The 72,089-nt window shown below is 41.5% G+C and overlaps 1 protein-coding gene and 6 pseudogenes across 1 annotated transcript; 5 read left to right on the top strand and 2 right to left on the bottom strand.

Moving 5' to 3' along the window:
- Nucleotides 1-9,724: 9,724 nt before the first annotated feature.
- On the top strand, nucleotides 9,725-10,064 carry LOC105710725 (small ribosomal subunit protein eS26-like; annotated as a pseudogene).
- A 9,490-nt stretch (nucleotides 10,065-19,554) lies between these two features.
- On the bottom strand, nucleotides 19,555-31,358 carry LOC135272962 (protein MGARP-like; annotated as a pseudogene).
- On the bottom strand, nucleotides 25,644-26,496 carry LOC135272955 (protein FAM107B-like). The gene has a single exon (XM_064371697.1). The coding sequence runs from the start codon at nucleotides 26,441-26,443 to the stop codon at nucleotides 26,048-26,050; it is 396 nt and encodes a 131-aa protein (XP_064227767.1). The 5' UTR covers nucleotides 26,444-26,496; the 3' UTR covers nucleotides 25,644-26,047.
- A 5,087-nt stretch (nucleotides 31,359-36,445) lies between the features above and the next one.
- LOC135272959 (malignant T-cell-amplified sequence 1-like) lies at nucleotides 36,446-37,208 on the top strand (annotated as a pseudogene).
- A 10,243-nt stretch (nucleotides 37,209-47,451) lies between these two features.
- LOC135272957 (malignant T-cell-amplified sequence 1-like) lies at nucleotides 47,452-48,213 on the top strand (annotated as a pseudogene).
- Nucleotides 48,214-58,453: 10,240 nt separating this feature from the next.
- Nucleotides 58,454-59,216, top strand: LOC135272958 (malignant T-cell-amplified sequence 1-like; annotated as a pseudogene).
- A 366-nt stretch (nucleotides 59,217-59,582) lies between these two features.
- Nucleotides 59,583-70,276, top strand: LOC135272961 (uncharacterized; annotated as a pseudogene).
- The last annotated feature ends 1,813 nt before the right edge of the window (nucleotides 70,277-72,089 follow it).

Genomic DNA, 72,089 nt, shown 5'->3' with positions numbered 1-72,089 from the left:
CATACTTCTTGACTTGAGACTTATTAGTAAGATTAAGGATTATATGATTATATATATGTATATATTTATGATTACCTGTGAATAGCTATGTGATTATTTATGATTAGATATAGGAATAACTATGTAACTATATCTCTAATTCTTTTCTAATTCTATATTTATATGAGAGCAGACTGAGGTCTCAGACCCTTGCCTCGGCTCCTGTGGGGTTCCCCCCCCACACCTAGCTGGAAAGCAGGCAAGTTAAAGAATTTTCAAAAACCAAAGAAGCAGCTTATGACCTTAAAGCATTTAGCAAAGCTAATATTTGAACATAACTTAGACCACGTTTGCATTCTGAAAACATTGTATTTTACCAATAATCTTTAAAATCATTTTTATTTCCCAAATACTGCTAAAGTCATGTGAACTAAAAGGCATTACACTTTCTACTTTTCTGACAAAATACTTGATTTAAGTTCTTATTATTATTGCTGTCATTTTGTTTGAGACAGAGTCTGGCTCTGTAGTTCAGGCTGGAGTGCTATGGCTCGATCTTGGCTCACTGCAACCTCCACCTCAGGGCTCAAGTGATTCTCTTGCCTCAGCTTCCCAAGTGGCTGGGATTACAGGTGCCTGTCACCACACCCAACTAATTTTTGTATTTTTAGTGGAGACGGGGTTTCACCATGCTGGCCAGGCTGGTCTTGAACTCCCAACCTCAGGCTATCTGCCCATCTCAGCCTCCCAAAGTTCTGGGATTATAGAGGTGAGCCACTTCATCTAGTCTAATCTCTTATTATTATTAAACAATTAATTAAAAACTTTACATGGGAGATAAACAGTGACTTTTACTTTATACTCTTTCTCTCAGTTTGCACAGAGAGAAAGAGACTAGAGACTGACTGGTAAGAAATTTTTGCCCTTTTGCCAGCATGCCAGGCTTCTGGGTTCCTGAGAGGCCCTAGCCACCCTGTTTGACTGTATGCAAAAGACACATTGCTATGAATTAAGAATATTCATAGGTAGTTTACATATTTTGGAGAAACTAGGAAGAGAGAGAAATATGACTCAAATTCTATTTGGGAGAGTATACACAACAAACTTAAAATATCAGGCAGCCTAAAACACAAAAAGTTAATACAAAAGGATAGAGCACTGGTGTTCTCCATTACATTAATTCCTGCAGACCCGACAAAGGTAGCTTAGGAATTCCAGATAAATGGAACAAATGATGACTTGTTAAAAATGCACAGGAAACAAAATGACTATTCACAGAACCGAATAAAAGCCTTCCACTAAAAACTAAAAAGCATCACTGTTTTATATATATGGATACACAGCAAAGTCAGAGGTGCATTAACAGCAAATGAATTAAAAACTAGAAGTAAAAACACACAAACAGGAAACCAACTCGAAATTTTTCCACTTGATTTACCTCGGAAGCTGCAGTGTTACCTAGGGCCCCCAAAAACCCACATAATGAATATTTTGTTTCTGATACACAATTCAATATCCCTACATTCACCAATATTATTTTACACTCTGTGCAGTCAAGAAATCCACTTCAGGCATATGACCAATAAGTACTCTAGCACTATCCACACAAAACAGTAAATGTACAGTGAAGCAATGCAAGCATGTATGTGAAATTTGGCTTTACATTAAATACAGCTTCATGCTTAACTATATTAAAACAGAGTGGCCAGGTGCAGTGGCTCACACCTGTAATCTGAGCACTTTGGGAGGCTGAGGCGGGCAGATCACAAGGTCGGGAGATCGAAAACATCCTGGCTAACATGGTGAAACTCTGTTTCTACTAAAAATACAAAAATTGGCTGGGCATGGTGGCACACACCTGTAGTCCCAGTGACTTGGGAGGCTGAGGCAGGAGAACTGCTTGAATCTGGGAGGCAGAGGTTGCAGTGAGCTGAGATCACACCACTGCACCCCAGTGTGGTGACAGAGTGAGACTCCATCTCAAAAAAAAAAAAAGAATTGCCCAACTGCCAATGAATGTTTTACAATACTTCTAATTTTACTTTAATCCAGACTGAGAGCTTTAACTATAAAAATGCTAAAGAGCCAAATATCTCCAATTATTTATCAAGTTTTAAACAATATTATTTAAACTTTTTCCACATCTTTCTCCTCTACTTAATGGTTCCTTACTACATTGTTTCATAAATAACTTTTTCAAATCTGTAATTTGAACTAACTTTTAGATAACTTCTGAATTAGACAAAATTATTCTTTTTTCCACTAATAACTATTTCTGGCACATTTTGTATACAGAATTACGTGTTACCTAGAATTTTTATCTTTAGTAACCTAAAACTTAGTGAAACCCTAAAAAGCAAGAAATCGTGAGCTATCAGATATGGACACTTACAGATAAGAACAGTTCCACAATTTCAGAAACATATTTTCCTATATTACAATGCTTTCTTACTTGGAATGTTAGAAACAAGTGCCCAGTGCTGCAAAGAAAACCAGCAGGTAGGCAGAAAATTCTTCAGCATGGCAAATTTTCTTCTGCAGAAGGGTGCAGCTTGCACCAGTCACAATCACAAGAGAACACTGAGAGGAATAGGGCAGCGGTTTTTATCCCTAATGCAGTTACTATCACTTCCGTGTCCTTTCCCCATTGGCTGGGGTTAGGCCTCACAATCTAAGCTAACTCAATTGGCTAAGGTTTAAAATTGAATAGGGTCTATTAGGCAGGAAGGAAGAGGGACTGTCTGTTACTAGGTGGGGAGGCACATTTGGACTTGTCTGGGTGTGGCAATGGCAGGAACGTTGTTTACAGAACAGGTATCTAGAAGACAAGAAAGTACAAGGAAGTTGGTCTTAAGAAACAAGGAACAGGAACTAAGGCTTTTTGAAGAGGAATTTATCAACTCTGACAGAAATGACTCAGATATTAAATGGGCATTAAAAACAACTTTAAGATTTTAATTTACTGGTAGGGTGTGGTGGCTCATGGCTGTAATATGCATTTATCTCAGTGATAATTTGAATAGAATGGGAGGCAGTCTTCACCCCAAGCAGCTCCCAGCTTGAATTAACACTGACATTTAAAAATATCTAGCAAAGACAAACATAACCTCAGCCCTTCAGGAGGCCGAGGCAGGCAAATCATGAGGTCAGGCGATTGAGACCATCCTGGCCAACATGGTGAAACCTCATGTCTACTAACCATACAAAAATTAGCTGGGCATGGTGATGCATGCCTGTAATCTCATCTACTTGGGAGGCTGAGGCAGGATAATCACCTGGACCAGGTAGTCGAAGGTTTTGGTGAGCTGAGTTCATGCCACTGCACTCCAGCCTGGCGACAGAGCGGGACTCCGTCTGAAAAACAATTAATTTACACAAAAATTATTGGTTTGGTCCAGAAAGGCAAGACAACTTGAGGTGAGGAGGGAGCTTGGGGGGTTTCAGATCACAGGCCAACAGTTGGATTCTTCTGAGTTTCTGATTAACCATTCCTGAGGAAGCAATCAGATATGCATTTATCTCAGTGACACTTTGAATAGAATGGGAGGCAGGCTCTCCCCAAGCAGCTCCGGCTTGAATTAACACTGACATTTTAAAATATCTAGCAAAGGCAAACATATAATTCAGACAAAATGTATGCTGACAATTGTAAAGGCATTTCTATTTTTATTCCACCAATAATTTTGAAGCTAGCTTGTTTAGTAAAGTTATACTTCAAATCATGTGAACTTGAAGACTGCTTAGACATATTAATTTATGAGTGGTTTTTTACTTACAAGCCAATTTTGGTAGACACAACATATAACAACAAGTGTACATACAAATGAACACATCTAGACATGAATGCACACACGTAGATGAAGATCCAGTAGCTTGGAACCTTAGCCATGAGACAGCAGCAATACAAGCTTGCCCCAATAGATAATTCAGTTAAGGCTGTGACCAATATTTCAGTTAAAGCAGTTTCCATGGCAGTTTGATTTTTAAAGGCCAAATCTTCCCAGACTCCAAAGAGCACTGGGGCAAAACTGTACCAAAGGAGGGTGTCACACATTAACCAGGTGTGCTTAGAACCACAGCACAAAAGCCTGGATTCATGCCGTGTCATTTCCCTTTCCCATTAGACAGTAGACTGCAGATTCTGAACAATGTTGGGGCCAAACAGCATTGCAGCTGCCAGAGGAAATTCTAAGAAGGGTTTAGTTCTAGACCTCAGAGCCTTTGCCAAGAGCATCCCCTTTTGAGGAAAGAGACCCAAGCATCTAGGATCACCACCCCCTTGACCTCCACGCTGCATTTCAATAGAAGTAAAGGCTGGCCAACCAGCACCTCCTTAATCACCTTCCTATAGATTGCAGGCATAGGATGGGGGAGTCTTTCCAGAAGGCACTGTTTTTACTTAAACAAGATCAAACCCCCACCCCGTAGCAGAATCAGCCTCGAGAAACAGAGCTCCCAAACACCGAATGGGAAAGGAAAGGGTTTATTATCACAGCCGGGAGCTGAGGAAATGACCTGTCCAAATTCAGCTCATCTAACAAAGGAAGGTTCTGTCTTTATATAGGCTTATACTTTAGATATTACATGTTGAAGAATCTTAGGTTTATAGCTTTAGAAATCACATATGAAAAGGGCCTAGGTTTACAGCTTCAGGAATCACATATGAAAGGGTTCCAGTTCACAGTTTTAGGACTCACACACAAAAAGGTTTCTGGTTTGATCTTGTTTTAAGTGAAAATAATGCCTTCTGGAGAGTCCCAAGACCAAGCCTGCCACCTACAGGAAGGTGAAACCGGAGGCGCCAGTGGGTCAGCCTTTTCTTCTATTGAAATGCAGTGTGATAGTCAAAGGGGAAGTTGATCTCAGATGCCTGTGTCTCCCTCTTCAAACCCACACCTACTCCATGGATCAAGACCCTTTCACATGTAATATCTAAAACTATAAACCCAAGACCCTTTCACATGTAATTTCTAAGGTTATAAACCCAAGACCCGTTCACGTGTAATATCTAGAGTTGTAAGTGTATGTAAAGGCAGAACTTCTCTTTGTTAGAGGAGCTTGGCTGTTAGACAACTATGTCACCTTGCTCCCAGCTGAATAAATCACCTCTCCCTTCCTAGTTCAGTGTCCAAGAGGTCTGTTTCTCATGGCCACTCCTGCTTCACTTTGGGCAGATTGAGGTCCACAGGTGTTGGAAACAGGTTTATAATGTCAGGAAAAATCCACTCTGAGACAATGGATGACTCAGCAAGGCTAGAGGATGCAACTCGCTGGTAATCTTGCCACCAGAGCACACCTGAACAAGGGAGACAGGGACATTTATAACTTTCATAACCTGATGCAATCGCCTTACTGCTGAGTCCAGTTTCATTGGCTAGAACAGGACCTCACATTCTATGCTTGACCAGATTTGCTAAAAGCTTGGAAATTTCCTGAAAAGATAAGGAGAAAGAAGACAAGGAAGAAGAGGAAGCTAGTCAGGAGAAGGTCAGGAGGGTTTCCAAATAAGGAATGGCATGCACCAGGGTTTGGAGCTTGCCCAGTTCTGTTCAGACTTGCCAGAGCAAGTCAAGGTAGCTGATTGAAGATGTAGCAGATTTAGAGAATATATATACATGGGTATATGTTTATCCTAATAGGGGATAATGGCCAGAGAGCAAAAGATTGTAACTCCTTATAATATAGTCTGATATAAACTTTGAAGAAGAACTTTCCCACCTCTAACAATAGGACCCACAGAGCATCCTCCTGTGGGGTCCAATCTTAGACTGTCAGACGTCTCTGACCTTAGATGGGCACCAGTACCACGCACAGGTTTTCCCCTCCAAAGCCTACTATGACCCTTATAAGAATAGTCATGAGCTCTAATGAGAAGGGGATGCTGGGTGGGCGCTTTTTGTCCTTAGTCAGTTGAGTCGATAAGGGAAGAATTTAGCCTAAGAAAAGAAAGTTTATGTCCCCTGAAACACATACAAGTTTGCTCTGAGCTGCAGGGATCAGGGGCTGCCTGGAAAAAAGATTGCCTTCTGGGCTGGGCAATTATAAACAGCCGCTGAAAGACTGAAAAAAGAAGAAAGGGAAAAAAAGAAATACAAAGACCCAGATCCCTTAAGAGAACTGTAAAAAGACCCAGGTCCCTTAAGAGAACTGTAAAAAGACCCAGGTCCCTTAAGAGAACTGTAAAAAGACCCAGGTCCCTTAAGTGAACCGTGCGATGGCAGTTAGGCGCCTCCCTTATTTCACCGGCCAAGGCCAGAAACCTGCAGCTGTCTCCAGGTTTAGGCGCTGCCCAGCAAGGGTCCCAGTTGGAAAGGAAAAGAGAGCACGCCCTTGTACGGAGCAGAAAGGAAAGAGAGAAAAATGAATCCCAAACTTTCTGCTTACCTCTTCCTCCTGCCCTTCTTACCAAAATGTTAATGGTGGAGGGTGTCCTGGTTCTTGACTTCTTGAACAAAGAATTGGACAAAATGCACAAACAAAGAAAGGAAGGAATGAAGGGCTTTATTGAAAATGAAAGTACATTCCACAGTGTGGGAGCAGGCCTGAGTACAGGGGCTCAAAGGCCCCGTTGCAGAGTCTTTGGGAGTTTAAATGCCCCCTACTTGGGGTATGCCCTATGTAAATAGAGAGGATGAAGTAAAGTTACAAGTCATTTGCTTGTCCTGTGCCCTATGGAGAGGGTATTTCCTGTCATAGCTGAAGAGTGATTCGGCCTTATGTTCCCTGCCTCCAGACCCTATTTTCCTGCCTCACAAGGGCTAATGGAAATGTACCTTAGAATAAAAGACTGTTGAAAACTAAGATTGTCTATTTTGGTGTCTGCTTAGAATAGTGCCTGGCTGGGAGGATCACGAGGTCAGGTGATGGAGACCATTCTGGCAACACAGTGAAACACCATCTCTACTAAAAATACAAAACACCAGGCATAGTGGCAGGCACCTGTAATCCCAGCTACTCCAGAGGCTGAGGAAGGAGTATTGCTTGAAACCAGGAGGCGGAGGTTGCAGTGAGCTGAGATCGCACCACTGCACTCCAGCCTGAGAGTGAGACTCCAGCTCAAAAAAAAAAAAAAAAAGAATAGTGCCTGACATGTACAAGGCACTCAATAAATACTTGTGGAGAGGATGAATGTGTGAGTGAGAACCCAGCCAAGCCCTTGGTCTATGGTTTTCTCTGGGTTTCAGCACCACAGAAGCTCTCCTGGCAGGGAGGCAGAGCCCCTGGGGCAGGGCAGGGCAGGGCAGGCAAGATCTGGAAGTCAGTGATCAATGAGACTAGAATGATTTATTTACCCACAAAAGGAAAACTTTTCACCAAGTCACCTAGGAAGTGAAGAGTGAGGGTGTTCTGTCAGCCTACTGATGACCGAGAGTGATTTAATTGAGCCTCCTGCTCCATGCGTGCCAATCTGGAGCTGTGACTCCTGCCCAAGAGCGTGACCTTTCCACACACAAATAGAGAGTGTTCTAGACAGACCTTTCCACACACAAATAGAGAGTGTTCTAGACAGACCATATGCTGGGTTTCAGAAACAGAAATAATCACTTTGTGTGGTCCTGAAACGCAGCTGTAGTCTTGCTTAGAGCCTTTTTTTTTTCTTTGTTTGCTTGTTTTGTTTTTCAGGGGGACAGGTGTCAGGAATTCGACTTTATAATAATGACATTAAAATTTTTTTCTCTTAAATGGGTCATATTTAGAATCTAATGATTAGGCTGTAGATGTGTGGGTTATTCTTCCTGATAAATGAAGCTTCAAACTCAGAAAACCTAACACAATTCCATATATATTTTTCTCTTATGAACCAAGAAAATGCCCAAGAATGTCATAATTGTCAGAATGTTTTATTACCTTAGAAAAAAAGCAATTGACTGGGAGTGGTGGCTCACGCCTGTAATCCCAGCACTTTGAGAGGATGAGGCGGGCAGATTACCTGAGGTCAGGAGTTCCAGACTAGCCTGACCAACATAGAGAAACCCCATCTCTACTAAAGATACAAAACTAGCCATATGTGGTGGCACAGGCCTGTAATCCCAGCTACTCTGGAGGCTGAGGCAGGAGAATTGCTTGAACCCAGGATGCAGAGGGTGCAGTGAACTGAGATCATGCCATTGCACTCCAGCCTGGGCAACAAGAGTGAAACTTCATCTCCAACAAAAGGGATTGGGGGGGCAACTTGGCTGGGCCTGGTGACTCACTCCTGTAATCCCAGCACTTTGGGAGGCTGAGGCAGGCAGATAACAAGGTCAAGACATCAAGACCATCCTGGCCAACATGGTGAAATCCCATCTCTCTACTAAAAATACAAAAATTAGCTGGGTGTGGTGGTGCACGCCTGTAGTCACAGCTACTTGGGAGGCTGAGGCAGGAGAATCACTTGAATCCAGGAGGTGGAGGTTGCAGTGAGCTGAGATTGTGCCATTGCACTCCAGCCTGGCAACAGAGCAAGACTCCGTCTCACACACACACACACAAAAAGTAAAAGAAAAAGAAAAAACAAAAAGGACAACTTTCCATGTTTGCAAAGTAATACAATGTAATCCAGATGGGTTCACTGAGACTAACAGTAGTCAATAAAATACTTGATTAATAGCATAAGAGTTGCCTCTGGGTACTGGTGCTCTGATTACATAATATCTACATTTTAGAAAAAATCTAGCTCATGTGAAAGCATGGAAATGCTTTAGGCACTAAGGCAGCAGTGCCTGTAATAGGACCAGTAAGGCAATTGCCATGTCCGAACATGTCCATACTCTGTGATTCATTATGGTTATGTTCCAAAGGGTTAGAGCTCTAGGTAGCACTGAAACTCAATCAGCAGAAACTCTCCAATAACCAGAAACTCTAACTTTTTGTCTGTTTGATTTTTTAGATGTGGGTCTCACTGTCACCCAGGCTAGAGTGCAGTGACTCACTGCAGCCTCAAATTCCAGGCAATCCTCCTGCCTTGGCCTCTCAAACTGCTAGGATTACAGCCTTGAGCCACTGCATCCAGCCATGAAACTCTGATTAAAATAGTAGGCCAGGCACAGTGTCTCATGCTTGTAATCCTAACACCTAGGGAGACCAAGGCAGGAGGATTGCTTGGGCCTAGGAGTTCAAGACCAGTCTGGGCAACATCACAGGACCCTGTCTCTACAAAAAATTAAAATTAGCTGGGCGTGGTGGCACTCACCTTCAGTCTTAGCTACTCATGAGGCTAAGGTAGGAGGATGGTTTGAGCACAGGAGAGCGAGACTGCAGTGAGCTGTGAAATTTAAGACGTAGCTGATTTAGAGAATACATGGGTATTCTGGGTGACAGAGTGAGGCCTTGTCTTAAATAAAATAATTGTAGTAGTGTCCACAAGAATCACCTGCAGAACCCAAAGATCTTAGACTTTGAATGTTCACCCTGACTGTTCCCTTTACCTAGAATGCCCACTGATCTTAGATCAGTCTAACTCCCACCTCTCCATTTGACTACCCCTGTTCATCCTTGAAAACCCAGGTAAGATTTTCTCCTCAGCCAGGAGCCCTCTTTGAGGATAATTCACGTCCTCACTTCTCCTATAAGCTCCCATAGCATCTTTCAAATTTCTGTGTAGTTAACACATTACATGGCATATTTTGTTTGCCTTTCCCTCTGCCCAGAATGTAAGCTTCTCGGTCTATTCATGCACCTAGTAAAGTGCAATTACCATAGTAGGCAGCTCAACAAATGTACATTTAGAAAAACATTTCATCTCTCTCCGCTGCATGCCTCCAAGATGACAAAGAAAAGAAGGAACAAGGGTCATGTCAAAAAGGGCCGAGGTCATGTTCAGCCTATTCACTGCATGAACTGTGCCCTATGCATGCCCAAAGACAAGGCCATTAAGACACTCAAACGTAGTGGAGGTCACAGCAGTCAGGGACATTTCTGAAGCGAGCATCCTTGATGCTTATGTACTTCCCAAGCTCTTTCTGAAGCTACATTACTGTGTGAGTTGTGCGATTCACAGCAACATAGTCAGGAATTGATCTCGTGAAGCCCACAGGGACCGAACACCCCCACCCCGATTTAGACCTGCAGGTGCTGCCCCATGACTCCCAACAAAACCCATGTAAGGAGCTGAGTCCTTAAAAGACTGAAGGCAACTATTCTCTGGAGAAAAATAAAATGGAAATTGTACTTAAAAAAAAAAAGAAATGTTATTCAGTCTTGAAAAGTAGTGAATTGGCCAGGCACAGTGGCTCACACCTGTAATCCCAGCAATTTGGGAGGCTGAGGCAGGTGGATCACCTGAGGTCAGGAGTTCAAAACCAGCCTGATCAACATGGTGAAACCCCATCTCTACTAAAAATATAAAAAATTAGCTGGGTGCAGTGGTGCCCACCTGTAATCCCAGCTCCTCAAGGAGGCTGAGGCAGGAGAATTGCTTGAACCAGGGAGGCGGATGTTGCTGTGAGCCGAGATCATGCCACTGCACTCTGGCCTGGGCAACAGAGCAAGACTTCATCTCAAATAATAATAATTTAAAAAAGAATGAATGATGCCTTTGTTTTTATGCTCAGAAAAATTTCCGAATGAAAACAATCACCTTTATTTTCATTTTCAGCACGGGTTCTTGCTGTGTGACTGTGAAAATGACTGACAGAGATTACAACCAGGCACTGACTACTCTTTCCTTGTCTTTCTCTTCCAGGTTCCGGATGGCACATTCCTAATTCCCTCTTGACCACAAAAAGTGAGAATCCAGCCTCAAATCTGCAACTCTTGTGTCTAAGAAAGCAATTGTTTTAAAATTTCCATTTAACAGAAATACGGATGCAGAGCCATATAATCATTGGTCTTTGATCACTCAGCAAATCTCAGAACAAGAAACAAATCCTAGAGGGGATGACAGGGAAGTTCTTGACACTATAGCCCAGCAACCTCACCACGAAGCTGGAACCTTTCCTACACTAATCGCAGGGCAACAAGTGACAGATTTTTACTTTTTTTTTCTTTTTTTGAGACAAAGTTTCACTCCTGTTGCCCAGGCTTGAGTGCAATGACACGATCTTGGTTCACTGCAACCTCCACCTCCCATGATCAAATGATTCTCCTGCCTCAGCCTCCCCAGTAGCTAGGATTACAGGCATTTGTCACCATACCTGGCTAATTTTATATTTTTAGTAGAGATGGGGTTTCTCCATGTTGGTCAGGCTGGTCTCAAACTCCTGACCTCAGGTGATCCGTCCACCTCAGACTCCCAAAGTTCTGGGATTACAGACACAAGCCACCATGCCTGGCCTAGATTTTTACTTTTTAGTTCAATCTTTTTTATTTATTTATTTATTTGTTTGTTTGTTTGTTTGTTTTGAGACGGAGTTTTGCTCTTGTTACCCAGTCTGGAGTGCAATGGCATGATCTCGGCTCACCGCAACTTCTGCCTCCTGGGTTCAGGCAATTCTCCTGCCTCAGCCTCCTGAGTAGCTGGGATTATAGGCACACGCCACCATGCCCAGCTAATTTTTTGTATTAGTAGAGACGGGGTTTCACCATGTTGACCAGGATGGTCTCGATCTCTTGACCTCGTGATCCACCCACCTCGGCCTCCCAAAGTGTAATATTTAAATTTTATGGTCATGTCAGTGTTTGGAAAATGTGTTACATTTTCTATTTTAGGCTTCCATTATATCTCTTGTCTACATCAAAGAGAAGTAGCTGAACTACTTGGTTCTGTGTCAATTTTTATCTTTTGCAATAATTTCATATTCTATACCTCACACTCTATCTCACTTTGACTTTTTCAATATATAATACATTTTTATTATGTTAAGATCAATCAGGCCATGCACTGTGGCTCATGCCTGTAATCCCAGCACTTTGGGAGGCCAAGGTGGGTAGATCACCTGAGGTCAAGCTGGAGTTTGAGACCAGCCTGGCCAATATGGCGAAACCACGTCTCTACTGAAAATAAAAATGTTAGCCGGGCATGCTGGCGAGTGCCTGTAGTTCCAGCTACTCAGGAGGATAAGGCAAGAGAATCACTTAAGTCCAGGAGGTGGAGGTTGCAGTGAGCCAAGATCACGCCACTGCACTCTAATCTGGGCAACAGAACCAGACTGCATCTCAAAAAAAAAAAAAAGCAGTCAATGACATAACACTAAAAATGCTTTTTATGGAATACTGTTGCTAAACCTTCATTATACTGGTTGTTAAACTGGAAAAAGATCAATAAAACACAGGTTGTTTTTGGACTTGATAGCTGCTGTTTTAAAGGGTCATTTTATTTTATCTTATTTTATTTTAAGACAGGGTCTTGCTCTGTTGCCCAGGCTAGAGTGCAGTGGCACTATCATAGGTCACTGCAGCCTCGAACTCCTGGGCTCAAGTGATCCTCCCACCTCAGCCTCCTGAGTAGCTGGAACTACAGCACATGCCACCATGCCTAGTTAATTTTTAATTTTTTTGTAGACATGAGGTCTTGCTATGTTGCTCAGGCTGGTCTTGAACTCTTTGCCTTGAGTGATCCTCCTGCCTCCATGTTTTAAATAATACTGAATTTTAAAATGGAAAAAATAATTTTTCCATATGTGGTCACATTTCAGCATTTAGCAGCTCTGAAAAGAATTTAAGAAAAGGTACCAGTTGGCTGGAAGGCTAAGCCAGACACATTCTGTTTCTGCTAGGCACAGCTAGTGCTTTCTTCAGTCCCATTAAGGAATGTGAAAAGTCATAATACTAAATCTAAAAAAAGAAAAAAACGTGTCAAATTCAAATTGTTTTATTTTCTAGTATTTTTTTCTTTTTCTTTTTTTTTGAGATGGAGTTTTACTCTTGTCACCCAGGTTGGAATGCAATGACATGATTTGGGTTCACTGCAACCTCTGCCTCCTAGGTTCAAGTGAGTCTCCTGCCTCAGTCTCCCTAGTAGCTGAGATTACAGGTGTCCACCACCATGCCCAACTAATTTTTGCATTTTCAATAGAGACAAGGTTTTGCCATGTTGGCAGGCTGGTCTCAAACTCTTGACCTCAGGTAATCCACCTGCCTTGGCCTCCCAAACTGCTGGGATTACAGGAGTGAGCCACCACTCCTAGTCTATTTCCTAAGTATTTTAATTACATATTGCTACTTAACAAAGTACCCCAACTTCATGGCTTAGAACATAACCATCTTATTTGCTCACAATTTAGCAGGTCAGCAATTTGGTCTGTGTTCAGCTGGGTGGTTCTTTTCTGGTCTCCCCTGTGGTCATTCATGTAACTACTGGAGTCATCTGGCATGGTGCTGGAGCTGGATGGTTTTGGATAGCCTCACGCATCTGGAATTAGTGTTATCTGTAGTTGGGGCATCTCTTCCCATACAATCTCTCATTCTCCTGGAGCATAGCTCAGGCTTCTCACATGGTAGTCTCAGGATTTCAAAAGGGTGAGAACTCAGAAAGTCACTTCCATAGCATTCTGTTGGCCAAAACAAAGTACAAGGGCAGCCCAAATTCAAGAGAATGAAGAAACAGTCTCTACCTTTTTCTTTTTTTTTTTGAGACAGAGTCTTGCTCTGTTGCCAGGTGCCAGACTGGGGTGCAGTGACCGATCTCAGCTCACTGCAACCTCCGCCTCCCAGGTTCAAGCAATTCTCCTGCCTCAGTCTCCAGAGTAGCTGGGACTACAGGTGTGTGCCACCATGCCCAGCTAATTTTTGTATATTTTAGTAGAGATGGGGTTTCACCATGTTGGCCTAGATGATCTTGATACCTTGACTTCATGATCTGCCTGCCTTGGCCTCCCAAAGTGCTGGGATTACAGGCATGAGCCACCACACCCAGCCCAGTCTCTATCTTTTGATAGGAAGAGATGTAAAGCTACACTTCTTAAAAAATTTTCTTTTAAATAAGAAAAAATCATTTTTGAAGTAGAGACAGGGTCTTGCTATATTGCCCAGGCTGGTCTCAAGTTCCTGGGCTCAAGTGATCCTCCCACCTTGGCCTCCCAAAGTGTTGTAACTACAGGCCTGAGCCACCATGCCCAGCCTAAAGTTACATTTAACAGGTGTGTATACAAAAGGGTGGGAAGAATATATGATTATTTATTTTCAATCTACTACATTAACAATGGCTCAAAATTCAGAAACAATACATAAAATGATTGATCAATTTGATTACACTGAGATTTAAAAAAATCTTATACTACAAAAATACCATAAGTAAAAAGTAAAATGATAAATCACAAACTTGGAAGAATATTTGTAATTTATATCAGAGATAAAAGTTTAATGTCCTTAGCATATAAACAGCTTCTAAAAAATGGAAGGAAGGACAGACACAATGCAGGAAAATGCACTACAGATATAAAAAGACAGTTTGCAGAAAAAGAAATGCATATGGTCCTTAACATTAAAAAAAAAAAAAAAGTTCAGGCCAGGCATGGTAGCTCATACCTGTAATCCCAGTGCTGTGGGAGGCTGAGGTGGGAGGATCTCTTGAGGCCAGGAGTTCGAGACCAGCCTAGGGAACATAGTGACACCCTGTAGCTACAAAAGAGTATATTAAAAAAAATTTTAAATCACACCTGTAATCCCAGCACTTTGAGAGGCCAAGGCAGGTAGATCATGAAGTCGAAAGATTGAGACCATCCTGGCCATCATAGTGAAACCCTGTCTCCACTAAAATTTCAAATAAATTAGCTGGCTGTAGTGGTACACACTTGTAGTCCCACCTACTTGGGAGACTGAGCCAGGAGAATCACTTGAACCCAGGAGGTTACAGTGAGCCGAGATCATACCACTGCACTCTAGCCTGGCAACAGAGTCAGACTCCATCTCAAAAAAAAAAAAAAAAAAAAAAAAAAAAATTAATGTCCAACCTCTCTATTTTTTTCTGTTTTTTTTTTGAAACAAGGACTCACTGTGTCACTCACGCTGGAATGCAGTGATATCATCATGACTCACTGCAGCCTTGAACTCCCAGGCTTAAGCAACCCTCCCATCTCAGCCTCCTGAGTAGCTGGGACTACAGGTGCACACCATCGTGCCCTGTTAATATTTCATATTTTTTGTAGAGACATGGTTTCATCACATTTCCCAGGCTGGGCTCCACCTCCTGGGCTCAAGTGATCTGCCAACCTCAGCCATCTCAGAGTTCTGGGATTATAGCCATGAGCCACTGGGCCCAGCCCAAGCTCACTCTTAATAAGGGAAATACAAATTTAAACTCCACTGAGATATTTTTTCATCTATCACTTGAGCAAAAACCCAAATGTTAGGGAACTCACATACATTGCTGTTTCTGCACGTACAACAGGAAGCAGGCACTCAAACGTTGTTGTTTTGGGGATGTTAAGTGGTAGCCCTCCTATGAAAGGACTTTTGTAATAGCAGCAAAATTACATATGTATTTGACCTAGTAATCCCTCTTTCAGAAACCTATCCCAATGATACAGTAGCAAAAATATATATGCATGAAATTATTCATTGCAGCACTATTTGTAATAGCAAATACTAGAAACCAGCCAAATGTCCATCAACAGGGGACCAGTTGAATAAACTATCCATGGTACCTACACAATGTAGTTCTATGCAACCATGAAAAGCAATGAGAAATATTACTATCTACAATTTAATCTCCAGGCATATAGTTGAATGAAAAAAGCAAGGTAGAAAAATGTATGTGTATAGTATACTACTGCTTATCTAAGCAAAAAATATGTATATATGTTATATATAGGTTATGTATATATAGGTTACATATTATACATATAAAGGGTGGGAAGAATTTGTGACTAAATTCTTATATATATATATAAAAATAAATAAGCTCTGTCTATATGTATAGCTAAGAAAGAAGGATTTAGGATTATCTCTCTTTTCATTTTTTATTTGTATAAGCCACATATATATATATATGCTATATATAACATACATATAGCATATATAAAGAAAAAGTGGAAAGAATGATAAGCCAGAATGAATCCATATTGGGAAGTGGAAGAAATAGATGGAAGGAATATAGAGAAAGGGTATCACCATGTAACAACTCCTAATAAAATAATGAATCAATGGCTTCTATCATCACGAAGAGAAAAGCACCAAATATTATACACCTCCTGATGGATGTATGAACATGTCCTACGAATAATTCCTACCAAGGCCAGGCACAGTGGCTCACCCCTGTAATCCCAGCACTTTGAGAGTCTGAGGTGGGAGGATCACTTGAGACCAGGAGTTCAAGATCAGCCTGGGCAACATAGACAGACTTTTTCCCTACAAAAAGTTTTAAAAATTAGTGTGTGCCTGTAGTCCCAGCCACCTGGGAGGCTGAGGTTGGAGGATTGCTTCAGCCCAGGAGTCGGAGGCTGCAGTGAGCTTTGATAGTGCCACTGCACTCTGGCCTGGGCAACAGAGCAAGACCGTGTTCCTACAACAAATAAATAAATAGCAATTTGATCAAACCTCTAGATCTAAATACCAATTTATAGGCAGTATTGGGGAGAGGAGCATGTTAAACAGAACAAACACATGTGGTTGCAATAAGCAAAGTCCAGACTGAAAAATTCTACAAATCAAATGAGTCAGTTTATTAAAACCATCAATTGCAAAGAAAAGTAGAAGAGAGATGGAGGAGCAACCTATAGAAAAAGAGACTTAAAGATGGATTTACCATTTGTGGACTTTTTTTTTTTTGGAGTCTGGCTCTGTTGCCCAGGCTGGAGTGCAATGGCATGATTTCAGCTTACTGCAATTACCACCTCCTGGATTCAAGCAATTCTCCCTCCTCAGGCTCTCAAGTAGCTGGGATTATAGGCACCCACCATCATGCCAGGCTAATTTTTGTATTTTTGTAGAGACGAGGTTTCTCTATGTTGGCCAGGCTGGTCTTGAACTCCTGACCTCAGGTGATCTGCCTGCCTCAGCTTCCCAAAGGGCTGAGATTACAGGCGTGAGCCACAGCACCCCGCTGCCCACTTGTGGACTTTAATTGGATTCTGACTTAAGAAACAAACTGAAGGGAGAGAGAAATCCTTTATGAAGCAGTTGAGGAAAATTTGATCATTGACTAGATAATTAATAATGGTAAACAATTGTTATTAATATTTTACAGACATATATCCAGTATCATAGATTTGACTTCATAACCTTACTCATACGTCCTGGATTAGTGTTAGCTGTAGGTGGGCCCTCAGTTGTGGTGATTGAAGGTAATGGATAGGAATATGAATACAAGATTTGCCATTAGTTGATAATTGGTAAATCTGGATGTAGTGCACATGAGGATTCATTATACTATTCTCTCTACTTGTGTTTGAAACTTTCTATAATAAAACATTAAAATAAAACAGTAGAAGATTTTTTTAAGATAAGGAAACTTTTTTTTTTAACACTCCTAGTAAACTCTATAAAATACCTAGAGTTGTGGTGATTCATCCTGTAATTACAAGAGGAACAAAGCCAAAACATTCTTTTTTTATTGAGACAGGGTCTTGCTCTGTCTCCTAGGCTGGAGTGCAGTGGCATGAACATGACTCACTGCAGCCTTGACTTCCTGGGCTCCAGTGATCTTCCTGCCTCAGCCTTCCATGTGGCTGGGACCACAGGCATTCACCACACTTGGCTAATTTTTTAAAATTTTTTTGTAGAGACGGGGTTCTCACTTTGTTGTCCAGGCTGGTCTCAAACCCCTGGCTTCAAGTGATCCTCCCACCTTGACCTCTCAAAGTGCTGCAAATACAGGTGTGGGCCGCTGTGCCTGGCCCAAAACATTCTTGATAGAGCATGACAACAGGTACTACCAGGGTCTGGATGATTGAGGCACGGAATAAGCCAACCTTGGATATCTAGTTATATAATAACGATCCATCCAGTTATATAATTAACAATCTCTGTTGTTTAATCCCTTTTGAGTATGTTTCTGTTATTTATAGTAGAAAACGGAGGAAAATGCATTTGTATGCATGTGCAAGGTCTCGTTGCCCTCTAGCTGAAGAGTGATACAACTCCAGAATCCTATTCTTAGAGCCTGCTTCCTAGGATCACATGCAGTACCAATGATCTAAAGTGACGTTCCCTAGAAACAGGGATTCTTCTGCAAGTCATTTATGAGAGGAGTGCTCCCAGGAGAATGGAGGCAGGAAAGCAGAAAAGAACAGGGGGAAGAGCTAGGCAGGGAAGTCATCTCAGCTGCAGACCAGCTTTGGTCTGCCCCTTGGGGTGGGCTGGAGCATGAGCTGTTCAGTTGTACTGCAGCGTGGGCGCCCCTTTTCTATGGCAGTCAGTTCTCGGTTGTGAACTGCCTATGGTGAGGGTGGGGTGTGGAGTGTAACGTTTACAGCAGCTGGGGATAAATTTACCCAGTTAAGGGGCCCAATTAATGGGATCTAGGCAGAGCATCAGCAGTGTCTGCTACAATTTCCCAACTTACTCCGTAGCCGAAACCTTACATGACCGTGCATGATCTAGCCCACCCCGCCTGCCTACTCCCTTTCTCTCTGAGACCATCTCTGGGTACTCTCCCTCTTTTTCACTCCACTTTAGCCACACTGGCCACCTCACAATTCCTCAAATTCCCGGCATATTCCTGTTTCAGATCCTTTGCCCTTTTCTGTTCCCTTACCTGGCCGATCCCCAATAACTCCGACCAATGAGATGGTCCCTTATATATCTTTCAGGTCTCTATGCAAAAGACACCTTCCTAGTAAGGTCTCTTTTGGCCATCCTATCTAAAATTACAACTTCCACCTCGAACTAACACTTACAATCCTTTTATTTTCATTACTTTTATCCTTAGCACTTGTCAGTATCTAACATACTGTATCATTTTCTCATTTGTCTTATTACCCGGTTCCACTCTAGAATATAAACTGGGGAGCACTTAAAACAATACCTATTATGTTGTAAGTGCTCAGCTAATACTTGCTGAACACGTGAATGAATGAATGAATGAATGAATGATTCCTGGCACAAAGTGTTAATCTTCAATAAATATTGAACTGAACTGAACCAAAAGGATCTCCACGTCCCCTATGTAAGTACTATAGATAGGAGAGGGTACACATATTGTTATATGCAGGCTTCTCCAAAGATTATATGCTCTTTCTTCAATACTATTATGAAAGTTTAAATTTCTTGATGTGATGTTATGTAAGTGTATGTTAATATATATTATTTGTACATGTAAATATTAGTGAAAAAAGTAGAAACACCAAAGCTTTTCTAATTTTATTTGACTCAAACTGTATTTTAGATCTACATAGTATACAATAAAGTAAGCTGAAGGCACAGCAAAATTAAAGTGAATACAGGTTGTGTGGATAGCTGAATTTCTCTAATAAAAAATATAAATTCAAAGATGACTGTGATAAAATAAAGATGTCTAGAAAAAAAAACCCAAAGGTGAAACTATTGAAGCTGTTTACTGCAATGCCATATTCTGATCTCAGACAGTAGACTAGTAATAAGAAATGTACAATCTCAAGTCTCTGAATCCTAAAATCTATCAGGGGATGCCAAAAATCTTCAAGACAAATAAACGTTTTCTAGAAAATATCTTTTTTTTTTTAAACTAAGTGTACTAAAAACGCAAAAGCACTTATCAGGCACTCTATGGCATTTGTTGCTGAAATGTCTACTAGCAGATCAGCCTTGAGCTGAAGCAGCCTCGGAGCCAACACTGGCTTCCTCCTGTAAATCGTCTCCAGCAGAGGACTCTGACTCAGCTGGAGAATTTTCTTCTTCTAGTTCAGCATATTCATCAGAGCTTCGGTTCTCTGTTGTATCTTTATCATCATCGACGGTGACGGCTTCATCCAGAGCTGCATTTGTAACCTCGGGGGTTGTTTCAGGGTTGACTTCTGCGGCTTCCCCTGCCGCCGCTCCATCTGTGACTTCTGGCCCAGTTTCAGCGCTGACTGCTGTGGTCTCCAGAGCAGCCTCCACGTGACCTGGACAGGCAGATGTTTCTTTTATGACTACAGCTGTAGCACTTGGACTTTCTTCAGCATCCACCACCTCAGCTTCCACTACAAGTACTTCTGGGGCTTCTGAACTTGCTTTCTCAGTTTCTGCAACATTCTCCTTTTCACCTTTAAGAATTAGTCATTAAGCAAGGTATTAATTAAAGATAATGGGAAGGCAATGAAACACGGCAGTCATTTAACCACATAAGACAGATCTACATGCACTGATGTGTAATAGTCTTCAAGGTAGACTCTCAAGTGAAACAGCAAAGAAGAACAACATATATAGTATGCTACTATTGTGCTAGGACAAAGTGGTGGAGGAGCGGAAAGGGGTAAGTTGTGTGCCTAGATAATTGCATTTGCAAAAACTCTCCAGGAGGATTCAAAGAAACTGGTTTTATTGGTTGCCTCTTGGAGGGAAAATGGGGAATCTGCTTTTCTGTAAACACTTTGAACTTAAAAACAAAACCTGAATATATTACTTAGCCAAATATGAAGAATACCAAAATAAGTAGCGACCCTATTCATTTTCCATGAGATAGCATGGAAGAGTAGCCAAGTTCCTAGCTGATAACTCAGAAATCACTAATCCTCTCTCAACCTCATTTTTGTCATCTGTAAAATAGGGATATTGATAATATCTACTGCACAGGGCTATTTTAAAGATTAATTAAAATTTTGTATATGAAAAGGGGATTAATATAAAAAGTTCTATGCAAATGCTTATTTTATTAGTATTATAAACAACTACATGATTATATTCAACAATATGTATTGATGACATTCTGTTTTTTATTATTGTCATGACAGGTTAAAACTGGTTCATAAGCAGCTAATATCTCTGAGTAGTGATCATAGTAATTGATAATAATAGCATGGAAAAAAAGGATGGTTTAAAGCAAGAAATGGCTAGGCATAGTGGCTTATGCCTGTAATCCCAGCACTTTGGGCGGTTGAGGCAGGAGGGGATCATATGAGGCCAGGAGTTCAAGACCAGCATGGGCAACATAGTGAGACCCTGTCTCTGCAAAAATTAAAAAATAAACTTGCTGGGTGTAGTGGTGCATGCTTGCAGTTTAGCTGCTGAAATGGGAGGATTCCTGGAGTCCAGGATTTCAAGGCTGCAGTAGGCTATGATTGCACAACTGCACTCCAGCCTGGTTGACAGACAGAGAGCCCGTAGAGGGAAAGGGGAAGGGAAGGGGAAAGGGAAGGAAGGACCAGAGAAAGGGAGGAAGGGAGAGGGGGAGGAAGGGAGAAAGGGAGGAAGAAAGGGAGGGAGGGAGGAAGGGAGGAGGGAAGGTAGAGAAGGAAGGAAAGAAGAAAAAGAAATGTAGGAAGGAAAGAAAGGCTGAAAAGATAAAGTTTCTGTTCCCATGGTCACGATTTGATCAACTGAAGGACTCGATATATACACACCTGATTCTATTATGTCATATGTGCCTTATTTGCACAAAGGCACACAAGTGGTCTTAGCCCAAACTGAAAGAGAAATTAGTTTTATTATTATTTTTAAATAATGAGGAAAATGAAAGATCAACCTGCTGAGAGAGACAGATATTAAATTATGCCTGCATGAGTGAATGTCTGAGTAGGGGAAAAATAATATTACCACACAAAGGAGTCAAAAGTCACTGGTCAGCAATATGAATGTAAAATGTTCACTTGTCAAATGCACTCAACCAAAAGGTATAGGAATATTCTTTAGGTTTCAGTTGAGCTTTTCCTTTCTAAATGAACTTATACCCAGAGTCATTTTGGATGAAGCTAGAAAAGAGGCCAAAAGCAAATAGTGTTCATTGCTAGACTAAGTAGATGGAAATTAGTGCCTCAAAAAATAAATAAAAATAAAAAATTAATAAATTCATTTACCTTGAAATGGACATATCTCCGCTTTTGTTTTTTCTTTCAAATTTGTTATCTGTTCTGTGTGTTTAGCTTGGTCTGATGTGATTGTCTTGTGAGCCTGAAAGTAAATGTATGCTTAGGTTTATTTCTTGAGCTTTAAGATTCATCATGCCACATCCAAAGGTACACTCAATTCTCTGTGTAATCATCATTAGAAGTTTAAACCATAATCCCAATGTAGCAAAGAAGAGAAATCAATGCATACCACTTACTCTTTTACTTCCCTTTTGGAAACATTGTTATTAAATAGAATGCTTTAAAAAGGAAGAAGTGTGAGAGGAGCCTAAGAAGAGAAAAGCTCCCTATTGAGTACCATACTTACTACCTGGGTGACAAAATGATCTCTACATCAAACCCCCATGACACACAATTTACTTATTAACAAACCTGCACATGTACCCCTTAACCTAAAATAATTTTTTTAAAAAAGAGAAGGAAATAGATGCTCTGTCTTAGCTAAAGATAACTAACAACAAGGAAGAAAAAAATAAATTATGCTACAACCAGAATATCCTGACAGGCATTTACAAATATCCTCTAGCATTTATCCTAGAGAAATGGAAATCTAGGTTCACATAAACACCTGTACACAAATGTTCATGGTACCTTTATTCGTAATAGTCAAAAACAGAAATCAGTCCAGGTGTGGTGGCTCATGCCTGTAATCCCAGCACTTTGGGAGGCCGAGGCAGGCAGATCACCTGAGGTCAGGAGTTTGAGACCAGCCTGGCCAACATGATGAAACCCTGTCTCTACTAAAAATACAAAAGAATCCAGGTGAGATGGCTCATGACTGTAATCCCAGCACGTTGGGAGGCCGAGGCAGGCAGATCACCTGAAGTCGAGACCAGCCTGACCAACATGGAGAAATCCCATCTCTGCTGAAAATACAAAATCAGCCATGTGTGCTGAGGCATGCCTGTAATCCCAGCTACTCGGGAGGCTGGGGCAGGAGAATCAGTTAAACCCAGAAGGCAGAAGTTGTGTTGAGATTGTGCCATTGCACTCCAGCCTGGGCAACAACAGTGAAACTCCATCTCAAAAAAAAAAAAGAAAAGAAAAAGAAAGAAAATCTGTAATGTCAGGGTAGAAGTGATGCAAAGTAACCCTTTTATAACAAACTTCTCTTAGTGAACTCAGACCTGAATCATTTGGCTTTGAAACATACAGAGCAACTATGATATCATATCAGCAGGAATGATAATCAACATTTTCTTTATAAAAGCAAGGAATATTTTCCATGTTGGGTGTATGCTCCTGACACCTTACAGGACCAATATGACAAATCAGTATCCTCAGTTCTCAGTACACTAAAATAAAACCGGTAAACATGTTCACATCCCTGAAATGATCATCCCAGAAGCAACATTCCAAGGGGCGTTAGTCTTATTGCTCAAGGGGCTGAAACACAAGGCAAGAAAAGAAGACTAACTTTAGGCACAATTGAAGAGATACAATACTAGAATAATTCACCCTAATATGTGGCCCAAAGACTCTAGGTTTTCCAAATCCAGCACAGCTAAGCAAAAAGTAGAATAAAGGCCTATTAGAAGAGAGGGTCTCAAATTTAGACGTTGGTAGTTATTTACAAATGATATTAATTATTTATTAAATATAAGCATTTAAATATAGTCTAATTTTAATAAGCCAGTCTTGTACTACTTTTTAATTTTTTTTTCCATGGTCCAAGCATGTGGTGATTTTTATTAAGAATAACTTTGGTTCTAAGAATTCCACCCTCAATTCTTTAATACTTTCCGTTAAAAACAATTATACAAGAGCAAATACAAAAAATATTAAATTATGAAAAGCAATCCATTAAGGCTCCCTTTATATATATTATATACACTCAAACAAGTCAAGATTTTTCAGAGTAGAAGAATAAAGTCGACTGTTATAGCTTAGAAAGCAACACTGCTACTATGAGACTATAAAACACTGAACTATTTTAAGAAAACCGCATTGTGGGAAAATGGAGCCATTTTTGTCAAAAAGTGGCTCAAAGCACAAAGCTCGGATGTTCAAGAGTCCTAGGGGTTTGCGCTGCACAGTATTAAGGGGTGGGAGGAGGCTGACAGCCTGTGTCAATCAGGCTTGTGAGCGCAGCTGATCTGACACCTTCAAAGAGCTCCCCTGCCTATACATTCCACCATTCAGCATAAGACACCACTTTACGCTATTTACAAGTCTCCTTTTGGCCAGATTCTATATTATGAATTACAAATAATTCTGCAGATTTGAGTGATATTCGGAAAAAAAAAAAACTTTTAATTCACTTTTTTTTTCAGTGAAGAATGAATTCTAGTTAAGTTGTGAATTTGATCACGTGGCAGAATTGCTTCAAGAATACAGATCTCAAGATCTGACATCTAGTTAGATAAAAAGATATGAGCCAGTCCCGAATCTGCATTTCACAAACAGCGTCACTAGTCCAGAGGAAGAACTCTAGTCAATGTGCAATCAGAAGTGGACTTCTCAACACGATCCGTCATCACTTTCTTCTCTCAAAAGGAAGAACGATAGAAAAAAATAGTTATTATTCCATTCTTCGAAACCAAATTACTATAGAGCAACAATTTTTCTTAAGCATCTTATTTTATTCAAATAATACTCGCTGATGAGATAAATAATCCATTTCAGGTGTAATCAGCTAACACGGTTCTCTAACTAGCAGTATATTATCACTGTGTTTGCTTTTGTTCCCATTCGGATCGAATATGGGCCTAATCGTTAACTGCTAACATTAAAGCATTGCCATAGAAAGCTAATTTCTACTATGCTAATGAAGGATTCCAAAGCTCTGGATCCAGCTTTCTGTGAGTTTTCAAAAGAAGTGAGAAGAGTCTCCAATGCAGAAATGACCGGCTGAATTGTCTCTACAGAGAGAATACGAAATCCCCCAAAATCCTTCTGTATCGTCAGGCAGAAGGTACCGGTGCCCACACCGGCAGTTGAAAACTAATTTTGCATGAGAATGCTGCTGCTGTCTGTAACTCGGCCCCCTCTGTGAGGAGTGTGCTGCTAGCTAGAACGAGGGAACTCAGCAGCCCCTCCCTTCCTGTCGGCTGTTCCTGAGAGATGCAATGCAGTAGTCATCGAATTCATCTGTGTCAACAGCGCCATCGCTGAGACAGTGGCAAAACAGTCTTTCTTCACAAGGAAAAAAAAACAAGAAATAATGAGCATTAGTCAGAAACCTTCAAAGCTTGGATTCTAATGATATTATCATTAGACATCCAAATGCTATAAATCTTCTGATGAAGCCTCCTTGAGACCAATCTACACTTATTTCACATTCAAATACCTAGAGAAATCCTCACTGCCCAGCTGGTCATGGGAACCTTCCCCACACTCCTCTGGGAAGAATGAAAAGATGTGGGGCCTTCTACTTTTGATACTGAAGCTGGGTTTTAGGGACTAGTTCCACTCTCTAAAGGACAGGAAGGTTATTCCATCTAAAAGAACTAGCTCAGCAAGAGATTTCAAAATAAAACTGAACAAAAACCCTCCTAGTAATCAAAGCAATAAATGAACGGACAGGATGTACCTTCTGGGAACTGGAATGTCACTATGTAGCCTACTGTTACCACACAGAGAACCAAAAGGAATCAAAGTAAAATCAAGATGGGCGTTTACAGGCTTTGAAACCTTCTCACCCTGTTTCTAAATTTAGTGCCAATGACGGTAGCGGCTGTGCTCAACATTAACAACCCTGCTCTGGTGTTAACTGTAGCATGGCTGAAAGTATTAATTAAACAAGAAGATTCTAGATGCTCAGAATAAAATTACAAACAGTGGGTGCACAGATTAAACGCATTTCTAGGTGATCTAAATTACCTAAGAGATAGCAAAAAGAGGAATTAAACACTTTTTTAGCTTTTAAAAGAAAAAAGGCTCTGGGTCCCACTGAACTTGGACTAGAAGAAAAACCAAGTGTGCGACTCTCAAGAACTGATTCCAGTGTCCGCTTCCTTCTCTCACTTGTTTGCTTTGCTGGTTCTGGTACGTCTCTGAACACAGGTCCATCATTCCAACTTATGTGCAAGGGCACTGCCCTTCATTTGGCGAATAGGAACAGCAACTGTCACAGCAAGGCATCCATCCAGGGAGTGGGAAAATCAAACCAAATCCTTCTGAAAGTCAAGATTCTCTGCTGGCTGGAATGTTCTCCAGGGGCTTGTGCCCTGAGATTGAGGAGGCGCCCACAGACAGCTCTGTGGGGTGACAAGCAGGGACATGCGGGGTCTTGGTGCAGCGTCGGCCTAGGACTCCTGGGCTTGGGCGACTTCTTGGCCTGGTCTCCTGAGATTGCCTTTCACCTTCACAAACTCGGGGGCATTTTCTTGCTCTTCTTGCAGCTTCTGCTTCTCAAGTTCGAGCTGCTCCAACTTCTGCTGCCGTTTTAATAGCTCTATTTCCAAGTCTGATTTCTTCTTCTGTGCTTCTTCTTCCTTCTGCTTTATTACTTGGTCTCGTTTTCTTTTTTCCATCACCTTTTGCAATTCTAGTTTGTTCTGAGGAGCAAGACCCCTTTTTTGATTCATAAGAAGTTCTCTGTGAAGATCTTGATGGTTCCGGGACGTTTTGACAGGATTGATCAGTTTCTGAGGCCTAATGAGTTCAGGATTGTCATCTTCAATGTAGTCTGGCTCGGCCATGATGTTTCTGGGAATGAGATAGGAGTCCTTAGGGTCTGAATTCTCAGGTGGGCCGTCTCGGCACGCACAAAGGCGCGCAGCTCCCTCCCGGCTCGCTCCGGGCGCCCGTGGCGGCGCCCAGAGACCCGAATGCTCGGCGGCGGCCCGAAGGGGCCCGAGGGCGGCTCAAGCGGCGGCGACGGCCCAGCCCGCAAGCCCGTCCGGCTCTGGGCGGCTCTTCTAATTTTTTTTTTTTTTAAGACGGAGTCTCATTCTGTTGCCCAGGCTGGAGTGCAGTGGAGCAATCTTGGCTCAATGCAACCTCCACCTCCTGGGTTCAAGCAATTCTCCTGCCTCAGCCCCCGAGTAGCTGGGATTACAGGCATGTGCCACCATGCCCAACTAATTCTTGTATTTTTAGTGGAGATGGGGTTTCACCATATTGGTCAGGCTCGTCTTGAACTCCTGACCTCGTGATCCACCTGCCTGGGTCTCCTAGAGTGCTGGGATTACAGGCATGAGCCATCACCACCTGGCCGGTACTACTTTTTAAAGTATACCCAGACCCTAAAAAAACCTGAAGTGATCTGGGCCTCTTTCAGATTCCAATGACCCATAATAGAAGAGGATTTTGCTTGGAAATGGAAAACTGCTTTTGGCTACTAAGCATCTGTGGGGTCAATTCATAAAAATCTAATATAGAGATTATCTTAGTACAGGACATGGAAGGGAGGGAAGAACTAGTATACAGGTTTCGGAGTGCCTCACATTCAGCATTTCCTCCTGAAAGTAGCCTAAGATTCTTGGGAATTAAGACTTCCAACATTTGAGATAAAAATCACATAATCTTAGAAATGGAAGGGAACAACTTTCATCCTTATTGTGAGAGAATAAGGCCAAAAGGGTTCTCAGGGATAGCTGCTTTATAAGTTTATAAGGTTTGTTTGTTTGTTTTTGTTTTTTTCTTTTTGAGATGGAGTCTCATTCTGTTGCTAGACTGCAGTGCAGTGGTGCGATCTCAGCTCACTGCAACCTCCACCTCCCAGGTTCAAATGATTCTCCTGCCTAAGCCTCCCAAGTAGCTGAGACTACAGGCGTGTGCTACCAAGCCCAGCTTTTTTGTATTTTTAGTAGAGATGGCATATCACCATGTTGGCCAGGATGAACACAATCTCTTGATCTTGTGATCCACCAGCCTCAGCCTCCCAAAGTGCTAGAATTACAGGCATGAGCCACCATGCCTGGCCTAACCTTTCAGTTTAAGATTCCTTTTTGCAAAAATGAGTTAGCAGTCTGGAAAGGTTTGTGCTTAGCACTGGTAAATATTAATATAATTAGGGATACAGTGATGTCCAAATGCAATTCAGTCTTCCAGCTTCCCAGCCCATCACATGGCCTAGTCTCAATCTGTGTTTTTTTTTGTTTTTTTTTTGGTGGCCTACATACAACTAGAGTGGCTCTGATCAATGAATTCATCATTAAGCAGTAGAAAGGTGACAGAAACAAAGGAATCTGGGCATAAGTGAGAGCTGGCAGATTAGTAGAGGACAATATAAGTGACAGGTTTGCAGTTTCCTGACTACTTGAGGCTCTCAAAATTCTGAAGATTATGACTAGCCTTAAAAAAATTTCTGAGGATTAGAATACATATTTTGGTTTGGCCATCTTACATAGTCCTTTGAAACTGCTGCTAGTTATGACTAAAACATCCCTTTATTCTTATTTCTTTTATTTTCTTTCTTTCGTTTTTTTTTTTTTTTTTTTTTTTGACATGGAGGCTAGCTCTGTTGCCCAGGCTGGAGTGCAATGGCACTATATCGGCTCACTGCAACCTTCACCTACCAGGTTCAAGCGATTCTCCTGCCTCAGCCTCCCAAGTAGCTGGGATTACATGCATGTGACACCACGCCTGACTAATTTTGCTTTTTTTTGTTTTGTTTTTTGAGGTGGAATTTTGCTCTTATTGCCCAGGCTGAAGTGCAGTGGCACAATCTCAGCTCACTGCAACCTCCACCTCCTGGGTTCAAGCGATTCTCCTGCCTCAGCATCCCAGGTAGCTGGGATTATAGGTGCTTGCCACCACATCCAGCTAATTTTTGATTTTTAGAGGAGACAGGGTTTCACCATCTTGGCCAGGCTGGTTTTGAACTCCTGACCTCATGATCCACCAGCTGCAGCCTTCCAAAATGCTGGGATTACAGGTGTGAGCCACCGTTCCTGGCCCCCTTTATTCATATTTCTGTAGAGTCAAACCAAAATATAGTGACTGTGTACTCTTATGGTTTACAAAGAACTTCTGCTTATTCTACTTTTATTTTTTCTTAAAATTTTTTGTAGAGATGGGGTCTCCCTATGTTGGCCAGGCTAGTCTCAAACTTCTGACCTCAAGCAATTCTCCTGCCTTGGCCTCCAAAGTGCTGCAATTACAGGTGTGAGCCACCACTCTAGACTTTATATATATATATTTTTTGGGACAGGGTCTTATTCTGTTGCCCAGACTGGAGTGCAGTGGTGCAGTCTTGGCTCACTGCAGCTTTAACCTCCCAGGCTAAAGTGATCCTCCCATCTCAGCCTCCCAAGTATATAGAACCACAGGCACACACCACCGCACCAGGCTAATTTTTAAATTTTTTGGTAGAAATTAGGTCTCACTATGTTGCCCAGGCTGGTCTCAAGCTCCTGGACTCAAGCATCCCAAAGTGTGGGGATTACAGGCGTGAGTCACTGCTCTACTTTTATTCTTTCTTTGAGATGGAGCCTGGGTCTGTTGCCCAGGCTGGACTGCAGTGGCACAATCTCGACTCACTGTGACCTTCATCTCCTGGGTTCAAGAGATTCTCCTGCCTCAGTCTCCCAAGTAGTTGGGATAATTGGTGCCTGTCACCACACCTGCCTAATTTTTGTATTTTAGTACAGATGAGGTTTTGCCATGTTGGCCAGGCTGGTCTTGAACTCCTGACCTCAGGCAATCCACCCATCTTGGCCTCCCAAAGTGCTGGGATTACAGGCATGAGCCACTGTGCCCGGCCTACTTTTATTTTTAATAAAGATTAGATTTTGATTTAGAAACTTTATGACAAAATAATGAATGACTCAACAGGCTTATATTTCTCAACTCAAAAATATCTGTTATTTTAGTCCCAAAATCTCACTATTAAAACTGTCTTACGGTGGTTACCTGGAGGGAATGGACATGGGGACTGGGAAGGAAAATACACTTTTCATCTTATATATGTCTATGTTGAATTTTTTACAAACTTATGAACAAATATGACTTTTTCAAATAATAAAACTGTGAAAATGTAAAACTAATTATGGACACAGTAAAAAGATTGAGAGAAGAGAGGGAGAAATGAGTAGGTAGAGTAGAGGGATTTTTAGGGTGATGCACTACTTTGCATGATATTGTAATTTATTATGTATGATACTGTAATTTACTCTGTATGATACTGTATTTTATTCTGTATGATACTGTATTTTATTCTGTATGATACTATAAGTTATTCTGTATAATATTATAATCTATTTATAAAAACAGATAGAACATACAGCACAAAGAATGAATCCTAATGTAAACCTGGACTTTAGTTAATAATAATATATTAATATTGGCTTGTCAATTTTAATTTTCCAGATCAATGCAAGATGTTAATAGGGGAAAGGAAGAGGGTGTGCAAGGGGGGGTACATGGAATTTTCTGTACTTTCTGCTCATTATTCTGTAAACCTAAAACTGCTCCAAAAAAAGCAGTTTTAATTTTAAAAATTAAAATAGTTTAATTTAAAAAATTAAAAACTATTGATTTTTTAAACAGTTATATTATTATTATTATTTGAGACAGAGTCTGACTCTGTCGCTCAGGCCTGGAGTGCCATGGCACGATCTCAGTTTGCTGCAATCTCAGCCTCTCGGGTTCAAGCAATTCTCCTGCCTCAGCCTCCCAAGTAGCTGGGATTACAGGCTCGTGCAACAATGCCCAGCTAATGTTTGTATTTTTAGTAGAGATGGGGTTGCCCCATGTTGGCTAGGCTGGTTTCAAATGCCTTACCTCAGGTGATCCACCTGCCCCAGCCTCCCAAAGTGCTGGGATTACAGGTGTGAGCCACTGAGCCCAACACCTATATTAATTTTTAAGTTAATCTTTCAAAATAGTTCTTTTAAAATGTTAATAATAATGCCTACTTGATAGAATTGTTGTAATTATTAAATGATCCAGGAGTCTGGCATGTGGTAAACACTCAAGTATCAGCTCTCATTATTAGCATTTATAATAAAATTATTTTACTAAAAGTCATCCATATTAATGGTATGAAGAAATGTTGAGTTTACACATACAAAATTCTTCATAATTTAGAAAGCTGAGATTCAGATGAAATGAAATTAAAAAATAAAGAAGAAAAATCTTCATAATAGTCTAGTTAATATATTCTTATGAAAACCCTGAATTTCTAATGATTGCAAGGTATTTTTTGGATGTGTATGCTTAATGACACTTAAATCTATTGCTGTTTTATATTTAATTAATCCCATGTCTTCATATTGACATTGCTTTGAGCTTTATCACGAGTTGTGAAATACATGAATTGTTAAGCACTGCGGTTATATAATCACTTACGTAATACCAACCAGCACTGACTGTGAGCCTACAACCAGATAATAGATCATATTTGATCCAGGGAATCTGATAGATGACATCTGGCGCGGAGACGCCGGGAAAGAAACAAACACAGTAGCTTCACTACTCAAGCAAAACTATTTTAAATAATTACACCTTTTAAATTTTTTCTCTTCAGTGAACCTAGAATCTATGAATATCAAGTGATTTTAGCTTAAGGGAATGCAGTAGTACCAGGCTGGGTAATAATTCCACTTGACATTCTCCCAGTCTAATTTGATAAACACTCACGAAACCTGTCATCTTGATGCCGAGCATCATGCCTTCTTGCGAGGGGTGCAGGTGTGAGTAAGGAGAAATGACAAAAGCACTAAACAATTCGAACAGCCAAATGAAGTGCACATTAGCAAGAAAAAGCCATATACTCCACTACAGAATTCAAAGAAAATGATTACTTTTTAAGAAAGGATTATTTTTTAAAAATTATTTTTTAAAAAATGAATTCAGTATGTTTATACCTAAAATGTAATAAAATTAGTATTTATATGTTAAATCAAGCACTTATGTTGAAATCCAACATATTTCTATAACTCTATAATACAAATGTAGGTATAGGAAGAAATCTCAATTTTTCTCTTATAAAGCAAAAATGGGCAGATAAAAGGTTTTTAAGCCAAGTGTTGCAATCAGGTTGTATCTGAAATAGAAGTACAATTCTGTATAAACTAATAGAAACATATAAAAGTACTATATTATTATGTTAAAATATATTTGTTTTGTAGTACGAAAATTTGTATATCCCATAATGCCCTGGAATTGAAATTTTTAAAATAAACTCAAAGTTGGAAGGAGCTTAAAGTATATACAACTCAAATTCTTTATTTTAAAGATGTAGAGACATTTATGTATTCTTTCCACTAACACAGCTCAGCATCTACTATGTATTTGGAATTATTAGAAGCATTAAGAATACAACTGTGAACAAGACAGACAAGGTTCCTCGCCTCGAGCCATTCAGTCTAGAAGGAGGGTATGAACATACAGACAAATAATTGTGATGCAGTATGACAAATGCAGTAAGTGTTAAGCCAGGCCATATGCAGAGAAAAAACTCAGCTGGTTGGCCACGGTAGCTGCCCTAATAGAAGAGACCTGAGTTTTGAGGGAAAATAAGTTTGTCAGATAAGTAAGGGAAGGAGGAATGGCACTGGAGGCAGAAGGTGTAATGTGTAAAAGCATGAGAGTTTCGTGACCTCGAAGGTACAAAGTATAGGTTGAATATCCCTTATCTAAAATGCTAGGGGTGGGTGTGGTGGTTCACGCCTGTAATCCCAACATTTTGGGAGGTAGAGATGGGAGGATCACTTGAGTCCAGGATTTCAAGAGCAGCCTGGGCAATGTAGTGACCCCCATCTCTACAGAAATTTTTTATAATATTAGCTGGGAGTGGTGGTATGTGCCTGTAGTCACAGCTACCTTGGGAGGCCGAGGCAGGAGGATCACTTGAGCCCTGCAGTGAGCTGTGATTGTACCACTGCACTCCAGCGTGGGTGACAGAATAAGATTCTGTCTCAAAAAAGTAATTAAAATAAAACAAAATGCTTGGGACCAGAAGTGTTTTGGGTTTGGGATATTTTTTATTTTGGAATATATGGATACACATAATGAGGTATCTTGAGAATGGGACTCAAGTCTAAACAAAATATTAATTTATGTTTCATATACACTTTACATGCATAGACTGAAGGTAATTTTATACAATATTTTGAATAATTTTGTGCATGAAACAAAGTTTGTGTTAAGTTCTTATGTGTGGAATTTTTTACTTGGGGCATCATGTCAGTGCTCAAATTGTTCTAATTTTGGAGCATTTTGGATTTCAGTTTTTCAGATTATGCATGTCCAACCTGTAGTTTGATGGGCCTAACATAAAGTGTAGGGGTGCAGGGGCTAGCGGAAGATTATGATTTGCACAGGGAAAATCTTAAGTCATTTGCGCTGCTTACAAACTTCACAGTAGCAAAATCACAATGATCTCTGTTGATGTTCTTGGTTTGGCTATAAATGACGATTTCTTGTAAAAACTTGTTTTCCTTCAAATGTGCCCAAAAGGTTATGAGAAGAGTTTACGGTCTTGACTTGTGGTGGGACTTCTGTTAGCTTAAAAATACCTCTGTGATCAAACAGGGAATACATAGCCTTCATATTTCTCAAACAGACAAAAATATCAGAAATATTTTTTAAATGAAAGAACTAAAATTATCAGAGATTTAAGTAGACTTGAATACAAATACAGTGATGGACAAGTTACTTAAAAAGACAATGAAATGAGAAATTTTCAGTAAGGATTAATTAGACCAATTTTGGCAGATTCATACAATGTGAAACAAATAGACATAACTTTTGCAGAACAATATTTACTTACAATGAGAAAATATTTACAATGTATTAGGTGAAAAGTCATAGCAAAATACTCTGTATGCGACTTTCCCAAATTTGTGAAAATAATGTGCATAAAGAAGGAATGAGAAACAAAAGGTCTGGAAAACTAAACATACTGAAAAGCAGTTAGTTGTGTTCATTGAGTGGTAGAATTACAGGTGAATTCTATTTTCTATTTTACCTGTTTTTCCCCAATTATCTGTCATACACCTAAATGATTTATTCATTAAAAAGTTACCCTTTTAAGGACGGGCATGGTGGCTCACTGCCTGTCGTCTTAGCACTGTAGGAGGCAGAGGCGGGTAGATCACCTGCGGTTGGCAGTTGGAGACCAGCCTGACCAATATGGAGAGTCCCTGTCTCTACCAAAAATACAAAATTAGCCGGGTGTGGTGGTGCATGCCTGTAATCCCAGCAACTCTGGAGGCTGAGGCAGGAGAATCGCTTGAACCGGGGAGGCAGAGGTTGCGGTGAGCTGAGATCACGCCATCGCACTCCAGCCTGGGCAACGAGAGAGAGAGAAAACAAAAAGAGTTGCCCTTTTAAAAGCAAAAAAGAAGAGAACAAAATGTGATGAGACAGTTAAAAAATTTTCCTTCAACGAAACTGAAAAAATTTTATTTTTCATCAAAGTAGAAAATATTGACAAAAGGTTAATGTCCACGACTGAAGACAAATTTGTTTCCAGTCAATAATAGTTCTTAAATACATTTTAAGTGCTGGAAAAATAGTAGTTAGATGAAAATTAGAGAAAGACCAGTACTTCTACAAGCAGCATTGCTAGATACGTATTTAAAAATTTTAAACTACTTCTATTTTGCCTCAAACTGGGAAGAAAAGTATTTGAAATTTGTTCAGCTACAAAAAGAGGTGCGTGTGTGTGCGCACGTGCACGCGCGCGTGATGTCGGTGGGGGATGCAGGCAAACAGATAAAGCGAAAGGTCACGGTCAGAGAACTAATTTTTCTCCCCATTCCCATCAGAACAGCCCGTTATCTTCAGAAGTTTAAAATAAATGACTTCTCCCTATTTCATCAATATATATATTTTAAAGTTCTACGTTATTTGGTAAAGAGAATAAAGATCTAGGAAAACGAAGAAGTCTTATTGCTGATACTTGAGGGGCAACTTCCTCCCACCAGCATTTTAGAAGAAAAATAAAACGAGTTGATTAGACCTCCCTCCTTCCCTCCCGCCACCACCAACAGAGGCCTAATCAATGTGAAAAAAAATCGGCCCATGGAATTTTCCGCACGTCTTTCTCTCCCGCTGGAATCCACCCTCTGGGCTCGAAAGCCTCAGAAAGTGAGGCAAAGTGAAGAGAGCATTAAGAACGCTTCAAGATGTGTCTAAGAGCCGTCCCCCAATCCGGAGGGAAAGATGGGGACTAGGGAAGAGCGGCTGGGGCATAACCGCCCGGGAGCGCAAGCCTGGTCCTAGAGCCGCAGGCTGCTGGGAAGAAAAACAATCTTCCTTGCTCACACCTATTAAGCACCTACTGTATTCCAGGCACTATACGAGGCGCTTTCCCATACGTCCATTTTTATTTAATCAGCTTCCAGTTCACACTGAAACTCCCCCTTTAGTTAATTTCTGAGTATGCTGCTTTTTCCCGCGTGCCACCAGATCCAAAGGTGTCGATATTTGAACATAGCCAGGCAGCTGCAGGACGACCTGCAACCTCAAAGGAAAGTGCCCCGAAGGTCGCTTCTTTTTTGGAGGGTGTGGATCTCGGAGTCAGGCGCTCGCGGGGTTCAGGCTGCTGAGACCCGGCCAAGGGTTAGGTTTATTCACCCCACGAGCATTCGTCCAGCGTCCACTGCCTCTGCCTCCCATCGCTTGCCGGGGCCAGCTCGCTGATCGGCTCCCACCTTCCCACCCTTCCTCTGCTTCCTCAGGAGGTTGGAGAGCGAATGGTGCCTCTAACAATCAAAGTGCTAAGCTACGACTATGTCAGCCGGGTAAGTTTTAAGTGCTTTTAACTATACATAACTCATTTAAACGCAAAACCATTATCGCCCTCATTTTACAGAGGAGAAAACAGGTTAAGCCATTTGTCCAAGATCAGGATGCGAACCCAGATAGTCTGGACTCAGCGGCACATTGGAAAAGTTCCCTACTTCGGGACGTCTTCCGGGGACTCTCGCCCATTATCTTCGACCTCCAACCCAGACTTCTGCTGCTCCGGGTCGGGTTTGGCCAACTGGGTGCCGGCCAGTACCCGGGCGCAGGCGAAATCTGCACCCGAGGCGCCCGTCCTCCCCTTCGGGCTAGACGTCCTTACTCACCGTCCTTCCAGAGTGGCGCGGGGTTGGAGGGGCGCCCTCAGCGGCAGCGCCAGGGTCTTGGAGACCGCCCTGCGGAGATACATCTCGCCCGCCGTCTGCGGCGCAGCAGCCTCGGTACCCAGGCGCAGGCCGCCCTTCCACAGAGAGGCTGAGAGCCTGGCAGCGACCCGGCCGGAGGAGGCACGTCGACCTTCAGCCCCGCCCCCGGGGTCCCCAGGAGGTGGGGAGACCTTTGTACTCCTCGCCATCCTCCCCAAATCCATCTCCAACTCTCTTGCTTTCCCTGGGGTCTCAGAAAAGGGATGGGGGACCTAGGAGTCGCCGTCGCCTGCCTGACTCATTGCATACCACTGAATGTAACTCCTCGCAGTAGGCTGGAAATGTTTTGGGAATCACACAAGATTAAGTCAAGGACACAGTTTATCGTGCTGGATGTAATCTGAACTACTTTATCTCATGCACTCTGCTCTCTTTCCGAGGAGAGGGAAGGATAGTGGGAAGTTTTTTACAAATGTAAAGAGCGGTCCGGATAACGACTGCAGCTTCCGCTGTCGGTGCTGGCCTTCTTGGTGTGAGGGGATCTGCCAGACCCTTGCAAATTCAATTTCTTTCCCATTCTGGGCCCTCTCTATCGTCGCCTCCTTCACCTTGGATCATATTCAAGACACTTGATTAAAAAGAAAAGAATTTGATTAAAAAGAAAACGTGTCCAACTGCATCCAGTTGAAAACCTCAGTTATTAAGGGTATTAAGTGTCAAATGACAGAGCAATTTCCAGGTATTGAACCATGGCTTAACCAGATCATGCCTAAGAAAGATCCTGTCAAAATAGTCTGATGCCATGAACATATAGTAATTATTACAGTAAATAGAGAAGGGCCTTTTTTATCCAACCCTAAGGTTACTTCACAAATATCCTTTTGTCCTGCCACACCAGCAGGTTGATAAAGGAGCCATCAAATTTGTACTCAATGACTTAACTTCTCCTGGAGCTACGCTTTACCCTGCTGCAGTAGATGCCATTGTTCCTACCATGGCAGAAGGAAAACAGCATGCTCTATGTGTTGGAGTCATGAAGATATCTGCAGAAGATACTGAGAAAGTCAACAAAGGAATTGGCATTGAAAATATCGCCTATAATCCCAACACTTTGATCACGAGGTCAGGAGTTCAAGACCAGCCTGGCCAACACGGTGAAACCCCGTCTCTACTAAAAACACAAAAACTAGCTGGGTGTGGTGGCTGCCGCCTGTAATCCAAGCGACTCGGGAGGCTGAGGCAGGAGAATCGCTTAAACCCAGGAGGCAGAAGTTGCAGTGAGCCAAGATTGCGCCACTGCACTCCAGCCTGGGCAACAGAGCCAGACTCTGTCTCAAAAAAAAAAAAAAAAAACCATCATTATTTAAATGATGGGCTATGGCATATGAAGACATATAAATGAACTTCAAAAGGAATGCACTTGGGCTAAATATGGATATTGTGCTGTGTCTGTGTTTATGTCTGTGTGTGAAAGCATAAAGATAATGCCTGTGGTTATGCTGAATAAATTCACCAGATGCTAAAAAAAAAAAAAAAAAAAGTAAAGAGAAAAGGGGTAGCCTCAGCCATCCATTAATGCACTGGGAGAAGCTCAGAATCATAAGAAAATCTCCAGACAATGGTTGAATTTCTAGACATTCACTGTTACAATAACTTTAAAATATAAACTCCAAAAACACTGCCCAGGTGGGCTGTCTCGGCACGCACAAAGGCGCGCAGCTCCCTCCCGGCTCGCTCCGGGCGCCCGTGGCGGCGCCCAGAGACCCGAATGCTCGGCGGCGGCCCGAAGGGGCCCGAGGGCGGCTCAAGCGGCGGCGACGGCCCAGCCCGCAAGCCCGTCCGGCTCTGGGCGGCTCTTCTAATTTTTTTTTTTTTTAAGACGGAGTCTCATTCTGTTGCCCAGGCTGGAGTGCAGTGGAGCAATCTTGGCTCAATGCAACCTCCACCTCCTGGGTTCAAGCAATTCTCCTGCCTCAGCCCCCGAGTAGCTGGGATTACAGGCATGTGCCACCACGCCCAACTAATTCTTGTATTTTTAGTGGAGATGGGGTTTCACCATATTGGTCAGGCTCGTCTTGAACTCCTGACCTCGTGATCCACCTGCCTGGGTCTCCTAGAGTGCTGGGATTACAGGCATGAGCCATCACCACCTGGCCGGTACTACTTTTTAAAGTATACCCAGACCCTAAAAAAAACCTGAAGTGATCTGGGCCTCTTTCAGATTCCAATGACCCATAATAGAAGAGGATTTTGCTTGGAAATGGAAAACTGCTTTTGGCTACTAAGCATCTGTGGGGTCAATTCATAAAAATCTAATATAGAGATTATCTTAGTACAGGACATGGAAGGGAGGGAAGAACTAGTATACAGGTTTCGGAGTGCCTCACATTCAGCATTTCCTCCTGAAAGTAGCCTAAGATTCTTGGGAATTAAGACTTCCAACATTTGAGATAAAAATCACATAATCTTAGAAATGGAAGGGAACAACTTTCATCCTTATTGTGAGAGAATAAGGCCAAAAGGGTTCTCAGGGATAGCTGCTTTATAAGTTTATAAGGTTTGTTTGTTTGTTTTTGTTTTTTTCTTTTTGAGATGGAGTCTCATTCTGTTGCTAGACTGCAGTGCAGTGGTGCGATCTCAGCTCACTGCAACCTCCACCTCCCAGGTTCAAATGATTCTCCTGCCTAAGCCTCCCAAGTAGCTGAGACTACAGGCGTGTGCTACCAAGCCCAGCTTTTTTGTATTTTTAGTAGAGATGGCATATCACCATGTTGGCCAGGATGAACACAATCTCTTGATCTTGTGATCCACCAGCCTCAGCCTCCCAAAGTGCTAGAATTACAGGCATGAGCCACCATGCCTGGCCTAACCTTTCAGTTTAAGATTCCTTTTTGCAAAAATGAGTTAGCAGTCTGGAAAGGTTTGTGCTTAGCACTGGTAAATATTAATATAATTAGGGATACAGTGATGTCCAAATGCAATTCAGTCTTCCAGCTTCCCAGCCCATCACATGGCCTAGTCTCAATCTGTGTTTTTTTTTGTTTTTTTTTTGGTGGCCTACATACAACTAGAGTGGCTCTGATCAATGAATTCATCATTAAGCAGTAGAAAGGTGACAGAAACAAAGGAATCTGGGCATAAGTGAGAGCTGGCAGATTAGTAGAGGACAATATAAGTGACAGGTTTGCAGTTTCCTGACTACTTGAGGCTCTCAAAATTCTGAAGATTATGACTAGCCTTAAAAAAATTTCTGAGGATTAGAATACATATTTTGGTTTGGCCATCTTACATAGTCCTTTGAAACTGCTGCTAGTTATGACTAAAACATCCCTTTATTCATATTTCTTTTATTTTCTTTCTTTCGTTTTTTTTTTTTTTTTTTTTTTTTTTGACATGGAGGCTAGCTCTGTTGCCCAGGCTGGAGTGCAATGGCACTATATCGGCTCACTGCAACCTTCACCTACCAGGTTCAAGCGATTCTCCTGCCTCTGCCTCCCAAGTAGCTGGGATTACATGCATGTGACACCACGCCTGACTAATTTTGCTTTTTTTTGTTTTGTTTTTTGAGGTGGAATTTTGCTCTTATTGCCCAGGCTGAAGTGCAGTGGCACAATCTCAGCTCACTGCAACCTCCACCTCCTGGGTTCAAGCGATTCTCCTGCCTCAGCATCCCAGGTAGCTGGGATTATAGGTGCTTGCCACCACATCCAGCTAATTTTTGATTTTTAGAGGAGACAGGGTTTCACCATCTTGGCCAGGCTGGTTTTGAACTCCTGACCTCATGATCCACCAGCTGCAGCCTTCCAAAATGCTGGGATTACAGGTGTGAGCCACCGTTCCTGGCCCCCTTTATTCATATTTCTGTAGAGTCAAACCAAAATATAGTGATTGTGTACTCTTATGGTTTACAAAGAACTTCTGCTTATTCTACTTTTATTTTTTCTTAAAATTTTTTGTAGAGATGGGGTCTCCCTATGTTGGCCAGGCTAGTCTCAAACTTCTGACCTCAAGCAATTCTCCTGCCTTGGCCTCCAAAGTGCTGCAATTACAGGTGTGAGCCACCACTCTAGACTTTATATATATATATTTTTTGGGACAGGGTCTTATTCTGTTGCCCAGACTGGAGTGCAGTGGTGCAGTCTTGGCTCACTGCAGCTTTAACCTCCCAGGCTAAAGTGATCCTCCCATCTCAGCCTCCCAAGTATATAGAACCACAGGCACACACCACCGCACCAGGCTAATTTTTAAATTTTTTGGTAGAAATTAGGTCTCACTATGTTGCCCAGGCTGGTCTCAAGCTCCTGGACTCAAGCATCCCAAAGTGTGGGGATTACAGGCGTGAGTCACTGCTCTACTTTTATTCTTTCTTTGAGATGGAGCCTGGGTCTGTTGCCCAGGCTGGACTGCAGTGGCACAATCTCGACTCACTGTGACCTTCATCTCCTGGGTTCAAGAGATTCTCCTGCCTCAGTCTCCCAAGTAGTTGGGATAATTGGTGCCTGTCACCACACCTGCCTAATTTTTGTATTTTAGTACAGATGAGGTTTTGCCATGTTGGCCAGGCTGGTCTTGAACTCCTGACCTCAGGCAATCCACCCATCTTGGCCTCCCAAAGTGCTGGGATTACAGGCATGAGCCACTGTGCCCGGCCTACTTTTATTTTTAATAAAGATTAGATTTTGATTTAGAAACTTTATGACAAAATAATGAATGACTCAACAGGCTTATATTTCTCAACTCAAAAATATCTGTTATTTTAGTCCCAAAATCTCACTATTAAAACTGTCTTACGGTGGTTACCTGGAGGGAATGGACATGGGGACTGGGAAGGAAAATACACTTTTCATCTTATATATGTCTATGTTGAATTTTTTACAAACTTATGAACAAATATGACTTTTTCAAATAATAAAACTGTGAAAATGTAAAACTAATTATGGACACAGTAAAAAGATTGAGAGAAGAGAGGGAGAAATGAGTAGGTAGAGTAGAGGGATTTTTAGGGTGATGCACTACTTTGCATGATATTGTAATTTATTATGTATGATACTGTAATTTACTCTGTATGATACTGTATTTTATTCTGTATGATACTGTATTTTATTCTGTATGATACTATAAGTTATTCTGTATAATATTATAATCTATTTATAAAAACAGATAGAACATACAGCACAAAGAATGAATCCTAATGTAAACCTGGACTTTAGTTAATAATAATATATTAATATTGGCTTGTCAATTTTAATTTTCCAGATCAATGCAAGATGTTAATAGGGGAAAGGAAGAGGGTGTGCAAGGGGGGGTACATGGAATTTTCTGTACTTTCTGCTCATTATTCTGTAAACCTAAAACTGCTCCAAAAAAAGCAGTTTTAATTTTAAAAATTAAAATAGTTTAATTTAAAAAATTAAAAACTATTGATTTTTTAAACAGTTATATTATTATTATTATTTGAGACAGAGTCTGACTCTGTCGCTCAGGCCTGGAGTGCCATGGCACGATCTCAGTTTGCTGCAATCTCAGCCTCTCGGGTTCAAGCAATTCTCCTGCCTCAGCCTCCCAAGTAGCTGGGATTACAGGCTCGTGCAACAATGCCCAGCTAATGTTTGTATTTTTAGTAGAGATGGGGTTGCCCCATGTTGGCTAGGCTGGTTTCAAATGCCTTACCTCAGGTGATCCACCTGCCCCAGCCTCCCAAAGTGCTGGGATTACAGGTGTGAGCCACTGAGCCCAACACCTATATTAATTTTTAAGTTAATCTTTCAAAATAGTTCTTTTAAAATGTTAATAATAATGCCTACTTGATAGAATTGTTGTAATTATTAAATGATCCAGGAGTCTGGCATGTGGTAAACACTCAAGTATCAGCTCTCATTATTAGCATTTATAATAAAATTATTTTACTAAAAGTCATCCATATTAATGGTATGAAGAAATGTTGAGTTTACACATACAAAATTCTTCATAATTTAGAAAGCTGAGATTCAGATGAAATGAAATTAAAAAATAAAGAAGAAAAATCTTCATAATAGTCTAGTTAATATATTCTTATGAAAACCCTGAATTTCTAATGATTGCAAGGTATTTTTTGGATGTGTATGCTTAATGACACTTAAATCTATTGCTGTTTTATATTTAATTAATCCCATGTCTTCATATTGACATTGCTTTGAGCTTTATCACGAGTTGTGAAATACATGAATTGTTAAGCACTGCGGTTATATAATCACTTACGTAATACCAACCAGCACTGACTGTGAGCCTACAACCAGATAATAGATCATATTTGATCCAGGGAATCTGATAGATGACATCTGGCGCGGAGACGCCGGGAAAGAAACAAACACAGTAGCTTCACTACTCAAGCAAAACTATTTTAAATAATTACACCTTTTAAATTTTTTCTCTTCAGTGAACCTAGAATCTATGAATATCAAGTGATTTTAGCTTAAGGGAATGCAGTAGTACCAGGCTGGGTAATAATTCCACTTGACATTCTCCCAGTCTAATTTGATAAACACTCACGAAACCTGTCATCTTGATGCCGAGCATCATGCCTTCTTGCGAGGGGTGCAGGTGTGAGTAAGGAGAAATGACAAAAGCACTAAACAATTCGAACAGCCAAATGAAGTGCACATTAGCAAGAAAAAGCCATATACTCCACTACAGAATTCAAAGAAAATGATTACTTTTTAAGAAAGGATTATTTTTTAAAAATTATTTTTTAAAAAATGAATTCAGTATGTTTATACCTAAAATGTAATAAAATTAGTATTTATATGTTAAATCAAGCACTTATGTTGAAATCCAACATATTTCTATAACTCTATAATACAAATGTAGGTATAGGAAGAAATCTCAATTTTTCTCTTATAAAGCAAAAATGGGCAGATAAAAGGTTTTTAAGCCAAGTGTTGCAATCAGGTTGTATCTGAAATAGAAGTACAATTCTGTATAAACTAATAGAAACATATAAAAGTACTATATTATTATGTTAAAATATATTTGTTTTGTAGTACGAAAATTTGTATATCCCATAATGCCCTGGAATTGAAATTTTTAAAATAAACTCAAAGTTGGAAGGAGCTTAAAGTATATACAACTCAAATTCTTTATTTTAAAGATGTAGAGACATTTATGTATTCTTTCCACTAACACAGCTCAGCATCTACTATGTATTTGGAATTATTAGAAGCATTAAGAATACAACTGTGAACAAGACAGACAAGGTTCCTCGCCTCGAGCCATTCAGTCTAGAAGGAGGGTATGAACATACAGACAAATAATTGTGATGCAGTATGACAAATGCAGTAAGTGTTAAGCCAGGCCATATGCAGAGAAAAAACTCAGCTGGTTGGCCACGGTAGCTGCCCTAATAGAAGAGACCTGAGTTTTGAGGGAAAATAAGTTTGTCAGATAAGTAAGGGAAGGAGGAATGGCACTGGAGGCAGAAGGTGTAATGTGTAAAAGCATGAGAGTTTCGTGACCTCGAAGGTACAAAGTATAGGTTGAATATCCCTTATCTAAAATGCTAGGGGTGGGTGTGGTGGTTCACGCCTGTAATCCCAACATTTTGGGAGGTAGAGATGGGAGGATCACTTGAGTCCAGGATTTCAAGAGCAGCCTGGGCAATGTAGTGACCCCCATCTCTACAGAAATTTTTTATAATATTAGCTGGGAGTGGTGGTATGTGCCTGTAGTCACAGCTACCTTGGGAGGCCGAGGCAGGAGGATCACTTGAGCCCTGCAGTGAGCTGTGATTGTACCACTGCACTCCAGCGTGGGTGACAGAATAAGATTCTGTCTCAAAAAAGTAATTAAAATAAAACAAAATGCTTGGGACCAGAAGTGTTTTGGGTTTGGGATATTTTTTATTTTGGAATATATGGATACACATAATGAGGTATCTTGAGAATGGGACTCAAGTCTAAACAAAATATTAATTTATGTTTCATATACACTTTACATGCATAGACTGAAGGTAATTTTATACAATATTTTGAATAATTTTGTGCATGAAACAAAGTTTGTGTTAAGTTCTTATGTGTGGAATTTTTTACTTGGGGCATCATGTCAGTGCTCAAATTGTTCTAATTTTGGAGCATTTTGGATTTCAGTTTTTCAGATTATGCATGTCCAACCTGTAGTTTGATGGGCCTAACATAAAGTGTAGGGGTGCAGGGGCTAGCGGAAGATTATGATTTGCACAGGGAAAATCTTAAGTCATTTGCGCTGCTTACAAACTTCACAGTAGCAAAATCACAATGATCTCTGTTGATGTTCTTGGTTTGGCTATAAATGACGATTTCTTGTAAAAACTTGTTTTCCTTCAAATGTGCCCAAAAGGTTATGAGAAGAGTTTACGGTCTTGACTTGTGGTGGGACTTCTGTTAGCTTAAAAATACCTCTGTGATCAAACAGGGAATACATAGCCTTCATATTTCTCAAACAGACAAAAATATCAGAAATATTTTTTAAATGAAAGAACTAAAATTATCAGAGATTTAAGTAGACTTGAATACAAATACAGTGATGGACAAGTTACTTAAAAAGACAATGAAATGAGAAATTTTCAGTAAGGATTAATTAGACCAATTTTGGCAGATTCATACAATGTGAAACAAATAGACATAACTTTTGCAGAACAATATTTACTTACAATGAGAAAATATTTACAATGTATTAGGTGAAAAGTCATAGCAAAATACTCTGTATGCGACTTTCCCAAATTTGTGAAAATAATGTGCATAAAGAAGGAATGAGAAACAAAAGGTCTGGAAAACTAAACATACTGAAAAGCAGTTAGTTGTGTTCATTGAGTGGTAGAATTACAGGTGAATTCTATTTTCTATTTTACCTGTTTTTCCCCAATTATCTGTCATACACCTAAATGATTTATTCATTAAAAAGTTACCCTTTTAAGGACGGGCATGGTGGCTCACTGCCTGTCGTCTTAGCACTGTAGGAGGCAGAGGCGGGTAGATCACCTGCGGTTGGCAGTTGGAGACCAGCCTGACCAATATGGAGAGTCCCTGTCTCTACCAAAAATACAAAATTAGCCGGGTGTGGTGGTGCATGCCTGTAATCCCAGCAACTCTGGAGGCTGAGGCAGGAGAATCGCTTGAACCGGGGAGGCAGAGGTTGCGGTGAGCTGAGATCACGCCATCGCACTCCAGCCTGGGCAACGAGAGAGAGAGAAAACAAAAAGAGTTGCCCTTTTAAAAGCAAAAAAGAAGAGAACAAAATGTGATGAGACAGTTAAAAAATTTTCCTTCAACGAAACTGAAAAAATTTTATTTTTCATCAAAGTAGAAAATATTGACAAAAGGTTAATGTCCACGACTGAAGACAAATTTGTTTCCAGTCAATAATAGTTCTTAAATACATTTTAAGTGCTGGAAAAATAGTAGTTAGATGAAAATTAGAGAAAGACCAGTACTTCTACAAGCAGCATTGCTAGATACGTATTTAAAAATTTTAAACTACTTCTATTTTGCCTCAAACTGGGAAGAAAAGTATTTGAAATTTGTTCAGCTACAAAAAGAGGTGCGTGTGTGTGCGCACGTGCACGCGCGCGTGATGTCGGTGGGGGATGCAGGCAAACAGATAAAGCGAAAGGTCACGGTCAGAGAACTAATTTTTCTCCCCATTCCCATCAGAACAGCCCGTTATCTTCAGAAGTTTAAAATAAATGGCTTCTCCCTATTTCATCAATATATATATTTTAAAGTTCTACGTTATTTGGTAAAGAGAATAAAGATCTAGGAAAACGAAGAAGTCTTATTGCTGATACTTGAGGGGCAACTTCCTCCCACCAGCATTTTAGAAGAAAAATAAAACGAGTTGATTAGACCTCCCTCCTTCCCTCCCGCCACCACCAACAGAGGCCTAATCAATGTGAAAAAAAATCGGCCCATGGAATTTTCCGCACGTCTTTCTCTCCCGCTGGAATCCACCCTCTGGGCTCGAAAGCCTCAGAAAGTGAGGCAAAGTGAAGAGAGCATTAAGAACGCTTCAAGATGTGTCTAAGAGCCGTCCCCCAATCCGGAGGGAAAGATGGGGACTAGGGAAGAGCGGCTGGGGCATAACCGCCCGGGAGCGCAAGCCTGGTCCTAGAGCCGCAGGCTGCTGGGAAGAAAAACAATCTTCCTTGCTCACACCTATTAAGCACCTACTGTATTCCAGGCACTATACGAGGCGCTTTCCCATACGTCCATTTTTATTTAATCAGCTTCCAGTTCACACTGAAACTCCCCCTTTAGTTAATTTCTGAGTATGCTGCTTTTTCCCGCGTGCCACCAGATCCAAAGGTGTCGATATTTGAACATAGCCAGGCAGCTGCAGGACGACCTGCAACCTCAAAGGAAAGTGCCCCGAAGGTCGCTTCTTTTTTGGAGGGTGTGGATCTCGGAGTCAGGCGCTCGCGGGGTTCAGGCTGCTGAGACCCGGCCAAGGGTTAGGTTTATTCACCCCACGAGCATTCGTCCAGCGTCCACTGCCTCTGCCTCCCATCGCTTGCCGGGGCCAGCTCGCTGATCGGCTCCCACCTTCCCACCCTTCCTCTGCTTCCTCAGGAGGTTGGAGAGCGAATGGTGCCTCTAACAATCAAAGTGCTAAGCTACGACTATGTCAGCCGGGTAAGTTTTAAGTGCTTTTAACTATACATAACTCATTTAAACGCAAAACCATTATCGCCCTCATTTTACAGAGGAGAAAACAGGTTAAGCCATTTGTCCAAGATCAGGATGCGAACCCAGATAGTCTGGACTCAGCGGCACATTGGAAAAGTTCCCTACTTCGGGACGTCTTCCGGGGACTCTCGCCCATTATCTTCGACCTCCAACCCAGACTTCTGCTGCTCCGGGTCGGGTTTGGCCAACTGGGTGCCGGCCAGTACCCGGGCGCAGGCGAAATCTGCACCCGAGGCGCCCGTCCTCCCCTTCGGGCTAGACGTCCTTACTCACCGTCCTTCCAGAGTGGCGCGGGGTTGGAGGGGCGCCCTCAGCGGCAGCGCCAGGGTCTTGGAGACCGCCCTGCGGAGATACATCTCGCCCGCCGTCTGCGGCGCAGCAGCCTCGGTACCCAGGCGCAGGCCGCCCTTCCACAGAGAGGCTGAGAGCCTGGCAGCGACCCGGCCGGAGGAGGCACGTCGACCTTCAGCCCCGCCCCCGGGGTCCCCAGGAGGTGGGGAGACCTTTGTACTCCTCGCCATCCTCCCCAAATCCATCTCCAACTCTCTTGCTTTCCCTGGGGTCTCAGAAAAGGGATGGGGGACCTAGGAGTCGCCGTCGCCTGCCTGACTCATTGCATACCACTGAATGTAACTCCTCGCAGTAGGCTGGAAATGTTTTGGGAATCACACAAGATTAAGTCAAGGACACAGTTTATCGTGCTGGATGTAATCTGAACTACTTTATCTCATGCACTCTGCTCTCTTTCCGAGGAGAGGGAAGGATAGTGGGAAGTTTTTTACAAATGTAAAGAGCGGTCCGGATAACGACTGCAGCTTCCGCTGTCGGTGCTGGCCTTCTTGGTGTGAGGGGATCTGCCAGACCCTTGCAAATTCAATTTCTTTCCCATTCTGGGCCCTCTCTATCGTCGCCTCCTTCACCTTGGATCATATTCAAGACACTTGATTAAAAAGAAAAGAATTTGATTAAAAAGAAAACGTGTCCAACTGCATCCAGTTGAAAACCTCAGTTATTAAGGGTATTAAGTGTCAAATGACAGAGCAATTTCCAGGTATTGAACCATGGCTTAACCAGATCATGCCTAAGAAAGATCCTGTCAAAATAGTCTGATGCCATGAACATATAGTAATTATTACAGTAAATAGAGAAGGGCCTTTTTTATCCAACCCTAAGGTTACTTCACAAATATCCTTTTGTCCTGCCACACCAGCAGGTTGATAAAGGAGCCATCAAATTTGTACTCAATGACTTAACTTCTCCTGGAGCTACGCTTTACCCTGCTGCAGTAGATGCCATTGTTCCTACCATGGCAGAAGGAAAACAGCATGCTCTATGTGTTGGAGTCATGAAGATATCTGCAGAAGATACTGAGAAAGTCAACAAAGGAATTGGCATTGAAAATATCGCCTATAATCCCAACACTTTGATCACGAGGTCAGGAGTTCAAGACCAGCCTGGCCAACACGGTGAAACCCCGTCTCTACTAAAAACACAAAAACTAGCTGGGTGTGGTGGCTGCCGCCTGTAATCCAAGCGACTCGGGAGGCTGAGGCAGGAGAATCGCTTAAACCCAGGAGGCAGAAGTTGCAGTGAGCCAAGATTGCGCCACTGCACTCCAGCCTGGGCAACAGAGCCAGACTCTGTCTCAAAAAAAAAAAAAAAAACCATCATTATTTAAATGATGGGCTATGGCATATGAAGACATATAAATGAACTTCAAAAGGAATGCACTTGGGCTAAATATGGATATTGTGCTGTGTCTGTGTTTATGTCTGTGTGTGAAAGCATAAAGATAATGCCTGTGGTTATGCTGAATAAATTCACCAGATGCTAAAAAAAAAAAAAAAAAAAGTAAAGAGAAAAGGGGTAGCCTCAGCCATCCATTAATGCACTGGGAGAAGCTCAGAATCATAAGAAAATCTCCAGACAATGGTTGAATTTCTAGACATTCACTGTTACAATAACTTTAAAATATAAACTCCAAAAACACTGCCCAGGTGGGCTGTCTCGGCACGCACAAAGGCGCGCAGCTCCCTCCCGGCTCGCTCCGGGCGCCCGTGGCGGCGCCCAGAGACCCGAATGCTCGGCGGCGGCCCGAAGGGGCCCGAGGGCGGCTCAAGCGGCGGCGACGGCCCAGCTCGCAAGCCCGTCCGGCTCTGGGCGGCTCTTCTAATTTTTTTTTTTTTTAAGACGGAGTCTCATTCTGTTGCCCAGGCTGGAGTGCAGTGGAGCAATCTTGGCTCAATGCAACCTCCACCTCCTGGGTTCAAGCAATTCTCCTGCCTCAGCCCCCGAGTAGCTGGGATTACAGGCATGTGCCACCACGCCCAACTAATTCTTGTATTTTTAGTGGAGATGGGGTTTCACCATATTGGTCAGGCTCGTCTTGAACTCCTGACCTCGTGATCCACCTGCCTGGGTCTCCTAGAGTGCTGGGATTACAGGCATGAGCCATCACCACCTGGCCGGTACTACTTTTTAAAGTATACCCAGACCCTAAAAAAACCTGAAGTGATCTGGGCCTCTTTCAGATTCCAATGACCCATAATAGAAGAGGATTTTGCTTGGAAATGGAAAACTGCTTTTGGCTACTAAGCATCTGTGGGGTCAATTCATAAAAATCTAATATAGAGATTATCTTAGTACAGGACATGGAAGGGAGGGAAGAACTAGTATACAGGTTTCGGAGTGCCTCACATTCAGCATTTCCTCCTGAAAGTAGCCTAAGATTCTTGGGAATTAAGACTTCCAACATTTGAGATAAAAATCACATAATCTTAGAAATGGAAGGGAACAACTTTCATCCTTATTGTGAGAGAATAAGGCCAAAAGGGTTCTCAGGGATAGCTGCTTTATAAGTTTATAAGGTTTGTTTGTTTGTTTTTGTTTTTTTCTTTTTGAGATGGAGTCTCATTCTGTTGCTAGACTGCAGTGCAGTGGTGCGATCTCAGCTCACTGCAACCTCCACCTCCCAGGTTCAAATGATTCTCCTGCCTAAGCCTCCCAAGTAGCTGAGACTACAGGCGTGTGCTACCAAGCCCAGCTTTTTTGTATTTTTAGTAGAGATGGCATATCACCATGTTGGCCAGGATGAACACAATCTCTTGATCTTGTGATCCACCAGCCTCAGCCTCCCAAAGTGCTAGAATTACAGGCATGAGCCACCATGCCTGGCCTAACCTTTCAGTTTAAGATTCCTTTTTGCAAAAATGAGTTAGCAGTCTGGAAAGGTTTGTGCTTAGCACTGGTAAATATTAATATAATTAGGGATACAGTGATGTCCAAATGCAATTCAGTCTTCCAGCTTCCCAGCCCATCACATGGCCTAGTCTCAATCTGTGTTTTTTTTTGTTTTTTTTTTGGTGGCCTACATACAACTAGAGTGGCTCTGATCAATGAATTCATCATTAAGCAGTAGAAAGGTGACAGAAACAAAGGAATCTGGGCATAAGTGAGAGCTGGCAGATTAGTAGAGGACAATATAAGTGACAGGTTTGCAGTTTCCTGACTACTTGAGGCTCTCAAAATTCTGAAGATTATGACTAGCCTTAAAAAAATTTCTGAGGATTAGAATACATATTTTGGTTTGGCCATCTTACATAGTCCTTTGAAACTGCTGCTAGTTATGACTAAAACATCCCTTTATTCATATTTCTTTTATTTTCTTTCTTTCGTTTTTTTTTTTTTTTTTTTTTTTTGACATGGAGGCTAGCTCTGTTGCCCAGGCTGGAGTGCAATGGCACTATATCGGCTCACTGCAACCTTCACCTACCAGGTTCAAGCGATTCTCCTGCCTCAGCCTCCCAAGTAGCTGGGATTACATGCATGTGACACCACGCCTGACTAATTTTGCTTTTTTTTGTTTTGTTTTTTGAGGTGGAATTTTGCTCTTATTGCCCAGGCTGAAGTGCAGTGGCACAATCTCAGCTCACTGCAACCTCCACCTCCTGGGTTCAAGCGATTCTCCTGCCTCAGCATCCCAGGTAGCTGGGATTATAGGTGCTTGCCACCACATCCAGCTAATTTTTGATTTTTAGAGGAGACAGGGTTTCACCATCTTGGCCAGGCTGGTTTTGAACTCCTGACCTCATGATCCACCAGCTGCAGCCTTCCAAAATGCTGGGATTACAGGTGTGAGCCACCGTTCCTGGCCCCCTTTATTCATATTTCTGTAGAGTCAAACCAAAATATAGTGACTGTGTACTCTTATGGTTTACAAAGAACTTCTGCTTATTCTACTTTTATTTTTTCTTAAAATTTTTTGTAGAGATGGGGTCTCCCTATGTTGGCCAGGCTAGTCTCAAACTTCTGACCTCAAGCAATTCTCCTGCCTTGGCCTCCAAAGTGCTGCAATTACAGGTGTGAGCCACCACTCTAGACTTTATATATATATATTTTTTGGGACAGGGTCTTATTCTGTTGCCCAGACTGGAGTGCAGTGGTGCAGTCTTGGCTCACTGCAGCTTTAACCTCCCAGGCTAAAGTGATCCTCCCATCTCAGCCTCCCAAGTATATAGAACCACAGGCACACACCACCGCACCAGGCTAATTTTTAAATTTTTTGGTAGAAATTAGGTCTCACTATGTTGCCCAGGCTGGTCTCAAGCTCCTGGACTCAAGCATCCCAAAGTGTGGGGATTACAGGCGTGAGTCACTGCTCTACTTTTATTCTTTCTTTGAGATGGAGCCTGGGTCTGTTGCCCAGGCTGGACTGCAGTGGCACAATCTCGACTCACTGTGACCTTCATCTCCTGGGTTCAAGAGATTCTCCTGCCTCAGTCTCCCAAGTAGTTGGGATAATTGGTGCCTGTCACCACACCTGCCTAATTTTTGTATTTTAGTACAGATGAGGTTTTGCCATGTTGGCCAGGCTGGTCTTGAACTCCTGACCTCAGGCAATCCACCCATCTTGGCCTCCCAAAGTGCTGGGATTACAGGCATGAGCCACTGTGCCCGGCCTACTTTTATTTTTAATAAAGATTAGATTTTGATTTAGAAACTTTATGACAAAATAATGAATGACTCAACAGGCTTATATTTCTCAACTCAAAAATATCTGTTATTTTAGTCCCAAAATCTCACTATTAAAACTGTCTTACGGTGGTTACCTGGAGGGAATGGACATGGGGACTGGGAAGGAAAATACACTTTTCATCTTATATATGTCTATGTTGAATTTTTTACAAACTTATGAACAAATATGACTTTTTCAAATAATAAAACTGTGAAAATGTAAAACTAATTATGGACACAGTAAAAAGATTGAGAGAAGAGAGGGAGAAATGAGTAGGTAGAGTAGAGGGATTTTTAGGGTGATGCACTACTTTGCATGATATTGTAATTTATTATGTATGATACTGTAATTTACTCTGTATGATACTGTATTTTATTCTGTATGATACTGTATTTTATTCTGTATGATACTATAAGTTATTCTGTATAATATTATAATCTATTTATAAAAACAGATAGAACATACAGCACAAAGAATGAATCCTAATGTAAACCTGGACTTTAGTTAATAATAATATATTAATATTGGCTTGTCAATTTTAATTTTCCAGATCAATGCAAGATGTTAATAGGGGAAAGGAAGAGGGTGTGCAAGGGGGGGTACATGGAATTTTCTGTACTTTCTGCTCATTATTCTGTAAACCTAAAACTGCTCCAAAAAAAGCAGTTTTAATTTTAAAAATTAAAATAGTTTAATTTAAAAAATTAAAAACTATTGATTTTTTAAACAGTTATATTATTATTATTATTTGAGACAGAGTCTGACTCTGTCGCTCAGGCCTGGAGTGCCATGGCACGATCTCAGTTTGCTGCAATCTCAGCCTCTCGGGTTCAAGCAATTCTCCTGCCTCAGCCTCCCAAGTAGCTGGGATTACAGGCTCGTGCAACAATGCCCAGCTAATGTTTGTATTTTTAGTAGAGATGGGGTTGCCCCATGTTGGCTAGGCTGGTTTCAAATGCCTTACCTCAGGTGATCCACCTGCCCCAGCCTCCCAAAGTGCTGGGATTACAGGTGTGAGCCACTGAGCCCAACACCTATATTAATTTTTAAGTTAATCTTTCAAAATAGTTCTTTTAAAATGTTAATAATAATGCCTACTTGATAGAATTGTTGTAATTATTAAATGATCCAGGAGTCTGGCATGTGGTAAACACTCAAGTATCAGCTCTCATTATTAGCATTTATAATAAAATTATTTTACTAAAAGTCATCCATATTAATGGTATGAAGAAATGTTGAGTTTACACATACAAAATTCTTCATAATTTAGAAAGCTGAGATTCAGATGAAATGAAATTAAAAAATAAAGAAGAAAAATCTTCATAATAGTCTAGTTAATATATTCTTATGAAAACCCTGAATTTCTAATGATTGCAAGGTATTTTTTGGATGTGTATGCTTAATGACACTTAAATCTATTGCTGTTTTATATTTAATTAATCCCATGTCTTCATATTGACATTGCTTTGAGCTTTATCACGAGTTGTGAAATACATGAATTGTTAAGCACTGCGGTTATATAATCACTTACGTAATACCAACCAGCACTGACTGTGAGCCTACAACCAGATAATAGATCATATTTGATCCAGGGAATCTGATAGATGACATCTGGCGCGGAGACGCCGGGAAAGAAACAAACACAGTAGCTTCACTACTCAAGCAAAACTATTTTAAATAATTACACCTTTTAAATTTTTTCTCTTCAGTGAACCTAGAATCTATGAATATCAAGTGATTTTAGCTTAAGGGAATGCAGTAGTACCAGGCTGGGTAATAATTCCACTTGACATTCTCCCAGTCTAATTTGATAAACACTCACGAAACCTGTCATCTTGATGCCGAGCATCATGCCTTCTTGCGAGGGGTGCAGGTGTGAGTAAGGAGAAATGACAAAAGCACTAAACAATTCGAACAGCCAAATGAAGTGCACATTAGCAAGAAAAAGCCATATACTCCACTACAGAATTCAAAGAAAATGATTACTTTTTAAGAAAGGATTATTTTTTAAAAATTATTTTTTAAAAAATGAATTCAGTATGTTTATACCTAAAATGTAATAAAATTAGTATTTATATGTTAAATCAAGCACTTATGTTGAAATCCAACATATTTCTATAACTCTATAATACAAATGTAGGTATAGGAAGAAATCTCAATTTTTCTCTTATAAAGCAAAAATGGGCAGATAAAAGGTTTTTAAGCCAAGTGTTGCAATCAGGTTGTATCTGAAATAGAAGTACAATTCTGTATAAACTAATAGAAACATATAAAAGTACTATATTATTATGTTAAAATATATTTGTTTTGTAGTACGAAAATTTGTATATCCCATAATGCCCTGGAATTGAAATTTTTAAAATAAACTCAAAGTTGGAAGGAGCTTAAAGTATATACAACTCAAATTCTTTATTTTAAAGATGTAGAGACATTTATGTATTCTTTCCACTAACACAGCTCAGCATCTACTATGTATTTGGAATTATTAGAAGCATTAAGAATACAACTGTGAACAAGACAGACAAGGTTCCTCGCCTCGAGCCATTCAGTCTAGAAGGAGGGTATGAACATACAGACAAATAATTGTGATGCAGTATGACAAATGCAGTAAGTGTTAAGCCAGGCCATATGCAGAGAAAAAACTCAGCTGGTTGGCCACGGTAGCTGCCCTAATAGAAGAGACCTGAGTTTTGAGGGAAAATAAGTTTGTCAGATAAGTAAGGGAAGGAGGAATGGCACTGGAGGCAGAAGGTGTAATGTGTAAAAGCATGAGAGTTTCGTGACCTCGAAGGTACAAAGTATAGGTTGAATATCCCTTATCTAAAATGCTAGGGGTGGGTGTGGTGGTTCACGCCTGTAATCCCAACATTTTGGGAGGTAGAGATGGGAGGATCACTTGAGTCCAGGATTTCAAGAGCAGCCTGGGCAATGTAGTGACCCCCATCTCTACAGAAATTTTTTATAATATTAGCTGGGAGTGGTGGTATGTGCCTGTAGTCACAGCTACCTTGGGAGGCCGAGGCAGGAGGATCACTTGAGCCCTGCAGTGAGCTGTGATTGTACCACTGCACTCCAGCGTGGGTGACAGAATAAGATTCTGTCTCAAAAAAGTAATTAAAATAAAACAAAATGCTTGGGACCAGAAGTGTTTTGGGTTTGGGATATTTTTTATTTTGGAATATATGGATACACATAATGAGGTATCTTGAGAATGGGACTCAAGTCTAAACAAAATATTAATTTATGTTTCATATACACTTTACATGCATAGACTGAAGGTAATTTTATACAATATTTTGAATAATTTTGTGCATGAAACAAAGTTTGTGTTAAGTTCTTATGTGTGGAATTTTTTACTTGGGGCATCATGTCAGTGCTCAAATTGTTCTAATTTTGGAGCATTTTGGATTTCAGTTTTTCAGATTATGCATGTCCAACCTGTAGTTTGATGGGCCTAACATAAAGTGTAGGGGTGCAGGGGCTAGCGGAAGATTATGATTTGCACAGGGAAAATCTTAAGTCATTTGCGCTGCTTACAAACTTCACAGTAGCAAAATCACAATGATCTCTGTTGATGTTCTTGGTTTGGCTATAAATGACGATTTCTTGTAAAAACTTGTTTTCCTTCAAATGTGCCCAAAAGGTTATGAGAAGAGTTTACGGTCTTGACTTGTGGTGGGACTTCTGTTAGCTTAAAAATACCTCTGTGATCAAACAGGGAATACATAGCCTTCATATTTCTCAAACAGACAAAAATATCAGAAATATTTTTTAAATGAAAGAACTAAAATTATCAGAGATTTAAGTAGACTTGAATACAAATACAGTGATGGACAAGTTACTTAAAAAGACAATGAAATGAGAAATTTTCAGTAAGGATTAATTAGACCAATTTTGGCAGATTCATACAATGTGAAACAAATAGACATAACTTTTGCAGAACAATATTTACTTACAATGAGAAAATATTTACAATGTATTAGGTGAAAAGTCATAGCAAAATACTCTGTATGCGACTTTCCCAAATTTGTGAAAATAATGTGCATAAAGAAGGAATGAGAAACAAAAGGTCTGGAAAACTAAACATACTGAAAAGCAGTTAGTTGTGTTCATTGAGTGGTAGAATTACAGGTGAATTCTATTTTCTATTTTACCTGTTTTTCCCCAATTATCTGTCATACACCTAAATGATTTATTCATTAAAAAGTTACCCTTTTAAGGACGGGCATGGTGGCTCACTGCCTGTCGTCTTAGCACTGTAGGAGGCAGAGGCGGGTAGATCACCTGCGGTTGGCAGTTGGAGACCAGCCTGACCAATATGGAGAGTCCCTGTCTCTACCAAAAATACAAAATTAGCCGGGTGTGGTGGTGCATGCCTGTAATCCCAGCAACTCTGGAGGCTGAGGCAGGAGAATCGCTTGAACCGGGGAGGCAGAGGTTGCGGTGAGCTGAGATCACGCCATCGCACTCCAGCCTGGGCAACGAGAGAGAGAGAAAACAAAAAGAGTTGCCCTTTTAAAAGCAAAAAAGAAGAGAACAAAATGTGATGAGACAGTTAAAAAATTTTCCTTCAACGAAACTGAAAAAATTTTATTTTTCATCAAAGTAGAAAATATTGACAAAAGGTTAATGTCCACGACTGAAGACAAATTTGTTTCCAGTCAATAATAGTTCTTAAATACATTTTAAGTGCTGGAAAAATAGTAGTTAGATGAAAATTAGAGAAAGACCAGTACTTCTACAAGCAGCATTGCTAGATACGTATTTAAAAATTTTAAACTACTTCTATTTTGCCTCAAACTGGGAAGAAAAGTATTTGAAATTTGTTCAGCTACAAAAAGAGGTGCGTGTGTGTGCGCACGTGCACGCGCGCGTGATGTCGGTGGGGGATGCAGGCAAACAGATAAAGCGAAAGGTCACGGTCAGAGAACTAATTTTTCTCCCCATTCCCATCAGAACAGCCCGTTATCTTCAGAAGTTTAAAATAAATGGCTTCTCCCTATTTCATCAATATATATATTTTAAAGTTCTACGTTATTTGGTAAAGAGAATAAAGATCTAGGAAAACGAAGAAGTCTTATTGCTGATACTTGAGGGGCAACTTCCTCCCACCAGCATTTTAGAAGAAAAATAAAACGAGTTGATTAGACCTCCCTCCTTCCCTCCCGCCACCACCAACAGAGGCCTAATCAATGTGAAAAAAAATCGGCCCATGGAATTTTCCGCACGTCTTTCTCTCCCGCTGGAATCCACCCTCTGGGCTCGAAAGCCTCAGAAAGTGAGGCAAAGTGAAGAGAGCATTAAGAACGCTTCAAGATGTGTCTAAGAGCCGTCCCCCAATCCGGAGGGAAAGATGGGGACTAGGGAAGAGCGGCTGGGGCATAACCGCCCGGGAGCGCAAGCCTGGTCCTAGAGCCGCAGGCTGCTGGGAAGAAAAACAATCTTCCTTGCTCACACCTATTAAGCACCTACTGTATTCCAGGCACTATACGAGGCGCTTTCCCATACGTCCATTTTTATTTAATCAGCTTCCAGTTCACACTGAAACTCCCCCTTTAGTTAATTTCTGAGTATGCTGCTTTTTCCCGCGTGCCACCAGATCCAAAGGTGTCGATATTTGAACATAGCCAGGCAGCTGCAGGACGACCTGCAACCTCAAAGGAAAGTGCCCCGAAGGTCGCTTCTTTTTTGGAGGGTGTGGATCTCGGAGTCAGGCGCTCGCGGGGTTCAGGCTGCTGAGACCCGGCCAAGGGTTAGGTTTATTCACCCCACGAGCATTCGTCCAGCGTCCACTGCCTCTGCCTCCCATCGCTTGCCGGGGCCAGCTCGCTGATCGGCTCCCACCTTCCCACCCTTCCTCTGCTTCCTCAGGAGGTTGGAGAGCGAATGGTGCCTCTAACAATCAAAGTGCTAAGCTACGACTATGTCAGCCGGGTAAGTTTTAAGTGCTTTTAACTATACATAACTCATTTAAACGCAAAACCATTATCGCCCTCATTTTACAGAGGAGAAAACAGGTTAAGCCATTTGTCCAAGATCAGGATGCGAACCCAGATAGTCTGGACTCAGCGGCACATTGGAAAAGTTCCCTACTTCGGGACGTCTTCCGGGGACTCTCGCCCATTATCTTCGACCTCCAACCCAGACTTCTGCTGCTCCGGGTCGGGTTTGGCCAACTGGGTGCCGGCCAGTACCCGGGCGCAGGCGAAATCTGCACCCGAGGCGCCCGTCCTCCCCTTCGGGCTAGACGTCCTTACTCACCGTCCTTCCAGAGTGGCGCGGGGTTGGAGGGGCGCCCTCAGCGGCAGCGCCAGGGTCTTGGAGACCGCCCTGCGGAGATACATCTCGCCCGCCGTCTGCGGCGCAGCAGCCTCGGTACCCAGGCGCAGGCCGCCCTTCCACAGAGAGGCTGAGAGCCTGGCAGCGACCCGGCCGGAGGAGGCACGTCGACCTTCAGCCCCGCCCCCGGGGTCCCCAGGAGGTGGGGAGACCTTTGTACTCCTCGCCATCCTCCCCAAATCCATCTCCAACTCTCTTGCTTTCCCTGGGGTCTCAGAAAAGGGATGGGGGACCTAGGAGTCGCCGTCGCCTGCCTGACTCATTGCATACCACTGAATGTAACTCCTCGCAGTAGGCTGGAAATGTTTTGGGAATCACACAAGATTAAGTCAAGGACACAGTTTATCGTGCTGGATGTAATCTGAACTACTTTATCTCATGCACTCTGCTCTCTTTCCGAGGAGAGGGAAGGATAGTGGGAAGTTTTTTACAAATGTAAAGAGCGGTCCGGATAACGACTGCAGCTTCCGCTGTCGGTGCTGGCCTTCTTGGTGTGAGGGGATCTGCCAGACCCTTGCAAATTCAATTTCTTTCCCATTCTGGGCCCTCTCTATCGTCGCCTCCTTCACCTTGGATCATATTCAAGACACTTGATTAAAAAGAAAAGAATTTGATTAAAAAGAAAACGTGTCCAACTGCATCCAGTTGAAAACCTCAGTTATTAAGGGTATTAAGTGTCAAATGACAGAGCAATTTCCAGGTATTGAACCATGGCTTAACCAGATCATGCCTAAGAAAGATCCTGTCAAAATAGTCTGATGCCATGAACATATAGTAATTATTACAGTAAATAGAGAAGGGCCTTTTTTATCCAACCCTAAGGTTACTTCACAAATATCCTTTTGTCCTGCCACACCAGCAGGTTGATAAAGGAGCCATCAAATTTGTACTCAATGACTTAACTTCTCCTGGAGCTACGCTTTACCCTGCTGCAGTAGATGCCATTGTTCCTACCATGGCAGAAGGAAAACAGCATGCTCTATGTGTTGGAGTCATGAAGATATCTGCAGAAGATACTGAGAAAGTCAACAAAGGAATTGGCATTGAAAATATCGCCTATAATCCCAACACTTTGATCACGAGGTCAGGAGTTCAAGACCAGCCTGGCCAACACGGTGAAACCCCGTCTCTACTAAAAACACAAAAACTAGCTGGGTGTGGTGGCTGCCGCCTGTAATCCAAGCGACTCGGGAGGCTGAGGCAGGAGAATCGCTTAAACCCAGGAGGCAGAAGTTGCAGTGAGCCAAGATTGCGCCACTGCACTCCAGCCTGGGCAACAGAGCCAGACTCTGTCTCAAAAAAAAAAAAAAAAAACCATCATTATTTAAATGATGGGCTATGGCATATGAAGACATATAAATGAACTTCAAAAGGAATGCACTTGGGCTAAATATGGATATTGTGCTGTGTCTGTGTTTATGTCTGTGTGTGAAAGCATAAAGATAATGCCTGTGGTTATGCTGAATAAATTCACCAGATGCTAAAAAAAAAAAAAAAAAAAGTAAAGAGAAAAGGGGTAGCCTCAGCCATCCATTAATGCACTGGGAGAAGCTCAGAATCATAAGAAAATCTCCAGACAATGGTTGAATTTCTAGACATTCACTGTTACAATAACTTTAAAATATAAACTCCAAAAACACTGCCCAGGTGGGCTGTCTCGGCACGCACAAAGGCGCGCAGCTCCCTCCCGGCTCGCTCCGGGCGCCCGTGGCGGCGCCCAGAGACCCGAATGCTCGGCGGCGGCCCGAAGGGGCCCGAGGGCGGCTCAAGCGGCGGCGACGGCCCAGCCCGCAAGCCCGTCCGGCTCTGGGCGGCTCTTCTAATTTTTTTTTTTTTTAAGACGGAGTCTCATTCTGTTGCCCAGGCTGGAGTGCAGTGGAGCAATCTTGGCTCAATGCAACCTCCACCTCCTGGGTTCAAGCAATTCTCCTGCCTCAGCCCCCGAGTAGCTGGGATTACAGGCATGTGCCACCACGCCCAACTAATTCTTGTATTTTTAGTGGAGATGGGGTTTCACCATATTGGTCAGGCTCGTCTTGAACTCCTGACCTCGTGATCCACCTGCCTGGGTCTCCTAGAGTGCTGGGATTACAGGCATGAGCCATCACCACCTGGCCGGTACTACTTTTTAAAGTATACCCAGACCCTAAAAAAACCTGAAGTGATCTGGGCCTCTTTCAGATTCCAATGACCCATAATAGAAGAGGATTTTGCTTGGAAATGGAAAACTGCTTTTGGCTACTAAGCATCTGTGGGGTCAATTCATAAAAATCTAATATAGAGATTATCTTAGTACAGGACATGGAAGGGAGGGAAGAACTAGTATACAGGTTTCGGAGTGCCTCACATTCAGCATTTCCTCCTGAAAGTAGCCTAAGATTCTTGGGAATTAAGACTTCCAACATTTGAGATAAAAATCACATAATCTTAGAAATGGAAGGGAACAACTTTCATCCTTATTGTGAGAGAATAAGGCCAAAAGGGTTCTCAGGGATAGCTGCTTTATAAGTTTATAAGGTTTGTTTGTTTGTTTTTGTTTTTTTCTTTTTGAGATGGAGTCTCATTCTGTTGCTAGACTGCAGTGCAGTGGTGCGATCTCAGCTCACTGCAACCTCCACCTCCCAGGTTCAAATGATTCTCCTGCCTAAGCCTCCCAAGTAGCTGAGACTACAGGCGTGTGCTACCAAGCCCAGCTTTTTTGTATTTTTAGTAGAGATGGCATATCACCATGTTGGCCAGGATGAACACAATCTCTTGATCTTGTGATCCACCAGCCTCAGCCTCCCAAAGTGCTAGAATTACAGGCATGAGCCACCATGCCTGGCCTAACCTTTCAGTTTAAGATTCCTTTTTGCAAAAATGAGTTAGCAGTCTGGAAAGGTTTGTGCTTAGCACTGGTAAATATTAATATAATTAGGGATACAGTGATGTCCAAATGCAATTCAGTCTTCCAGCTTCCCAGCCCATCACATGGCCTAGTCTCAATCTGTGTTTTTTTTTGTTTTTTTTTTGGTGGCCTACATACAACTAGAGTGGCTCTGATCAATGAATTCATCATTAAGCAGTAGAAAGGTGACAGAAACAAAGGAATCTGGGCATAAGTGAGAGCTGGCAGATTAGTAGAGGACAATATAAGTGACAGGTTTGCAGTTTCCTGACTACTTGAGGCTCTCAAAATTCTGAAGATTATGACTAGCCTTAAAAAAATTTCTGAGGATTAGAATACATATTTTGGTTTGGCCATCTTACATAGTCCTTTGAAACTGCTGCTAGTTATGACTAAAACATCCCTTTATTCATATTTCTTTTATTTTCTTTCTTTCGTTTTTTTTTTTTTTTTTTTTTTTGACATGGAGGCTAGCTCTGTTGCCCAGGCTGGAGTGCAATGGCACTATATCGGCTCACTGCAACCTTCACCTACCAGGTTCAAGCGATTCTCCTGCCTCAGCCTCCCAAGTAGCTGGGATTACATGCATGTGACACCACGCCTGACTAATTTTGCTTTTTTTTGTTTTGTTTTTTGAGGTGGAATTTTGCTCTTATTGCCCAGGCTGAAGTGCAGTGGCACAATCTCAGCTCACTGCAACCTCCACCTCCTGGGTTCAAGCGATTCTCCTGCCTCAGCATCCCAGGTAGCTGGGATTATAGGTGCTTGCCACCACATCCAGCTAATTTTTGATTTTTAGAGGAGACAGGGTTTCACCATCTTGGCCAGGCTGGTTTTGAACTCCTGACCTCATGATCCACCAGCTGCAGCCTTCCAAAATGCTGGGATTACAGGTGTGAGCCACCGTTCCTGGCCCCCTTTATTCATATTTCTGTAGAGTCAAACCAAAATATAGTGACTGTGTACTCTTATGGTTTACAAAGAACTTCTGCTTATTCTACTTTTATTTTTTCTTAAAATTTTTTGTAGAGATGGGGTCTCCCTATGTTGGCCAGGCTAGTCTCAAACTTCTGACCTCAAGCAATTCTCCTGCCTTGGCCTCCAAAGTGCTGCAATTACAGGTGTGAGCCACCACTCTAGACTTTATATATATATATTTTTTGGGACAGGGTCTTATTCTGTTGCCCAGACTGGAGTGCAGTGGTGCAGTCTTGGCTCACTGCAGCTTTAACCTCCCAGGCTAAAGTGATCCTCCCATCTCAGCCTCCCAAGTATATAGAACCACAGGCACACACCACCGCACCAGGCTAATTTTTAAATTTTTTGGTAGAAATTAGGTCTCACTATGTTGCCCAGGCTGGTCTCAAGCTCCTGGACTCAAGCATCCCAAAGTGTGGGGATTACAGGCGTGAGTCACTGCTCTACTTTTATTCTTTCTTTGAGATGGAGCCTGGGTCTGTTGCCCAGGCTGGACTGCAGTGGCACAATCTCGACTCACTGTGACCTTCATCTCCTGGGTTCAAGAGATTCTCCTGCCTCAGTCTCCCAAGTAGTTGGGATAATTGGTGCCTGTCACCACACCTGCCTAATTTTTGTATTTTAGTACAGATGAGGTTTTGCCATGTTGGCCAGGCTGGTCTTGAACTCCTGACCTCAGGCAATCCACCCATCTTGGCCTCCCAAAGTGCTGGGATTACAGGCATGAGCCACTGTGCCCGGCCTACTTTTATTTTTAATAAAGATTAGATTTTGATTTAGAAACTTTATGACAAAATAATGAATGACTCAACAGGCTTATATTTCTCAACTCAAAAATATCTGTTATTTTAGTCCCAAAATCTCACTATTAAAACTGTCTTACGGTGGTTACCTGGAGGGAATGGACATGGGGACTGGGAAGGAAAATACACTTTTCATCTTATATATGTCTATGTTGAATTTTTTACAAACTTATGAACAAATATGACTTTTTCAAATAATAAAACTGTGAAAATGTAAAACTAATTATGGACACAGTAAAAAGATTGAGAGAAGAGAGGGAGAAATGAGTAGGTAGAGTAGAGGGATTTTTAGGGTGATGCACTACTTTGCATGATATTGTAATTTATTATGTATGATACTGTAATTTACTCTGTATGATACTGTATTTTATTCTGTATGATACTGTATTTTATTCTGTATGATACTATAAGTTATTCTGTATAATATTATAATCTATTTATAAAAACAGATAGAACATACAGCACAAAGAATGAATCCTAATGTAAACCTGGACTTTAGTTAATAATAATATATTAATATTGGCTTGTCAATTTTAATTTTCCAGATCAATGCAAGATGTTAATAGGGGAAAGGAAGAGGGTGTGCAAGGGGGGGTACATGGAATTTTCTGTACTTTCTGCTCATTATTCTGTAAACCTAAAACTGCTCCAAAAAAAGCAGTTTTAATTTTAAAAATTAAAATAGTTTAATTTAAAAAATTAAAAACTATTGATTTTTTAAACAGTTATATTATTATTATTATTTGAGACAGAGTCTGACTCTGTCGCTCAGGCCTGGAGTGCCATGGCACGATCTCAGTTTGCTGCAATCTCAGCCTCTCGGGTTCAAGCAATTCTCCTGCCTCAGCCTCCCAAGTAGCTGGGATTACAGGCTCGTGCAACAATGCCCAGCTAATGTTTGTATTTTTAGTAGAGATGGGGTTGCCCCATGTTGGCTAGGCTGGTTTCAAATGCCTTACCTCAGGTGATCCACCTGCCCCAGCCTCCCAAAGTGCTGGGATTACAGGTGTGAGCCACTGAGCCCAACACCTATATTAATTTTTAAGTTAATCTTTCAAAATAGTTCTTTTAAAATGTTAATAATAATGCCTACTTGATAGAATTGTTGTAATTATTAAATGATCCAGGAGTCTGGCATGTGGTAAACACTCAAGTATCAGCTCTCATTATTAGCATTTATAATAAAATTATTTTACTAAAAGTCATCCATATTAATGGTATGAAGAAATGTTGAGTTTACACATACAAAATTCTTCATAATTTAGAAAGCTGAGATTCAGATGAAATGAAATTAAAAAATAAAGAAGAAAAATCTTCATAATAGTCTAGTTAATATATTCTTATGAAAACCCTGAATTTCTAATGATTGCAAGGTATTTTTTGGATGTGTATGCTTAATGACACTTAAATCTATTGCTGTTTTATATTTAATTAATCCCATGTCTTCATATTGACATTGCTTTGAGCTTTATCACGAGTTGTGAAATACATGAATTGTTAAGCACTGCGGTTATATAATCACTTACGTAATACCAACCAGCACTGACTGTGAGCCTACAACCAGATAATAGATCATATTTGATCCAGGGAATCTGATAGATGACATCTGGCGCGGAGACGCCGGGAAAGAAACAAACACAGTAGCTTCACTACTCAAGCAAAACTATTTTAAATAATTACACCTTTTAAATTTTTTCTCTTCAGTGAACCTAGAATCTATGAATATCAAGTGATTTTAGCTTAAGGGAATGCAGTAGTACCAGGCTGGGTAATAATTCCACTTGACATTCTCCCAGTCTAATTTGATAAACACTCACGAAACCTGTCATCTTGATGCCGAGCATCATGCCTTCTTGCGAGGGGTGCAGGTGTGAGTAAGGAGAAATGACAAAAGCACTAAACAATTCGAACAGCCAAATGAAGTGCACATTAGCAAGAAAAAGCCATATACTCCACTACAGAATTCAAAGAAAATGATTACTTTTTAAGAAAGGATTATTTTTTAAAAATTATTTTTTAAAAAATGAATTCAGTATGTTTATACCTAAAATGTAATAAAATTAGTATTTATATGTTAAATCAAGCACTTATGTTGAAATCCAACATATTTCTATAACTCTATAATACAAATGTAGGTATAGGAAGAAATCTCAATTTTTCTCTTATAAAGCAAAAATGGGCAGATAAAAGGTTTTTAAGCCAAGTGTTGCAATCAGGTTGTATCTGAAATAGAAGTACAATTCTGTATAAACTAATAGAAACATATAAAAGTACTATATTATTATGTTAAAATATATTTGTTTTGTAGTACGAAAATTTGTATATCCCATAATGCCCTGGAATTGAAATTTTTAAAATAAACTCAAAGTTGGAAGGAGCTTAAAGTATATACAACTCAAATTCTTTATTTTAAAGATGTAGAGACATTTATGTATTCTTTCCACTAACACAGCTCAGCATCTACTATGTATTTGGAATTATTAGAAGCATTAAGAATACAACTGTGAACAAGACAGACAAGGTTCCTCGCCTCGAGCCATTCAGTCTAGAAGGAGGGTATGAACATACAGACAAATAATTGTGATGCAGTATGACAAATGCAGTAAGTGTTAAGCCAGGCCATATGCAGAGAAAAAACTCAGCTGGTTGGCCACGGTAGCTGCCCTAATAGAAGAGACCTGAGTTTTGAGGGAAAATAAGTTTGTCAGATAAGTAAGGGAAGGAGGAATGGCACTGGAGGCAGAAGGTGTAATGTGTAAAAGCATGAGAGTTTCGTGACCTCGAAGGTACAAAGTATAGGTTGAATATCCCTTATCTAAAATGCTAGGGGTGGGTGTGGTGGTTCACGCCTGTAATCCCAACATTTTGGGAGGTAGAGATGGGAGGATCACTTGAGTCCAGGATTTCAAGAGCAGCCTGGGCAATGTAGTGACCCCCATCTCTACAGAAATTTTTTATAATATTAGCTGGGAGTGGTGGTATGTGCCTGTAGTCACAGCTACCTTGGGAGGCCGAGGCAGGAGGATCACTTGAGCCCTGCAGTGAGCTGTGATTGTACCACTGCACTCCAGCGTGGGTGACAGAATAAGATTCTGTCTCAAAAAAGTAATTAAAATAAAACAAAATGCTTGGGACCAGAAGTGTTTTGGGTTTGGGATATTTTTTATTTTGGAATATATGGATACACATAATGAGGTATCTTGAGAATGGGACTCAAGTCTAAACAAAATATTAATTTATGTTTCATATACACTTTACATGCATAGACTGAAGGTAATTTTATACAATATTTTGAATAATTTTGTGCATGAAACAAAGTTTGTGTTAAGTTCTTATGTGTGGAATTTTTTACTTGGGGCATCATGTCAGTGCTCAAATTGTTCTAATTTTGGAGCATTTTGGATTTCAGTTTTTCAGATTATGCATGTCCAACCTGTAGTTTGATGGGCCTAACATAAAGTGTAGGGGTGCAGGGGCTAGCGGAAGATTATGATTTGCACAGGGAAAATCTTAAGTCATTTGCGCTGCTTACAAACTTCACAGTAGCAAAATCACAATGATCTCTGTTGATGTTCTTGGTTTGGCTATAAATGACGATTTCTTGTAAAAACTTGTTTTCCTTCAAATGTGCCCAAAAGGTTATGAGAAGAGTTTACGGTCTTGACTTGTGGTGGGACTTCTGTTAGCTTAAAAATACCTCTGTGATCAAACAGGGAATACATAGCCTTCATATTTCTCAAACAGACAAAAATATCAGAAATATTTTTTAAATGAAAGAACTAAAATTATCAGAGATTTAAGTAGACTTGAATACAAATACAGTGATGGACAAGTTACTTAAAAAGACAATGAAATGAGAAATTTTCAGTAAGGATTAATTAGACCAATTTTGGCAGATTCATACAATGTGAAACAAATAGACATAACTTTTGCAGAACAATATTTACTTACAATGAGAAAATATTTACAATGTATTAGGTGAAAAGTCATAGCAAAATACTCTGTATGCGACTTTCCCAAATTTGTGAAAATAATGTGCATAAAGAAGGAATGAGAAACAAAAGGTCTGGAAAACTAAACATACTGAAAAGCAGTTAGTTGTGTTCATTGAGTGGTAGAATTACAGGTGAATTCTATTTTCTATTTTACCTGTTTTTCCCCAATTATCTGTCATACACCTAAATGATTTATTCATTAAAAAGTTACCCTTTTAAGGACGGGCATGGTGGCTCACTGCCTGTCGTCTTAGCACTGTAGGAGGCAGAGGCGGGTAGATCACCTGCGGTTGGCAGTTGGAGACCAGCCTGACCAATATGGAGAGTCCCTGTCTCTACCAAAAATACAAAATTAGCCGGGTGTGGTGGTGCATGCCTGTAATCCCAGCAACTCTGGAGGCTGAGGCAGGAGAATCGCTTGAACCGGGGAGGCAGAGGTTGCGGTGAGCTGAGATCACGCCATCGCACTCCAGCCTGGGCAACGAGAGAGAGAGAAAACAAAAAGAGTTGCCCTTTTAAAAGCAAAAAAGAAGAGAACAAAATGTGATGAGACAGTTAAAAAATTTTCCTTCAACGAAACTGAAAAAATTTTATTTTTCATCAAAGTAGAAAATATTGACAAAAGGTTAATGTCCACGACTGAAGACAAATTTGTTTCCAGTCAATAATAGTTCTTAAATACATTTTAAGTGCTGGAAAAATAGTAGTTAGATGAAAATTAGAGAAAGACCAGTACTTCTACAAGCAGCATTGCTAGATACGTATTTAAAAATTTTAAACTACTTCTATTTTGCCTCAAACTGGGAAGAAAAGTATTTGAAATTTGTTCAGCTACAAAAAGAGGTGCGTGTGTGTGCGCACGTGCACGCGCGCGTGATGTCGGTGGGGGATGCAGGCAAACAGATAAAGCGAAAGGTCACGGTCAGAGAACTAATTTTTCTCCCCATTCCCATCAGAACAGCCCGTTATCTTCAGAAGTTTAAAATAAATGGCTTCTCCCTATTTCATCAATATATATATTTTAAAGTTCTACGTTATTTGGTAAAGAGAATAAAGATCTAGGAAAACGAAGAAGTCTTATTGCTGATACTTGAGGGGCAACTTCCTCCCACCAGCATTTTAGAAGAAAAATAAAACGAGTTGATTAGACCTCCCTCCTTCCCTCCCGCCACCACCAACAGAGGCCTAATCAATGTGAAAAAAAATCGGCCCATGGAATTTTCCGCGCGTCTTTCTCTCCCGCTGGAATCCACCCTCTGGGCTCGAAAGCCTCAGAAAGTGAGGCGAAGTGAAGAGAGCATTAAGAACGCTTCAAGATGTGTCTAAGAGCCGTCCCCCAATCCGGAGGGAAAGATGGGGACTAGGGAAGAGCGGCTGGGGCGTAACCGCCCGGAAGCGCAAGCCTGGTCCTAGAGCCGCAGGCTGCTGGGAAGAAAAACAATCTTCCTTGCTCACACCTATTAAGCACCTACTGTATTCCAGGCACTATACGAGGCGCTTTCCCATACGTCCCTTTTTATTTAATCAGCTTCCAGTTCACACTGGAACTCCCCCTTTAGTTAATTTCTGAGTACGCTGCTTTTCCCGCGCACCGCCAGATCCAAAGGTGTCGATATTTGGACAGAGCCAAGCAGCTGCAGGACGACCTGCAACCTCAAAGGAAAGTGCCCCGAAGGCCGCTTCTTTTTTGGAGGGTGTGGATCTCGGAGTCAGGCACTCGCGGGGTTCAGGCTGCTGAGACCCGGCCAAGGGTTAGGTTTATTCACCCCACGAGCATTCGTCCAGCGTCCACTGAGCGGGCACTGCCTCTGCCTCCCATCGCTTGCCGGGGCCAGCTCGCTGATCGGCTCCCACCTTCCCACCCTTCCTCTGCTTCCTCAGGAGGTTGGAGAGCGAATGGTGCCTCTAACAATCAAAGTGGTAAGCTACGACTATGTCAGCCGGGTAAGTTTTAAGTGCTTTTAACCATACATAACTCATTTAAACGCAAAAGCATTATCTCCCTCATTTTACAGAGGAGAAAACAGGTTAAGCCATTTGTCCAAGATCAGGATGCGAACCCAGATAGTCTGGACTCAGCGGCACATTGGAAAAGTTCCCTACTTCGGGACGTCTTCCGGGGACTCTCACCCATTATCTTCGACCTCCAACCCAGATGTCTGCTGCTCCGGGTCGGGTTTGGCCAACTGGGTGCCGGCCAGTACCCGGTCGCAGGCGAAATCTGCACCCGAGGCGCCCGTCCTCCCCTTCGGGCTAGACGTCCTTACTCACCGTCCTTCCAGAGCGGCGCGGGGTTGGGGGGGGCGCCCTCAGCGGCAGCGCCAGGGTCTTGGAGACCGCCCTGCGTAGATACATCTCGCCCGCTGTCTGCGGCGCAGCAGCCTCGGTACCCAGGCGCAGGCCGCCCTTCCACAGAGAGGCTGAGAGCCTGGCAGCGCCCCGCCCGGAGGAGGCACTTTGACCTTCATCCAGCCCCGCCCCCGGGGTCCCCAGGAGGTGGGGAGACCTTTGTACTCCTCGCCATCCTCCCCAAATCCATCTCCAACTCTCTTGCTTTCCCTGGGGTCTCTCAGAAAAGGGATGGGGGACCTAGGAGTCGCCGTTGCCTGCCTGACTCATTGCATACCACTGAATGTAACTCCTTGCAGTAGGCTGGAAATGTTTTGGGAATCACACGAGATTAAGTCAAGGACACAGTTTATCATGCTGGATGTAATCTGAACTACTTTATCTCATGCACTCTGCTCTCTTTCCGAGGAGAGGGAAGGATAGTGGGAAGTTTTTTACAAATGTAAAGAGCGGTCCGGATAACGACTGCAGCTTCCACTGTCGGTGCTGGCCTTCTTGGTGTAAGGGGATCTGCCGGACCCTTGCAAATTCAATTTCTTTCCCATTCTGGGCCCTCTCTATCGTCGCCTCCTTCACCTTGGATCATATTCAAGAAATTTGATTAAAAAGAAAAGAATTTGATTAAAAAGAAAACGTGTCCAACTGCATCCAGTTGAAAACCTCAGTTATTAAGGGTATTAAGTGTCAAATGACAGAGCAATTTCCAGGTATTGAACCATGGCTTAATCAGACCATGCCTAAGAAAGATCCTGTCAAAATAGTCTGATGCCATGAACATACAGTAATTCTTACAGTAAATGGAGAATTACTTTTTTTTTTGAGAATTACTATTTTTTAGACAAAGAGAAGGGCCTTTTTTATCCAACCCTAAGGTTAATTCACAAATATCCTTTTGTCCTGCCACACCAGCAGGTTGATAAAGGAGCCATCAAATTTGTACTCAATGGCTTAACTTCTCCTGGAGCTAAGCTTTACCCTGCTGCAGTAGATGCCATTGTTCCTACCATGGCAGAAGGAAAACAGCATGCTCTATGTGTTGGAGTCATGAAGATATCTGCAGAAGATACTGAGAAAGTCAACGAAGGAATTGGCATTGAAAGTATCGCCTATAATCCCAACACTTTGATCACGAGGTCAGGAGTTCAAGACCAGCCTGGCCAACACGGTGAAACCCCGTCTCTACTAAAAACACAAAAACTAGCTGGGTGTGGTGGCTGCCGCCTGTAATCCAAGCGACTCGGGAGGCTGAGGCAGGAGAATCGCTTAAACCCAGGAGGCAGAAGTTGCAGTGAGCCAAGATTGCGCCACTGCACTCCAGCCTGGGCAACAGAGCCAGACTCTGTCTCAAAAAAAAAAAAAAAACCATCATTATTTAAATGATGGGCTATGGCATATGAAGACATATAAATGAACTTCAAAAGGAATGCACTTGGGCTAAATATGGATATTGTGCTGTGTCTGTGTTTATGTCTGTGTGTGAAAGCATAAAGATAATGCCTGTGGTTATGCTGAATAAATTCACCAGATGCTAAAAAAAAAAAAAAAAAAAAGTAAAGAGAAAAGGGGTAGCCTCAGCCATCCATTAATGCACTGGGAGAAGCTCAGAATCATAAGAAAATCTCCAGACAATGGTTGAATTTCTAGACATTCACTGTTACAATAACTTTAAAATATAAACTCCAAAAACACTGTATATTCCTCTATGGGAGGTGAAATTAACATTTCCACATAACAGCTGGGCACAGCGGCTCACATCTATAATCCCAGCACTCTGGGAGGCTGAGGCAGGTGAATCACTTCAGGTCAAGAGTCGAAGACCAGCCTGAGCAACATGGTGATACCCCTTCTCTACTAAAAATACAAAAATTAGCCGGGCATGATAATGTGTGCCTGTAGGCCCAGCTACTAGGGAGGCTAGGGCAGGAGAATCACTTCAACCGGGGAGATGGAAGTTGCAGCAAGCCAAAATGGCTTGTCACTCAAGCCTGGGTGACAGAGCGAGACCCTGTCTCAAAACAAACAAACAAACAAACAAAACCACATCAACTGAAAATTCCAAATTATTAGTTTCTTCTGCCTCATCCTGGCTACAAAAACTTGTCACGGGTTGAATATGGAAATCAATAATTTATCAGGTTTATAACATTGTCTGAATGATTGCTCTTTGGAAGACACCATTTCCTACTATAATAATCCTGTATGTGTGTTTGGCACTTGACAGATTATAAAGCACTTTCACATTTACTATCTCTTTTAATTTTCACTGCAACCCTCTGAGGGAGGTGGCAATTACTCCCTTTAGCAAATAACATGACCAGGTGGTAGGTGAGAATGTCCAAGGATTTACTGGTGGTCAAGAATTAAAAAAACTAAAAGGATATGAACATAATACTTCTAGCTTAAAGTTCTGTTGACATGTAATGGGCACAATATTTGTTCATTTGCTATGTAAATAAACATTTCTCAGAAGTTACAGTCCTGAACCCAATTATAATTATATTTTACATATTCTCATATGAAGAATGCAATCCATCTGATTGATTTTGATACTCAGAGTTAGCTATCTCTAGTGATTAAACACTTAACAAGGGAAATGAAGTGATCTGTAGTTAATGAAGGGTCAAGTTTAGACTTCCAAGCAGTACAAGAAGGGAATAGATACCCAGATCCTTCACCAAGAAGTCAGTAGTCCTGGAAATAGCAAAACACAGATGATTTGAATGTTTGCTACATTAGACCAGCATCAAGTACACATCCTCTGGCAACTAACGATTAGCTATCCCACTGCTGATGTAGAATGTTTAATGAACTACTAGCAGCCAGGACAACTTGACAATCAAACTACATCTGTCTACCTACTATGGCTCATTCTTTTTTTTTTTTTTTTGAGACAGAGTTTCACTCTTGTTACCCAGGCTGGAGTGCAATGGCGCGACCTCGGCTCACCGCAACCTCTGCCTCCTGGATTCAGGCAATTCTCCTGCCTCAGCCTCCCGAGTAGCTGGGATTACAGGCACGCACCACCATGCCCAGCTAATTTTTTGTATTAGTAGAGATGGGGTTTCACCATGTTGACCAGGATGGTTTCGATCTCTTCACCTCGTGATCCACCTACCTCGGCCTCCCAAAGTGCTGGGATTACAGGCTTGAGCCACCATGCCCGGCCGGCTCATTCTTTTTTTGGTGCACTTAGGACTGAATTTTTACTTGGTTGCCATGGACAG

This window comes from Aotus nancymaae, unplaced genomic scaffold (assembly GCF_030222135.1).
Source record: "Aotus nancymaae isolate 86718 unplaced genomic scaffold, 86718_ANA_hifiasm-v0.15.2.pri h1tg000156l, whole genome shotgun sequence".
Lineage (NCBI taxonomy): Eukaryota > Metazoa > Chordata > Mammalia > Primates > Aotidae > Aotus > Aotus nancymaae.
The sequence above is the reverse complement of the archived record's forward strand: the minus strand, read 5'-3'. Positions and strand labels throughout refer to the sequence as shown.

Excerpts from the sequence above, each read along its gene's own strand:
- LOC135272955 (XM_064371697.1), bottom strand. The coding sequence starts at position 26,443 with ATGGCCGAGCCAGACTACATTGAAGATGACAATCCTGAACTCATTAGG.